This window comes from Zingiber officinale, chromosome 4A (assembly GCF_018446385.1).
Source record: "Zingiber officinale cultivar Zhangliang chromosome 4A, Zo_v1.1, whole genome shotgun sequence".
NCBI lineage: Eukaryota > Viridiplantae > Streptophyta > Magnoliopsida > Zingiberales > Zingiberaceae > Zingiber > Zingiber officinale.
This window is the reverse complement of record NC_055992.1, coordinates 55,777,319-55,849,407: the sequence shown is the minus strand read 5'-3', so window position 1 is coordinate 55,849,407 and position 72,089 is coordinate 55,777,319. Positions and strand designations below refer to the sequence as shown.

Here is a 72,089-nt window from a genome sequence, read left to right as displayed (position 1 = left end):
AAGAAACAAGCCTCCTTTCTCTCCTTTTTTCCAAGCTAGATCCGACCACTTCTAGGTCTCCAAGAGATGATGAAGTCTCGGCCACAAGAAGGAGAAGAGAGAAGGGGAAGGGGAAACTCTAGGGGCCGGCCACACCTAGGAAGAAAAGAGAGGAAGAAAAAGAATATAGTCGTTCCCCATGAAGGCACCTCTACCCCCTCTTTTATAATCCTTGGTCTTGGAAAATAATGAAATTTAAATAAAAATTTCCTTAATTCCTTTACCATGAAAAAATATTTATTTTAATTAAAACAATTTTCTTTTTTCAATTACAATGGCCGACCATATTAATGCTACAAACAAGGAGAGTTTTAATTAATTAAAAATTCCTAATTTGTCTCCAGAAATTTATAAAAAATTTCTCCAATAATTTTCATCCCTTCATGGTTAGTAAAAAGGAAATTTTATAAATTAAAATCTTTCTTTTAAACATGTGGATAAAAAGAAAGTTATCTCTAAAAATTAAAATCTCTTTTAATCTACATATAAGGAAAGATATCAAATCTTTTCTTAATCTCTTGTAGAAACTTATAAAAGAGAATATTTAATTTTTAAACTCTCTTTTAAATCATGAACATGGTTAAAAAGGAAAGTTTTCTTAAAATTTAAAATCTATCTTTTAATCAACAAATAAGGAAAGGTTTCAAATTTTAAACTCTCTTTTAAACATGTGGATGATTTACAAATAAGGAAAGTTTTTACCAAAAATTAAAACCATCCTTTTAATCTACAAATAAGGAAAGAGATTAATCTCTTCTCTTAATCTTTTGTAGGAAGTTATAAAAGGAAATTTTTAATTTTTTAAACTCTCTTTTAAAACCATGATATCCACATAAGAAATAATTTTAATAAAAATCCTTTTTAATATTCTAGTGGCCGACCACCTAAGCTTGGGACCCAAGCTTTGGCCGGCCACCAACTTGGCTCATCCACTTGGTCTTGGCCGGCCATAGCTTGGGTTCCAAGCTAGCTTGGCCGGCCCCATTGGATGGGTAAGAAGGTGGGTATGTGGTGGGTATAAATCTCTATATACAAGAGGCTACGATAGGGACCGAGAGGAGGAATTGGTTTTGGTCTCCCGATGAAATTAAGCTTCCCGTGTTCGCCCCGAACACACAACTTAATTTCATAAATAATAATTCATTCCACTAAAGAACTATTATTGAACTATCACACCAATCCCAAATTACATTTTGGGCTCCTTCTTATTATGAGTGTGTCAGTCTCCCTGTGTTTAAGATGTCAAATGTCCACTAATTAAATGAGTTACTGACAACTCACTTAATTAATATCTTAGTCCAAGAGTAGTACCACTCAACCTCATCGTCATGTCGGACTAAGTCCACCTGCAGGGTTTAACATGACAATCCTTATGAGCTCCTCTTGGGGACATTCTCAACCTAGATTACTATGACACAGTTTCCTTCTATAATCAACAACACACACTATAAGTGATATCATTTCCCAACTTATCGGACTTATTGATTTATCGAACTAAATCTCACCCATTGATAAATTAAAGAAATAAATATCAAATATATGTGCTTGTTATTATATTAGGATTAAGAGCACAGACTTCCATAATAACTGAGGTCTTTGTTCCTTTATAAAGTCAGTATAAAAGAAACGACCTCTAATGGTCCTACTCAATACACTCTAAGTGTACTAGTGTAATTATATAGTTAAGATAAACTAATACCTAATTACACTACGACCTTCCAATGGTTTGTTCCTTTCCATCTTGGTCGTGAGCTACTGTTTATAATTTATAAGGTACTGATAACATGATCCTCTGTGTGCGACACCACACACCATGTTATCTACAATATAAATTAATTGAACAACTACATTTATCATAAATGTAGACATTTGACCAATGTGATTCTTATTTCATGATAAATGTTTATACCAAAAGCTAGGCTTTTAGTATACATCCTAACAATGGCCTCATCCATAGCTGTCCTCCGTGTGCCGTCAACCCTAGCCGCCACTAATGGGTCATGTCGTCACATCTATCTTTCTTCCTTTTCTGCTGCGCCTCTGGTCCTCAAATAGCACCATCCATTGCAAGGATACGATCCGCGACATAATAAAATTTTACATTTATCGATCCTATATTCCACTAAGGAATGTACATATAATCTAAATCAAACAGAATGTAAAATCCTAATAACTAATACAACTTCTGTTGTATTTAATAATTACAATCATGCACACAAAAAAATGCTCTCGACATGTCCGAGGGTCCAATCACACACAATCACAATAGGCTATAATAGTTGGAGCCTGCAACCACAGAGTTAATCTATTTGCACATCCTACTATTATCCTGCCTAAACTTATGTATGAAAAGTGCATAATCAACTGAAAACCAAACACACAGAGGCAAAAACCTAGCTCTGATATCAATTGTTGGTTGCTACACCTGGATTCTGTTATGTTTCCCCTGTACACAAATTTGTACAAGCACAGAACTTAACCTAGCTACCCATGTGCTCTACTGAAGTTAAACTTGGATTGTAAACGATGCATAACATTATTAATCCAAGTTGCTCTTCAGAATTTAAATTTGGATTGGAAACGATACTTAACATTTTTACTCCAAGTTTAACCGATATGATCTTCCTAAGTTTAACCATATTACAGAAGTTGATTAAGTATCTATTTCAAAGATTGACTTCCATGTTAAACATGGTGAGGCACTAGGCCTTCTTGGTTATGGGATCATCCACCACTTCCTAGATAAAGCCTTTCAAAGAAATTGGATATTTAACTTCTTACAGACCAAACCTAAATAGGAAGGCGTAGGTGATCAGATCAGATCTTCGAGAAAAAGGAAACTAGAGGATCGATTGACTGATCAAGTTTATCAGTTGACTGATCATTAAATGATCATTAAATGCACAAATATTTGATCTCAGCAAAGAATGAAGGGAGCATGTTCTGTTGACCGATAATGTGATCAGTCTACCGAATGGCTTTTCGGTCGACCAAACCTAGTTTATAAAAGGACCTCGAGATCTGAATCAATGACATAACATTTTTCCTTCTACTATTCTACATCTTAAACTTTATGTGCAAACTGCTAAGCCTGTTGGGTTTTTCGGGCCGCGAAAACCGCTTTTTCGTGTCGCAGAAACCCCGAAACCCCGCCACCGGATCCGTGCGAAGAATAAAAGTTTGTAAAACTATGAGTACGAGTTTACCAACCTATAGATCTACACTAGAACTATATTTTAAAGAGTTTTACCCTCGTAGCGTGCCCTTCGCGAGTCCCGCTTGTCCAAGGAGATGCCAGATTTCAAGTTGTCAAAGTAGACAACTCTCTATGCGTATCCACATGAACTAATTAGGTGGAGAAGACCAAACAATAGGTGTGCTAGCACCTAGGTGGTTCGGCCAAGGAGAAGAGGGAGAGGAGAAGGAGAGCTTGAGGAAGAAGATGATGGAATTGCCTTGAATGAAAAAAATGAAATCCATTCATTACAAAAGTGGCCGACCACTCTTGGATTGTAACCTCCATTCACAATTAATGTAGCCATTAAAGGAGAGTTGTAACCTTCATGTGGTGGCACACACATGTGCTAGCCTTGATGATGTGGCACATCATCATTGGCCACTTAATGCCAAGTCACAAATGATATGGCATAAATGTAACGACCCGGCCCTCTTGGCCCATTTGGCCCGTCCCTTAGGGTTAGCAGGGAGGGCGGGCGTTACAGGTTGGTATCAGAGCCAAAGTTTTTGCCAGCTCACTACACACACATCAAGCCTCCGACCTGCCGCTCCAAGTAAGAATGCTTATGTTTAATTTCTTGTTATATGTTTATGCTTAATTTTCTTGTTATATGCTTATGCTTAGTTTCATGTTATATAACTTATGCTTTATTTATTTTTCTTTCTTGTTATATTGCCTATGCATTATTTTCTTTGCTACATTGCTTATGCTTTATTTCCTTATGTTATACTGTTTGTTACTCTATTCCTTATTTTTCCTTATGTTGTTTATGCTTTAGTTTCATGTTTTGCTTGTTTATGTTTGATGCTTTATTCCATGCTTTTAGATTACATATTGGTAGCTTAGGAATAATACCAGAACAAATAGATAGAAACAAACAGTACGTTAGACGGGCTAGAAACGATAACCACTTACACTAGTCTGTTTGTCCTTATTTAGATAAACATGGTTAGGACACGCAATGCCCGAACCGGAGGGACAGTGACTCCACCAGACCTGACGCAGGTAGTCGCAGACCTCCAGCATCAGATCGCGGAGCAACAACAACTGATCACTACCTTAATGGGTCAGCAAGGCAACCCAGTTACCCCACCGACAGCCGCGCCAGTGCCCCCGGCAGCCCCTACTCCGATGGTCCGACAAGAGGCCTATCTGATTCAGTGGCAAAGGCTTAAGCCGGAAGCATTCTCGGGAAACTGAGAACCATGGGATGCACAAGCCTGGCTCAAGACCGTGGAAAGCATAATGGAACTATTGGATTGGCCTGAACACGAGAAGGTCAAATGCGCGTCGTTCTGCCTTATCGGAGATGCCCGGATGTGGTGGGACAGAGTAAAGGAAAAAAGACAAATAAACCAAATGCAATGGACGGATTTTGAGACAGAGTTCTTATAGGAATTTTTCCATATGCAAGTGACTAACAAGCACTATGACGAGTTCACTGAGTTCCGGCAAGGTGATCTGTCAGTTAACGAAGCCGTCAAGAGGTTCAACCGCCTAGCACGACTGTGCCCAGAACTGATCCGTACAGAAAAAGAAAGGGTCCGATTAATGTTAAAGATGCTCCGACCCGAGATCGCTCTGAACGTAGCCGGCGGAGTTAATAGACCGCAGACTGCAGAGGAGCTAGTCAGCAGTGCCCTAATTACCGAGCACTACCAGAAAGCAATGAACAAGGGCAAGAACCAAGCACTGACCGGAGGAAAAAAATCGCATAATACCAGAACCGACTGGAAAGGAAACTCAGGTGGAAAGAGGAAACATTGGAACAACACAAAAGGTGGTCCGGCCAATAAGCAAACCAAGTACCCTCAGTGTGCCACATGTGGAAAGATGCATTCTGGAGTATGTCTCCTAAGCACCAGAAAGTGCTACAACTGCGGAAAGGAAGGTCATTTGGTAAGAAATTGCCCTACTCAGTCTCAGGCACTACCTCCGCAGTACAACCAGAATATGAGTACCCCTGCACAGCTGCACCAGATGCATACTGCTATAGAAGGGACTTCAATCAGCCAAGGAAGATTGGAGGCCCCTCCCACTATGACGAACGCCAGAGTCTACTCTCTTACCAAGGAAGACGTGGCAAATGCATCTACTGTTGTCACAGGTCAGCTACTTATTTACAATCAGTATGCTGTAGTATTATTTGATACCGGGGCAACACACTCGTTCGTCTCAACCCCTTTTATGAAGAAGCTAGATATACCACTCCGAACTCTAGAGGGCACATTCTTAACAACCTTACCATCCGGGGAGATTATGCCATCGGACCATATGTTGCAAGCAGTACTCATTCGGATCGCAAACAGAGAACTCTACTGCAATCTGATAGTACTTAATATGCAGGATTATGACATAATATTGGGCATGGACTTCCTTAGCAAATACGGCGCTTCAATCGAGTGCCGCAAAAGGAAAGTGATTTTCCGACCCGAAAATGAACCAGAGTTTGAGTTTTACGGGGAACCGAAAGGAACGGAGAAGTTATTGTCATCTATTAAAGCACAAAGGATGTTAGATAAAGGATGTATGGGATTTCTAGCGCACGTGGTTGATACCAGTCAAGTCAAAGACCCGAAGCTAGAAGATGTCAGGGTAGTATGCAACTATCCAAAAGTATTTCCTGATGAACTACCAGGGTTGGCCCCTGACAGAGAGATAGAATTTGAGATCGAATTGATTTCTGGTACCCAGCCGATCTCAAAAGCACCTTATCGTATGGCTCCGGCTGAATTAAAGGAGCTTCAGGAACAGTTATCCGAATTACTCGACAAGGGACTTATTCGTCCTAGTCACTCTCCATGGGGAGCTCCAGTGCTGTTCGTAAAGAAGAAAGATGGGTCTATGCGAATGTGTATAGACTACCGAGCGCTGAATAATGTGATGATCAAGAACCGGTACCCACTCCCACGGATCGATGACCTGTTCGATCAACTGAAGGGTGCGACCGTTTTCTCAAAGATAGACCTACGATCCGGTTATCATCAAGTGAAGGTGAAACCAGATGATATACCAAAAACAGCATTTCGAACCCGATATGGACACTATGAGTTCATAGTTATGCCTTTCGGAGTAACCAACGCTCCTGCAGTATTTATGGATCTGATGAATCGGATATTTACGGCATATCTTGATAAATTTGTAATCGTCTTTATTGACGATATACTTATCTACTCGAGAACCCCAGAAGAACATGCTGAACACCTGAATACTGTACTACAGATCCTTCAAGAGAAACAACTATATGCAAAATTCTCCAAATGCGAGTTTTGGCTTGACCGGGTAATATTCCTAGGTCATGTCATCTCCAAAGATGGAGTTATGGTGGATCCAAGCAAAATCGAAGCTGTAAATAACTGGAACAGACCAAGGAATGCCAGCGAAGTCAGGAGTTTTCTCGGGCTAGCAGGCTATTATAGGAAATTCGTAGAGAATTTCTCCAAAATCGCAGCCCCTATGACAACCCTCACCAAGAAAAATACAAAGTATAAATGGACAGAAGCTTGTGAGAAGAGTTTCGCGGAATTAAAAAGGAGACTGACCAGTGCTCCGATCCTTACTCTTCCGGAACCCAACAGAGGCTTCGATATGTACAGTGATGCTTCCATCACAGGACTTGGAGCTGTACTCATGCAAGAGGGCAAAGTCATTGCCTACGCTTCTAGACAACTTAAAGAGCATGAGAAGAATTATCCCATTCACGACTTAGAACTAGCAGCCGTAGTCTTCGCTCTCAAAATATGGAGACACTATTTATATGGAGCTCATTGTAAGATTTATACCGACCATCAGAGTCTGAAATATTTCTTCACGCAAAAAGACCTGAATATGAGGTAACGCCGATGGCTCGAGCTAGTTAAAGATTACGACTGCGAGATTCTTTATCACCTAGGAAAGGCGAACAAAGTGGCCGATGCACTCAGCCGAAAGTTCAGTGCCATCTGATGTAACTATTCTAAAGTTCGAGGATGAACTTTTTATAAGGTACGGGGTACTGTAACACCCACTAAGCTTTTAAGATAAGCATATGAATGTAGGATTTTGCCTTAGAAAAATAAAAGGAAGTGGGTTGAAGCAAAAAGAAATAAAATGAAATAAAAAGAAGAGGAGGTCAAGGATTGAACCTTGAACCTCTTATATTATAATTTATAGAATTAATTAGTGGAAACCAATTGGGATAGAGAGAAGATATTGATAGCAAAGAAGAGAAACTCATGATAAGGGTGAGAGTAAAAGCTAGCCAAAAGAAAACAAGAAAAGAGCAAGAGAAAGGCAACTTGCCTTCCTTCCTTCTCTCCCTCTTTCTCTCTTCTCTTGCCGAAAATAAAAGAGGGTAATTAAGGGGATTCATTCCCCCTTATTTCATCATGAATGATGAGAATAAATTAGAAAAATAAAATAAATAAAAGAAAATAGAAATGGGTTAAGGGAGAAGGAAAGCAAAAACCGATTTTGCTACCTCTTCCCCCTTAACATAAAAGGGAGCAAGAAAAGAGAAGAATTCTAATTTTTCTCTCATTTCTCTCATTCTTCCCTCTCCATCACCGAAACCTCAGTCCCCCTCTCCTCCATCTTCGGCCCCAAGCCAAGGTTTTCTCCTAAGAAAGCCTAAGATACAAGGAGGACTTAGCAAGGGAAACAAGGGAAGGGAACTAGAAGAAGAAGCTACTTCTTCCATCACCATACCTTAGATCCACAAGCGAAAAGGATGTAAGCTTCCCCTCACCTGTGGTACAAGGATTTTTATGTGATTTTTGGATTTTATGAGGATTAGAAAACCTAGAATAGAATTTAAGAAAATTCGGCCAAAGAAGAGTTTTCAAGTCTAGGAAGGTTTGAACAAGTCCTCATTTCGTGATATTTTTCTATGCTATGTAGGAAGGTTTTCCTCCATGTTTTTATACCTATATGATGCTTGGTCAGAGGAGTACCTAACCCTAGAATTTCGGCCAAAAATATTTTAAAGAGGTTAGGGAAATCATGGTTTAACCAAACTAGTACAAGATTCCCTCCATGAATTACTAAGGATCTTTTATTGGTTTTCTTGCTTGAAAGTTACTTGGAACCAAAGGAAATCCCCTCATATGTTTCGGCCAAGAAAAGAGCTTAGGGTTAGGAAGACCTTTAAATTTAAGTAACCATGTTTATATGATAGAATATAGAGTTCTCTTAAAGAATTGCATGTTGAATATTGCTAGAAATTCATGAACTCTTTATTAAGATTTTCGGCCATGTTAAGATGGATAGCTTAGGAAAGCTTAAACCAAATTTTAACATGCTCAAGACCTCTGTGATATTAAGATATGAAAGTGGTATAATGCTCTCATGCTTAATTAGGGTATAGAGAATTTAGTTACATGATATATGACTTGTAAGGTCACAAGGGTCCTAGCTTGTTTATGAACCAAATTTGCATATGATGTTCTTAGTAATTTTTGCCATGAAACTTACTTAGGTTTTCCATGCTTTAGGCCACTTAAAACCTAGTTTAGGGAATGGTAGGTTTCGGCCATGAGGAAAAATAAAAGAAAAAGGAAAGAAACCTAGGAAGCCTAAGACACAATGCACATGTATGTTTATTATGCTTGTCTTTATACATGCTATGAAACTTGTATGACTTCCTATGCTTTTAGGCTATTTGAAGCAAAGTTAACCACTGATGGGTCTCGGCCAAGTAGGGTTTAAATGACCTAGAGGCCTTAGAATTTAAACGAATTGTGTTAAAAATGCTTCTTATGGAAATATGATAATGTGTTGATTGTGTCACATGTTTGTATAATTTTTCCATGACCTAAATGGACCATTGTAGGTCTCGGCCATGAAGGGATAGATGCCCTAGAAACCCTAGAACAAAAATTAAATATGCTCATGTCACTCTACATGAAATATGATAAGTAGAAAGCCAAAGTTCTCATGCTATATGTTGTTTAATGACCTAGAATGAGGCTAGGGTAAGTTTCGGCCATACCCTTTGTATGATGCCTTATTATAAATTTATACATGATGTTAGTTCAAGTTCACATGCTTGTATGCTTGTTTTTAGCCCTAATGAATACTTGTTAAATTTTGGCCATGACATATGTTAAGGGCTTGAAGAACTTAGGAACTAGCTCAAATATGCTTACTATGTTACTTGGAAAAAATGCTATAAATATGGTTTAAGGTTTCCATGCTTTCATGACATTTGGGACCTTGTTTCACACCTGATAGGGTTCGGCCACATGAAGTTTAGGGACTTGGAGAACTTAGAAACCAAGTTAATCATGCTTATAATGCTTCCTATGAAATTGATGTGATGATAATTTAGGTTCCACATGCTTGGAGGTTGTTTTTACCTAAATTGAGATCTAAGGGGGTTCGGCCATGATAAGAACCCAAGGGATTAGGAAGCTTAGAACCCAAGTTAACTATGTTACCATGTTTCTTATGATAGTATAATCACATGATACACCCTTATGCTTAAACATGTATGCTTGTGATTTATGCTTTCCATGATATGATATGTGCTTAGAAATATGCATGCTTTTATGATATGCTATGTGGATAGAAATATGCATGCTTTGATGATATGCTATGTGCTTAAAATATGCATGCTTTTATGATATGCTATGTGGTGAAAATATGCATGCTTTTATGACATGATGTATGCCTAAGTGATGCATACCTTTATGATAGGATGTATGCCTAAGTGATGCATACCTTTATGATATGATGTATGCCTAAGTGATGCATACTTTTATGACATGATGTATGCCTAAGTGATGCATACTTTTATGATATGATGTGTGCCTAAGTGATGCATGCTTTTATGATGTATGATATGTATAAGTATGACATGTACTTTACTTTACGTGGCTTGTACCAAGGGTGGACTCCATAAGCGCCTCGGGGTCGATGGAATAAGACTCGGGCCTCGTTAGGGATGGGCTCCTAAGTGCCCCTAGGTCGATGGAGTAAGACTCGGGCCTAGTATGTTTGCCTTATAGGGTTCAGGACTTGCTACCTTGGACCTACATAGGTTGCGCGCAATATGTAAGTGGTACATAGCCGGGATCCCCTTTAAGTTGATAATATGTTCAAGTATATATGTAAGAAGAAATGGTTTTAAAGATCATGAGACATACACATGTTTTTCGGATACATGTTTTCAAAATCATATTGCATATACTTTATGATCATGTTGTGATGATGCTATGATTTATGATATGCCATGATTAGATATGATTATGTTATGTTTCATGCTATGCTTTAAGAGCTTGATATGCCATGCTACCTTATGATGATGCTATGATATGCCATGATTAGATAGGATTATGTTATGTATCATGCTATGCTTTAAGAGATGATATGCCATGACTAGTTATGATTTTGTTATGTTGCATGATATGCTTAAAGAGTAGGATATGTATGCCATGACTAGTTGAGATCATGTTATGTTGAGATATTCTTTGACCATGTGATGATTTTCGGTTTTAGTGAGTAGGAAAGGAACTTACTGAGTCCTGAGTGCTCACAGCTTACTTTCCTTGTACCACAGATAAAGGTAAAAGCTGGATGAGCTAAAGGAGCAGCAGGAGAGGCAAGGAGATGTGTGTGGCGGTGGCTAGGCAACCAAATAAGAACCTGCTTTAAGAACTTTTTAAGAATTATGCTTTGGTTTTGTAAAAATTGTAGTACTATATGGGTGACTCAATGTTATGTTTCTATTTATCTTGTTATCATGTTATGGAAACCATATTAGTGTAGTTCGGATTTGAAAACAAAAAGAAAAGTTTTTATTAAACTAAGAAAGTTATTTTAAGTCTTCCGCTGTAATATGTATGTAGAGTATCGTAGCCCCGTCCCTTAGGGTTAGCAGGGAGGGCGGGCGTTACAATAAAGTCAAGTCAAACTTGACTCTTCCTCTTCCTCTCAAGTCAAGTCAAACTTGACTTAATCTCTCTCATGGTTGATCTAATCCAACCATTTAATTCAAGCCAATTTAATATAATGAATCTAATTCATTGAATTAAATTGATTCAATGAGTCATAATCTAAATTAGACTCATTGAACACATGAATCAACTTGAGTCCAACTCAATTAGCCCAATTAGGATTACTCTTAATCCAATTTGATTCATCACATGAATCTAATCCTCTTGGTTCATCATATGAACCTAATCTCCATCTAATTGTCCTTTGTGTGTGACCCTATAGGTTCTTGTAACGTTGGCAATACCCCTAAACCCATTTAGGAGCATAAGTAATGAGCAATATCTAGCAACACATCATTACTACCCAAGTTACAAGAATGTTGAGATCCAACATCACCTTGTGACTACTAATTGTGACTCCTCACAATATATGACAAGTGTCCTTCTATCCTAGACATCTAGATTGATCAATGTGAGGCATAGACTGTGTCATCCTCTGACCAATCTAAATCTTGATCTCCAAGTAGACTCACTAAATCAAATGAGCTCAATATCTCATATTAACTTATTTGGGCATGGCCATGCACTTCGTGGTCTCACTCTATCAAGAATATCGATGTCGCTCCCGTCATATAGGAGGGATAAATCCCATCTACATCACTCATATCCCTCTGCATAATTCGTTACATACCCAGTAATCGCCTTTATAGTCCACCCAGTTACGGGTGACGTTTGACGAAACCAAAGTACATAACTCCTTATGTAGGGATCCATGGTGACTTCAGGTCCAAGGACTAGTAGTCATACTAATTACCACATGAGAAAGTATATGACACTCATATAACGATCCACGATACTTTCTCATGGCGGGTCATTCAGTATACATTCTCCAATGCATACCCATGTGTCAACTTGATATCTCTATATCCATGACTTATGAGATCAAGTCATCGAGTTGACTTACATGCTAGTCTTATTGCATTAACATTGTCCCTGAATGTTAATACTCAACTAGGAATGATTAAGAGTAGTGTTGCCTATATCATCTCACTATCGATTCAACCAATCGATTGATATAGGTAAGAACCTTCTACTCAAGGACACTATTATACTTAGTTTATTTGACACCAATACAAGTAAGTATAATAACCAAAAACAAATACCTTTATTTATATAAGAATATGATACAACAAGTCCATAATACAATCATCAAATGATTGGCTCTAGGGCTCTAACTAATAAAGCCAAGAAGTGCCAACGAGCTTCATCATTTATTCTTTGTCGATGTACTTTATATTCTAGTTTGCATTATTTACAAAAAGATAGTAGTATGTTACTATCATTCTTTTCATTGAATGAATTGCTTCTTTCTATAGATTTTGGAAAGAAGAATTATAGTGAATTACCCAATGGTGCGATCAAGGATCGTGAGTCTTGGAGTAGGAGTCAGGATAGGCTCCGAACCAAAAAATCAAACAAGTCACTTACATTGTTTTTATTTTTCCATTCCGCTACATACTTTGATAAAAGATAAAAGATAAACATTTTTTAAATGAACGATATTCACCCCCTCTATCATTTTTTTTTTGATCTTTCATTGTAACCCCCACCCCTTTTAGGTTGAGAGCCTTACCTTACAGGGTGGACGTTACTCTTTTCTTCATCAAATTTTGTGCTTACATTCTTTCATATTATAAACTGCTTGGCCATCTTGACCTACTATAAACTTGTTTTGTGGCAGGATGTGATTTGGAACCAAGCAGAGCTAAAAGGGAGTCTAGAGCTTCTAGCGGGTCGGGGCTATGCAGCTCTGACCGGCCGTGTAGCCTTGCTGAGGCCACAATTTGGCACGGCTATGTGAAGGTCACACGACCATATCACCTTGGCCGAACCAAAGGGGTGCACGACCGTGTGAGTCCACACGGACGTGTCCCCTTGGTCAAGAGGAAGGGGTGCACGACTGTGTGAATCCACATGGTCGTGTCCCTTTGGCCGAGAGGAAGAGGTGCTCAGTCGTGTGAGTCCACACGATCGTGCCACCTTGGCCGAGGGGAAGAGGTGCACGACCGTGTGAATCCACACGACCGTGTCACCTTGGCCGAGTGGGAGAGGGCTGAGGCCGTGTGAAACCACATGGCCGTGTCACGAGCCGTGTGGGGTGTCACACCTTGCCCTATAAAAGGTTGGTTCTCCCCTTTGTACTCATCATTACCACTCCAATTACTACCAAACATAAATTCATTCTAAGCAACTAGTGATAGTATTTCATGTAAAGCGGAAAGGAGAAAATACTTTAGCATCAGTTCTAACATATTCCAAACATTTACAAGTTCCCCAATCTTCTTCCATTGTTCCGTCACACACACACACAAACCACCGCTCCTGTTGCCTCCTCCTACTCAAGCTTTCCTTTACCTTTATCTGCAGTATAAGGAAATGCAGATCTATAAGCGAATGCTTAGTAAGTACCATCTACTCACAAAACAAGCATAAAATAAGAATACGTGTTTTTCAAAAACTGCTTATGAAAACACAAACAATGGAAACATGCTTTTCAAACTGCTTGGGGAAAATACAAATATGCACTTGATAGTAATTCACACTAAAACACATACTTCGTAAATGTGTATGGTATGTATTTTCAAACAGGTTTATCATGCAAAGCATCAACTTAAAAACATACTGGTAATGTAATGAAAACATGAATCTTGGCATATTATAGAGTTCACCAATGCTGCACTTTATAACTCAGGTTCTTAACCATAGGAATGCTTCCACTAAAGCAAACAATGAATTTTGAAATCTTTATATTACATAACTAGTGAAAATAAAAAACAACTTGCTTTGGGCCCGGTATTGTACCACTTTGCGCGCACCCTTAATAAGATCCGAGGTAGCTAATCCCGAACCTATTAAGGTACTACTAGGCGATCTAGGGGCCTAGGGGCGATCTAGGAGCCCACCCATGGACCTTGTGTCCAGTACATGCCACTTTAAAGTAAAATACTTTCCTTTAAATATTGCTTTCTTATACTTTGCACTTACTTGTCATTTAAACAAGCACCTTATATGCGCTTAATCCCCCACACTTATAGGGAATCATTTTAGGGCACTTGAATATGCTTCTTAGTCACAAACTAAATGGGAAGCAATTCAAGATATACTAACCATGCTCTTAATCCCAAAACTTAGAGGGCATTTTACATATCATGGCTTATATCTTCTTTAACATGCATATTTCTTAATCATGAATACAACCATACCAACCTACCACAAAGAGGTTCATACATGCATAATCGAAGTAACTTATATTGCAGGTGAGTAGTACTTACATCCTTTCGCTATTTCTTACAATTATACCACTAGGGTTTTGGGAGAATAAGCCTCCCTTGTATGCCTTGGTCTCCGGATTTCTCTTCACCTGCGTACTAATCCCCGGAAGAAAACCCTCCTCTTAGATTCTCCACTTGAGAAGCTTCAAAGGACGGAACCCTAAGGTTCTTGGCCGAAAATTGAAGAGAGAAGGGAGAAATTTTGGCTAAAGGAGAAGAGGAAATGAAAAGATTTTTAGGTTTTGGTCTCTTCCAATCCCTGTTATACTAAGTGGAAGTTGAAGCATCTCTTCCCACATAATCTACATATAAGGAATTATTTCCTATTGCCAATGTGATGCTTTACTACCACCCTAATGGCAACTTTAACCAATCTTAAATAAAAGGTCTTGGGTTCAATCCTAGCCCAAGGCCATTTCTAAATCTATTTTTATTTTCTTTTATCTTTTCCTATTTCTTTTTGCTCTTTTGAAAGAGAGGAAATTTACGGGTGTTACAATCCCTCATACCTTATAAAAAGTTCATCCTTGAAATTAGAACAATTGCGGATACTTCTGTCTCATATCTTCCTCACGTTCCATGTTGCCTCTTCATACTGTTGACTTTGCCACAACACTTTCACTAACGGTACCTCTTTGTTCCTCAACTTCTTAACTTCTCGATCAATTATCTGAATAGGTCAACTTTTATAACTTAGATCCTCTTGAACCTGTACTGTCTGTGGCTCAATCAATTGGTTTGCATTAGGAACATGCTTCTTCAGTATTGAGACACGTAATACATTATGAATGGCTGACATTTCATGCAGTAGTTCCAGCTCATAAGCTACCTTGCCAACCCTTCTAGTAATCGGGTATGACCCAACATAACGTGGACTTAACTTTCCTTTCTTTCCAAATCTCATCACTCCTTTCATAGGAGATACTTTGAGGAACACTGAGTCCCCAACCTCAAATTCCAGCGGTCTACGACGCACATCCGCATAGCTCTTCTGCCAGCTCTTAGCAGTTTCAATTCTCTGGCGAATGTTCTGGATGGCTTTGGTGGTGTCCTCGATAAGGTCTGTCTGGAGTCCCATTTCTTTCTTTTCGCCACCTTCATACCAACAAATAGGAGATCTGCATCCCCTCCCATATAGCGCCTCATAGGGTGCCATTCTAATAGTAGCTTGATAGCTATTATTGTATGCGAATTCCGCTAAACATAGGTATCGGCACCAGCTCCCTTTGAAATCTAAGGCACAAGTCCGTAGAATATCCTCCAGAACTTGATTCACTCGTTCTGTTTGCCCGTCAGTTTGAGGATGGAATGCTCTGCTAAATCACAGCTTAGTGCCCAGAGCTCTTTGAACACACTCCCAGAAGTGTGAAGTAAAGTGACAATCTCTATCCAAATTCTGATAACCTCTTTCACATACAATTATGCTAACTGCTCAATAGAGTAGGATATTCTGATAGCTAGGAAATGAGCAGACTTGATCAATCTGTCCACTATTACCCAGATAACATCGTAACCATTCATGGTTCTGGGTAGTCCTAATATAAAGTCCATAGATATATCCTCCCACTTCCACTCTGGAATCTGGATAGGTTGCAAAACTTCGTCCGGTCTCTGATGTTCTACTTTAACCCGTTGGCATGTCAGGCAAGTATTGACATATCTTGCAATATCTCGTTTCATTCCAGACCACCAGAAGAGTTCCTTTAAGTCTTGGTACATCTTGGTGGAATCAGGATGCATAGCGTAGGGTGTTCCATGGGCTTCACCTAGAATTTTTCGTCATAGTTCTTCTTGGATAGGGACACAGAGGCTATCACCATAATATAGTATCCCACAATCTGATACTCAGAACTCCTCATTTTCTCCTTCCTGTATTCCCTGCTTGATCTTCTAAATATTCGGATCTTCATCTTGCCCTTTCTGTATATCGTCAAGCAGGGTTGACACTAGTGTCAAAGTGGTGAGCTGCCCAATAATAATTTTAAGCCCAAAATTTACTATTTCTTTCTGTAGGGGAGGGGACATATTAGATATAGATAATAACGTTACACAAGATATCCTACTTAGTGCATCTGCCACTTTGTTCGCTTCCCCTGGATGGTAGAGGATTTCATAGTCATAATCTTTGACCAGTTCCAGCCATCTCCACTATCTCATGTTCAGGTCTTTCTGAGTGAAGAAATAACTAAGACTCTGGTGATTTGTGTAAATCTTGCACTGAGCTCCGTATAAGTAATGCCTCCAAATCTTGAGAGCGAAGACTATCGCTGCTAACTCAAGGTCATGAGTAAGATAGTTCTTCTCATAATTCTTGAGTTGTCTCGAGGCATAGGCAATGACTTTGCCATTCTGCATCAATATAGCCCCGATCCCCAATTTAGAAGCATCGCTGTAAATATCGAAGCTTTCGTTATTCTCTGGAAGAGTCAGGATTGGAGCACTGGTCAGTCTCCTTTTTAGTTCAGTGAAACTCTTCTCACAATCCTCTGTCAACTCAAATTTTCTATTCTTTTTTGGTAAGTACTGTCAATGGGGAAGCGATCCTTGAGAAGTTCTTAACAAATTTCCTGTAGTAGCCTGCTAACCCAAGGAAACTCCGGATTTCACTGACATTCTTAGGTCTATTCTAATTACTCACAGCTTCTATTTTTGTCGGGTCCACCATAACCCCATCTTTGGAAATAATGTGACCTAAGAAGGACACTTGATCGAGCCAGAACTCGCACTTGGAGAACTTTGCGTACAACTGGCTCTGCTGAAGAATTTGTAATACAGTTCTCAAATGTTCAGCATGCTCTTCCTGAGTTCTGGAGTATATAAGGATATCATCTATGAAGATGATTACAAACTTGTCCATATATGCTTTGAATACTCTGTTCATCAAATCCATAAACGTAGCAGGAGCTTTCGTTACTCCAAAAGGCATAACTACAAACTCGTAGTGCCCATACCTCGTTCGGAATGCCGTCTTCGGTACATCATCCGCTTTCACTTTCAATTGATGATATCCGGACCGTAAGTCTATCTTGGAAAAGACTGTGGCTCCCTTTAACTGATCAAATAGATCATCAATTCTAGGCAGGGGATACCTATTCTTAATTGTTACTTTGTTCAGCGCTCAGTAGTCCACACACATTCGCATGGACCTGTCCTTCTTTTTTACGAACAACACCGGAGCTCCCCATGGTGAGTGACTAGGGTGAATAAAACCCTTATCAAGTAGCTCCTGTAGCTGTCCCTAAAGTTCTTTCAATTCTTCCAGAGCCATGCGGTAGGGTGCCTTTGAGATTGGATGGGTACCATGGATGAGTACAATCTCAAATTCAATTTCCCTATCCAGAGCTAAGCCTGACAACTCATCCGGAAACACTTCTGGGTAGTCACATATGACTCTAACTGTTGGTTTCTACTCAGAATACCGTTCTAGTTCCCCTGTACAAAAATTTGTACAAGCATAGAACTATCCTAGCTACCCATGTGCTCTACTGAAGTTAAATTTGGATTGCAAACGATGCTTAACATTATTAATCCAAATTATCCTTCAGAAGTTAAACATAGATTAGAAACGATACTTAATATTTTTACTCCAAGTTTAACCGATGTGTTCTTCAACGGAAGATCAAGAGGTCTATTAGCTACAAAAAGGTATAACTAGTTATTTGTTTCCGCATCATTCTAGTTCATCCTTTTGTATGGATCTTGAAAAACCAAACACAAGAGGCTATCAGTTTTAGGTTATCCTTTTGTTATCGATTTTATTTTTTGATTTCATGTTTCGATATTGTGCTTCTATTGAGGTCTCTGTAGTTAAACCTAGTTTACTGTAAGAAGTTAAATATCAGATTTCTTTGAAGGGCTTTATCTAGGAAGTGGTGGATGATCCTATACCCAAGAAGGCCTAGTGCCTCACCATGTTTAACCTAGAAGTCGATCTTTGAAATAGATATTTAATTAACTTCTGTAATATTGTTTAACTTATGAAGACCACATCGATTAAACTTGGAGTAAAAATATTAAGTATCGTTTCCAATCTAAGTTTAACTTCTGAAGGACAATTTGGATTAATAATGTTAAGCATCGTTTTCAATCTAAATTTAACTTCAGTAGAGTACATGGGTAGCTAGGATAGTTCTATGCTTGTATAAATTTTTTGTAGGTGCAGCGGAGGTCGGCAATAGGGGGTGAATTGCCTGAAAATTAAAACTATACCCTCCTCAAGGCTTTCAACTCAAAATAAATAGCAACAATAAAATCTAAAATAGAAGAATAAAAGAAGACCAAAAGTTTAATTTGGTTGTAACCCAGGGGGTTGTTAATCCAAGGCAGTCGAACAACTCTACTAGAAAAATTTCCTTCACTGTAGGCAGAGAAGCCTTTTTTACACACTAAGAACGCTTATAAGTGGCTAGGAATTGATCATTGAGTTGAATGATTATTTTCTAGCTCCAGGAGCCTTTATATAGCTCCTAGAAACTCTATCCCGAGTGTTGAAGGCGCCTCCATAAGGTTTGACCGGATAAAACTCTATCAGGTTGCAAACGACACTTTGGCTGGGTCTGAGGTGCCTCAAACAACCTTGGAGGTGCCTCGGACTGGGTCTGAGGCGCCTCCAAGCTGTCTGAGGCGCCTCAGATAGTGGAGGCAGCTGAGGCGCCTTCAGCATTGGTCTGAGGTGCCTCTAGCTAGCTTCTTCAGCTCCTTTTGGCTTTCTTTCTCCTTCCGAAGCTCCGATTGATTGGGTGATTGCGGCCAACCGAAATAGGGCTCACCCGAACCCAATTTCTGGCCTTTTCCTCGAGCAGCCTTCCTCCCCGGCTTAACGTCCCTCGAACGCCGCGCACGTTCTTCTCGCCCACCGGTGTAGTCTTCCACAGCTCTCTCGTCCTTCGGACGCACTGAGCCCGTCGGCTCCCTTCCCGTGCCGTCCTTCTCGCTAGCTGCATCTTCCGCTCGACTTCCTATGCTCCTAAGCTCCTGCACACTCAAACACAGGGATCAAACACAAAGAAGGACCTAACCAACTTGGTTGATCACATCAAAACACCCACGGGGTCCAACAATCTCCCCCTTTTTGATGTGCATCAACCCAAGTTCAAGTTAGGGTATAAAAACAAATAGTAATTTTAAAGAAATTACTAACTAACAGTTTAAGCATAAAAATTGCAATAAAAATTTGCAATACTAAAAGAATTTCATACTAAAAGAATTTTGAAATTCTTAAATATTCCTAACTCCCTCTAAACTTGTACCTATTTCTCCCCCTTTGATCACAGCAAAAACAGGGTAAACTGAATTTTTTGAAAATTTCAAGTAAACTAAATTTTTTAAAAAAATTTATAAGTTTAAAACAGAAAGAATTTCTAAGTAAAAATGATTTTTTTTGAATTTTCCAGAAAAAATTTCTAAGTTAAAAATGAATTTTTAGAATTTTCAAAAAGAATTTCTAAGTAAAAATTCTAAGTAAAAATGAATTTTTAGAAATAAAAAAAAAATTCTAAGTAACCTGAATTTTTAAAATTTTTCCATAATAATAAAAAAATGAATTTTTCAGAGTTTTCAAGAAAAAGTTTGAAAAACTTTCAAAGCATTATTTAATTTTAAACTTTTAATGCTTTTACCAGAAAGTTGATTAAACATTTTATTTCGATATTTCAGCTTCTAGGTCGTGGCGAGGCACTAGGCTTTCTTGGTTATTGGAGCAACAACCACTTTCTTAGACAAAGCTTCATAAAGAAATTCATTGTTTAATTTACTCACTGTAAGCTCTAACTTCAATAGTTCTAATTTATCAAAGACTTTGGAATCTAGTATAGATTCTTTCCTACTGGGTTACTCAAAAATTTAGGGGGTACATAACTTCTGGGGACTTTCCTAAGTTGTCCCTGATGTTTTATAATATACCAATTCAATTTTTCATAAATTCTTAATTTTGATTTTGGAAATTTATTTAAGCATGCATCATTATTCTTCAATTTCTCAATTTCAACTTTTAATTGTTCATTTTCTAATTTTAGATTATCATACATTTCTAGTGGACATGCTTTTGCTAATTTCATTTTCAATTTAGTATTTTCTTTTTCTAATTTAAACAAATCTTTAGAAAGAGATTTGATAAATTTAAACGACTGAGTAGGGGTTAGAGCACGTACCTTACTTACCTGACTTGGTGATGCTCCCCCTTCACTTTAGCTTTCCTCTTCTGATGTTCCTCCCCCTTCATCTATGCTCATTTCGGAGGTTAACTCTTCTTCCAGCTGATGGCTTGCCATTAGCGCTAATCCCGAGAATTCTTCAAGGTCTGACTCGGAGGATGACGAATCTTTCCAAGTGGCCTTCAGGTTCTTGTGCTTGGAGGATTCTTGTTTCTTGTACTTTGTCTTTACCTTCTCTTTCTCCTTTTTCTTTAACTTTGGCCAGTCATCCTTGATGTGTCCTTCTTTGTTGCAATTGTAGCAACAGACTATCCTTGTCTTTTGATGACCTTTACTTGACTGCGATCTAAATTTGTTAGATTTAAAAAACTTATTAAAACATCTTACCATTAACACAGCTTCATTTTCGTCAATCGATGCGTCAGAGTCAGAAGCATTTGTTTTTGCCTTTAAGGCGATGTTCTGACTAGTCTTCTCTACTCCATTGGGCTCTGTAACTCGAGATTCGTGAAGTTCAAAAGTAGAATACAAATTTTCTAAAGTACTTACCTCGAAGTCCTTAGAGATGTAGTACACATCTACTAAGGAGGCCCACTCTAGAGTTCTGGGGAAGGCGTTGAGCGCGTACCGGATTGAGTCTCGGTTCGTTACTTCTTCTCCAAGGTTGGTTAGTTGAGTTATTAACTCCTTGATTCTTGCTTGGAGTTATGCTACCTTCTCGCCGTTATTCATCCGAAGGTTCGTTAACTGGGTCCGGAGGATGTCGCGCCTCACTAGCTTAGCTTCCAAGGTACCTTCGTGAAGCTCCAGGAATTTTTCCCAGAGGTCTTTCACGGAGGAGTAGCTTCCGATTCGACTTATCTCTTGTGGTGGCAGCACGCTCAGCAAGGTGGAATTCTGCCTTTCCGTTGGCAACAAACTCGGCCTGCTCCTTCTTGCTCCACTGATGCTCTTCTTTGTCTTTCAGAACTTCAAAACCATATTTCATAGTTAGTAAAATATCGAAGTCGGTTTTAAAGAATACCTCCATCCGGCGTTTCCACGTCGCGAAGTCTCCGTCGAACTTCGGGGGATGAATATTCGCTCTGGCCATCGTCTTGATCGTTGTGCTTCAGTCGGTGGTTAGTCCTTCTGAGGCAGTCTTGCTCTGATACCAATTGTAGGTGCAGCGGAGGCTGGCAATAGGGGGTGAATTGCATGAAAATTAAAACTATACCCTCCTCAAGGCTTTCAACTCAAAATAAATAGCAACAATAAAATCTAAAATAGCAGAATAAAAGAAGACCAGAAGTTTAACTTGGTTACAACCCAGGGGGTTGTTAATCCAAGGCAGTCGAACAGCTCTACTAGAAAAATCTCCTTCACTGTAGGCGTAGAAGCCTTTTTTACACACTAAGAATGCTTATAAGTGGCTAGGAATTGATCACTGAGTTGAATGATTATTTCCTAGCTCCAGGAGCCTTTAAATAGCTCCTGGAAACTCTATCCCGAGTATTGAAGGCACCTCCAAGAGGGTTCAAGGCACCTCCATAAGGTTTGACCGGATAAAACTCTATGCGGTTGCAAACGACACTTTGGCTGGGTCCGAGGCGCCTCAAACAACCTTGGAGGTGCCTCGGACTGGGTCTGAGGCGCCTCCAAGATGTTTGAGGCACCTCAGATAATGGAGGCAGCTGAGGCGCCTTCAGCATTGGTCTGAGGTGCCTCTGGCTAGCTTCTTTAGCTCCTTTTGGCTTCCTTCCTCCTTCCGAAGCTCCGATTGATTGGGTGATTGCGGCCAACCGAAATAGGGCTCACCCGAACCCAATTTTCGGTCTTTTCCTCGAGCAACCTTCCTCCTCGGCTTAACGTCCCTCGAACGCCGCACACGTTCTTCTCGCCCACCGGTGTACTCTTCCGCAGCTCTCTCATCCTTCGGACACACCGAGCCCATCGGCTCTCTTCCCGTGCCGTCCTTCTCGCTAGCTGCGTCTTCCGCTCGGCTTCTTGTGCTCCTAAGCTCCTGCACACTCAAACACATGGATCAAACACAAAGCAAGACCTAACCAACTTGGTTGATCACATCAAAACACCCACGGGGTCCAACATTTTTGTACAGGGGAACTAGAATGGTATTCTGAGTAGCATCCAACAATTGATATCAGAGCTAAGTTTTACCTCTGTATGTTTGGTTTTTAGTTTAATTATGCACATGTCATACATATTTTAGGCATGAAAATAGTAGGATGTGCAAATAGATTAACTCTGTGGTTACAGGCTCCAACTATTATGGCCTATTGTGATTATGTGTGATTAGACCCTCGGACATGTTGAGGGCATTTTATGTGTGTGCATGATTATATTTATTAAATACAACAGGAGTTGTATTAGTTTTAGGATTTTACATTTTGTTCAATCTAGGCTTTATGTACATTTCTTTGTGAAATATAGGATCGATATATGTAAAATTTTATTTTTGTCGCGGATTGTATCCTTGCGAGGATTGGTGCTATTTGATGACCAGAGGCGCAACGGAAAAGGAAGTTCGATGGACGTGATGACATGAACCCTAAGGCTGGCGGCTAAGTTTGACGACTGCTAGGGCTGGCAGCACATGGAGGACAGTGATGGAAGAGGCCATAATAGTTGGAAAATTATTTTTTCATATTTATTTCTTTTATTTGCTGTGATGTGTTTGTGTGCATTTTAAAATCCTCATCTTAAATAACTAAGTGGAAGAAGAATTTTTAAATAAATTTCACGGTCTCCATTACTGGTTTGTAAGTGATGCAAACAAACTTGCGCGTTGGCTTTGAGTGCCTTCCTCCACATCGGATGAGTTTGTTTGCGGATCATTAGATCAAACTGTAACACCCGTAAATTTCCTTTCCTCCAAAAAGAGCAAAAAGGAATAGAAGAAGAGAAAAGAAATATATATATATATATTCATAAATGACCCGGGCTAGGATTTGAACTCGAGACCTCTTATTTGAGATTGGTTAAAGTTTCCATTAGGGTGGTGGTAAAGCATCCTATTAGAAATAGAAAACTTTTTATTATATGTAGATTGTATGTGGAGAGATGCTTCAACTTCCACTTAGTATAAAAGGGGAAGGAAAGAGAAGAAAACCTAACGATTCATTCTCTCTTCTCCTCCCTAGCCGAAACCTCCTTCTCTCTCTTTTCTTCAATTTTTGGCCAAGAACCCTAGGGTTCCAAGGTGCTAAGTCCTTCAAGGGGAGAATCTAGGAGAAGAGATTTCACAAGGATTAGGACGTGTAGGAAGGGCGTCTTGGAGATTAAGGCGTACAAGCGAGAGTTGTGTTTTCTTCACCCAATAATAGTAATATATATTGAAAGAAGGTAAGTATCGCTCACCTGCAATATGAGTAGCTTCGATAATACATGTTACGATGTGTTTTAAGCATGTTAAGGAAGATGCATGTTATGATAGGCTTATTGCATGTTAAAGGAGATAGATGCTATGATATGTAGGAAGCCCTCTAAAGTTTTGGGATTAAGAGCATGTTTAGATCATCTTGATTTGCTCCCCATTAAGTTTTGGGACTAAGAAGTATAATCAAGTGCCTAAAGTGCTTCCCTATAAGTGTGGGGGAATTAAGCGCACATAAGGTGTTTGGTTAAATGCCAAGCAAGTGCAAGTATAAGAAATCAATAGTTAAAAGAAAGTATTTTACTTTAGAAAGACATGTACTGGACACAAGGTCCATGAGTGGGCTCCTAGATTGTCCCTACACTACAAGAAAAAGGCTAATAGACAACGCTTTTAAAGCGTTGTCTTTATGCCAGAAAAAGCGTTGTTAAAGGCACTGTTGTTAAAAGTCTGCTCAACGACAACGCTTTTAAAGCGTTGTTGTTTGTAGTGAAGACAACGCTTTTACAACGCTTTAAAAGCGTAGTCATGTTTTGCAAAGACAACACTATTACAACGTTTTAAAAGTGTTGTTATTTTTTTACAAAGACAACACTTTTTGCAACGCTTTAAAAGCGTTGTCGTTTTAAAGAAAAAAAATATAAAAAAATTTATTTAAAAATCATTATTTTTATATTTACGAAACTATTAAATTTCTTTTACCATGTCTAGATTCGAATTTTACATATAATCAACTCAGCTAATGATTTCAAACTCATACCAAAATAATAGAATTCTGACCGCGTAACAAGTCAACAGCTGTAACAAAAAACAGAAACTACATAAGTCATCCAAGGAAATATCTAGGAATTGCTATCAGAAAGGAATCAGCATACTGTCATCCATCTTAAACTTTATTGCATCCTCTGTAAACTTTTTCATTTTCACGTCAAGTTCAGCAGTCGCTTCTTCTCCTTTAGCTATGATACGATCGATATCCTCATCAGTTATTGTACTGTCCTTGGAGCTAAAAACCATTTCAGCACCAAATCTAACCATTTGTAGAAGTTCATCTTTATTAACAGCTACATCGAGGAAGTTATTGATTAGAAACAAAAAAACTGATAGATAATGGATAAATTGCTTGAACCACATTAGTAAGCGCTTTGAAAAAATCATTACTTTTATGTTCTGCTAATCGTCCTTGTTGAATAACCAAGGCATCAAGTGCAAGCTTCTTGTATGCTCTCTCTATCACTTTCTCCTCAATTGCAAACTGCATTTTAGATATGTCAAATGATTCAAAAACATCGTTAAACTGTTAAACTAAACTAAAATATTATGATACCTCAGTACAGAAACGGAACACTTGAACTTCTTTCTTTTGCCCAATTCTATGAGCACGATCCTGTGCTTGCAAATCAACTTGTGGATTCCTAGTAGAGGTATCCATAACAATTTAGTGATGAGCATAAATGTAGCAACAGGATTCACATAATGGAAGAGGAATACCAGTCACTATCATAGAGAATGACAACATCTGCTGTAGCAAGATTAATTCCCAATCCACCAGCTCTTGTAGAAAGTAAGAAAATGAACTTTTGGCTTCCAGGTTGATTAATTGTTTCAATGGAAGCATCCCGTTCTTCTCCCCCAGTATTCCCATCAATTCGGCAATATTGGTAACCACGATATAGCAAGTAATCTTCCAGTATGTCCAGAAGTCTAGTCATCTAAATTACAACACAAACAGTTGTGTTAAATCAATAAAACACTAATATGTTACCTTCTATTGCAAGTAAGACTGGGCAGATATGTATGAAACAATTTAGAGGGAAAAATCTGATTATGAGAAACAAGATATGTAAATAACAAGCATTAGAAGCAAATACTGGGCAGCTATATGTGAAACAAGTTGGAACAAAAACAGTTTGATTATGACAAACAAGATATGTAAACAACAAAGATTAAATATCACAAGTTTCAAATAGATTAAAAGTGAAAATAGCAGGCTTTGCATGTAATTCCAAATGATAAACTGAAGACCCAATTGATATAGACCTGTGAAAATATTAGAACTCTGGAATCTCGTTCCTTCAGTTAAGGCAACAGCTTATCTAACAGGACCATTTTTCCTGCAAAAACAACTATATGTTCAGAAAACAAGGAATTATCACTATAGTAAAATTATCATACTTCAATTGAGGTAAAAATACCTCAAAAGAATTTGGAGTTACCTGCATTTGTAATAAGATTTTCTCCAGTTGTATAAGGTGGCCCAGGTTCTGCACCTTGGAATAGATATGGATGATTGCAATACTCAGTAAAAGTTATCATAGCAAACAATAAAAAGTTGCATAAAGAACCAAACACCAAATTTTACCATCAAACATAAGTAAAAGTTTTAGACATTTCAAATCAAAATAAACGAGTTCAAAATGTGAAACTTTGTGTTAGCTAGAGCCCTAGAGCCAATCATTTGATGATTGTATTTTGGACTTGTTGTATCATATTCTATATAAATAAAGGCATTTGGTTTTGGTTATTATACTTGCTTGTATTGGTGCCAAATAAACAAAGTATAATAACGTCCTTGAGTAGAAGGTTCTTACCTATATCAATCGATTGGTTGAATCGATAGTGGGATGATATAGGGAACACTACTCTTAATCATTCCTAGTCGAGTATTAACATTCAGGGACAATGTTAATACAATAAGACTAGCATGTAAGTCAACTCGATGACTTGATCTCACAAGTCATGGATATAGAGATATCAAGTTGACACATGGGTATGCATTGGAGAATGTATACTGAATGACCTGCCATGAGAAAGTATCATGGATCGTTATATGAGTGTCATATACTTTCTCATGTGGCTATTAGTATGACTACTAGTCCTTAGACCTGAAGTCACCATGGATCCCTACATAAGGAGTTATGTACTTTGGTTTAGTCAAACGTCACCCGTAACTGGGTGGACTATAAAGGCGATTACTGGGTATGTAACGAATTATGCAGAGGGATGTGAGTGATGTAGATGGAATCTATCCCTCCTATATGACGGGAGTGACATCGATATTCTTGATAGAGTGAGACCACGAAGTGCATGACCATGCCCAAATGAGTCAATATGAGATATTGAGCTCATTTGATTGAGTGAGTCTACTTGGAGTTCAAAATTTAGATTGGTCAGAGGATGACATGGTCTATACCTCACATTGATCAATCTAGATGTCTAGGATAGACGAACACTTGTCATATATTGTGAGGAGTCACAATTAGTAGTCACAAGGTGATGTTGGATCTCAACATTCTTGTAACTTGGGTAGTAATGATGTGTTGCTAGATACCGCTCATTACTTATGTTCCTAAATGGGTTTAGGGGCATTGCCAACGTTACAAGAACCTATAGGGTCACACACTAAGGATAATTAGATGGAGATTAGGTTCATATGATGAACCAAGAGGATTAGATTCATGTGATGAATCAAATTGGATTAAGAGTAATCCTAATTAGGCTAATTGAGTTGGACTCAAGTTGATTCATGTGTTCAATGAGTCTAATTTAGATTATGACTCATTGAATCAATTTAATTAAATGAATTAGATTCATTAAATTAAATTGTCTTGAATTAAATGGTTGGATTAGATCAACCATGAGAGAGATTAAGTCAAGTTTGACTTGACTTGAGAGAAAGATGAAGAGTCAAGTTTGACTTGACTTTATGCCACCTCATTGGTGAGATGGCAAGATGTGGACCAATGATGATGCTCCACATCATCAAAGTGTGCCACCTCATGGGAGTTACAATGCCATTCTCTTTATTGGCTACATTTAATGAGAATGGGGGTTACATCTTGGAAATGTGGCCGACCACTTATGGGATTGAATGGGATTCATTTTCATTCAAGCCATTTGGTAACTCCATCTTCTTCCTCTCAAGCTCTCCCTCTCCCTCTTCTCCTCTCTTGCCGTGACCTATCAAGGTGCTAGCACACCTTCGTTTAGGTTTTTCTCCACCTAATTAGTTCGTGTGGATACTTCTAGAGGAGTATCTATTTTCATACTCTTGAGATCCGGCACCGTTTGGACGAGCGGGAACGCGAAGGGCTTCGCTTCAAAGGTATAACCCTTTTTCATGTAGATCTAGGAGTAGATCTCGGTAGAAACTCGTATTCGTAGTTTTCGAAATATTTCTTTGCACGGATCCGTTGTCTTTGGGGCTTTCGGTGTTTCCGCGACGCGAAAACGCGGTTTTCGCTGCCCGAAAAATCCAACAGTGGTATCAGAGCCAAGTGCGAAGATGAATACGAGTTTATTTTGTGTTTTATGAAAACTTTTCACTTCTGTAATATTCTGTAAATTTATGATTTTTATAGTTTTTATGGGTAATTTTCTCGTAGAAGCGAACCACAAGTGTTTCGATACTTGTAGGCTTCGACTACCGAGAAGAATTTTCCAAAACGGCCAAGTTTTGCCCCAAAACTTTTTGGGACAGCGGGCTAAGGCGCTGTTAGATTGCAATGGAACCCTCGCGATGGTTAGATCGCGGGTAGGGGTGCTGCCCCTGGCCCCGCAAGGGGATTCGTTCCGCGATTGCGCCCGAAAACCGCTAAACGGAACCGCCGGGAAATTGTACTCGTAAAAATTGTAAAAATTATAGAAAAATTACAGAAAAATTATAGAAATATATAATTTAAAATTTTATATTATTTTTGTGATAGTCATGGCCCAAAGACCCAATTCGATTGGATAATTCGTGTTGTAATTCATAATACGGCCTGCGTGCCGTGATGTGATGTGCATGTTGTATTTTATTTTATTTTTCGCGACCTGCGCATCGTGCCTTTCTCTTTTATTCTTGTTGTAAATTAGATTTAGACTCGAATGTAACTCGAGTTTCAAAATGTAATGTAAATTTTGAGGCGGTGGAAGGTCCACTCGAGACGGAGTTACGAGGAGGACGCAAGCAACACGAGGTGGTTAAAGGAAGGAGCTTGAGAAGCTGTTGACCTTAGGTTGACCATCCGATCTTCTCATTGGCTTGAGAAGATCGTAGTAGAGCCATGACATAATCACAAAATTATTTAATTAATTGCTTTTGTGTGTATGTGATGCATGCTGGTTAATTAAGTAATTAATTAGTGCCTAACGATTAGATTAGATCTAAGTCGTGCACATGATGCACCCTTCGATTAGATTAGATCTATCGAGTATATGATACGCATCATCGTTTAGATTAGATCTAAATCGCGTCAACTCATAATGCCTACCATGCCGTGATACCTACCACTACCTTGATCGCATGTTGTTGTTGAATCTGCCAAAGCAGAGCAACACATACTATCTTGGTAGGGTGCGGAGGGACAATTTTGGTCTCGCCTATCAACGCATGGGTGAGTACAACTCAATTAGATTGAGTAACTAGTGAACTCAATTGGATCGAGTTTAACTATAGGCATTATCCAATGGTTGGTAGATAGGTCAAAATCACGTTTATATTAACTCTTGGGCGTATTAGCCAAAGCTAACTCGAGTTTTAATATAAATGCGGATTTTGATCCTATAAACAAGAGTTGCATAGAGATGTAATTGGTAATCGTTACCTATCGATCATACTAAGTCTTGGGCTTATTAGCCAAAGTAACTCAAGGGTTAGTATGATGTGGATCTTGTCCCACATGAATTATAGAATTCAGTGGGAGCATCATTTAGTTAAAGGCCTAATTAAATGATTAAGAATATGATACTTATTTCTGTTGTAGATTACCATGACGTCGAATACGAACACCTTCTCCCTGCGATCTGTCCTCGAGAAGGACAAGCTCAACGGAGCAAACTTCCTGGACTGGTATAGGAACCTGAGAATAGTTCTCACCCAAGAACGTAAACTGTACGTTCTGGAGCAGCCCATTCCGGAGGTTCCTCCTGCCACTGCCCCGCGAGCTAACCGAGATGCTTTCAAGAAGTATCAAGATGACGCATTAGATGTGTCTTGTCTAATGCTCGCGACCATGAACTCTGAGCTTCAGAAGCAACACGAGTTAATGGGCACTTATGATATGGTTGAACATCTTCGTCAACTGTATCAAGGACAAGCGAGGCATGAGAGATTTGAGATCTCAAGGGCACTGTTTCAGTGCAAGATGTCAGACGGGGCTCCTGTAGGGCCATATGTACTCAAAATGATTGGGTACATAGAGAACCTACAAAGGTTGGGGTTCCCACTTGGCCAAGAGCTGGCCACTGACCTGATCTTGCAATCCTTGCCGGATAGCTATAGTCAGTTCGTTCTAAACTACAACATGAATGAGATTGACAAGCCACTGCCTGAGCTGCATAGCATGTTGAGAACTGCTGAGCTGAACCTTAAGAAGGCTAAGCCCAACACTATTCTGATGGTTTAGAAACATAAGGGCAAGGGCAAGCCCAAAGGGAAGGAAAAGTTCCAAGCCAAGGGTAAAGGCAAGGCACTGAAGCCTAAATGAGGGGTCGCCAAGGATGCTACCGGCTTCCACTGCGGTCAGACCGGGCACTGGAAGAGGAACTGCAAGGTATACTTGGAGGATCTTAAGAAGAAGCGAAGTGAGACTTCCACTTCAGGTATATATGTTATAGAAGTCAATCTATCTATTTCTACATCATGGGTATTAGATACTGGATGTGCTACTCACATTTGTACTGATGTGCAGGCGCTAAGAAATAGCAGGGCATTGACAATGGGCGAGGTGGACCTACGAGTAGGCAATGGAGCACGGGTTGCTGCTGTTGCTGTAGGGACTTACTTTCTATCTCTGCCCTCTGGGCTTGTACTAGAGTTAGTCGATTGTTGTTATGTGTATGCGTTAACTAAGAACATTATATCAGTTTCTTGTTTGGACAAGAAAGGTTTCTCGTTTACAATAAAGAATAAATGTTGTTCCGTCTATTTAAACGAAATGTTCTATTGTAGTGCACCTCTGATAAACAGACTCTATATTCTAGACCTTGAGAGCCCTATCTATAACATAAATACCAAGAGGTTCAAGTCAAATGACATGAACCAAACCTACCTCTGGCACTGTCGCTTAGGTCATATAAATGACAAGTGCTTTGTTGGTGCGGAAAGCATCCGACGATCGAACCTTAGTTTTGATAATGACAAAGGATTCAAAGTTAAATTAGTGTGTGATCTAACGTATTTGAATGAGTGTTTCAGGAAAGTCCTAGCTGCGGTTAGACAGGTAAAAAACCCTAAGGGGTGGTAACCTTAGGTCCTAGGGGGCGGTAACCCTAGGTGGAGGAAAACCCTAAGGGGCGGTAACCTTAGGTCCTAGGGGGCGGTAACCCTAGGTGGAGAAAAACCCTAGGGGGCGGTAATCCTAGGTCCTGGGGGGGGGGGGGGTAACCCTAGGCAAAAAGTCCAGTCAGTCTGGAGGACCGGACTGGCATCAGGTAAATCTCCTGAGTGGAGTAGGTGAGGACGCGTTCCCCGTAGAGGGAACAGTAGGCGTCGGGTCGACCTAGGGTTTCCGGTTGGAAATCCAAAGTCAGACTCGGACAGTCCGAAGACTGTCAACTCTTTTTCACTTATGAATTATCAGATTCTAACATTGTCTTGCAGGGTATGCAATTGCTCGGACTAACCTTGTTTTGCAGGAGAAGCGGCTCCTGGAAAAAGGAGGTCCGGGCGCCCGGGACCAACTTTTATCCCCTGCGCGACTTCACGACGTGGAGCAACCTGGTTGGCTGGCCACGTCATACTCCAGGCGCCCAAAAAGGTCCCAGGCGCCTGAAACCTCATATAAAAGGAGGGTTGAGGTGCAGCTTTAAAGAACACAATCTTCTAAGCATTCTCCGTGCGACAAGCTGCTAACGTCTCGACTCAGAAGTGCTGCAACGACAACCCGGAGCTTTAGTTTTAGTCTTTTTATTGTCGGTACAATATTCTTTTCTGCTTAAATTGTACTTAGCTTTTAATAGCTTTTACGAATTATAGTTGTTGCCCACCGGAAGCGATCAAGGATCGCGGGCCTTCGAGTAGGAGTCATCACAGGCTCCGAACGAAGTAAATCCTTCGTGTCCACTTTATTTACTTTCCGCTGCGTTATTTCTGAACAAGCTTTTACGATTTCGAAAAATGAAATAGCCACGAGCGCTATTCACCCCCCCTCTAGCGCTTTCGATCCATCAATTGGTATCAGAGCGGGGTCATTTTGAATCGGTGCAACCACCATTCAAAATATTTTTTCGTGGTATTTTTTATATTTTCAGAGTCGATTAGAATTTAGCCTCATAGCTATATTCTAATTCTTTTTCCCTCGAATGGGTGTTTCTCGGAATTGGTGCAACACCACCCGAGTTCGTGATCCATTTTTTTTCCTTCCGCACTACTAAGCCAGGACCAAGTCCTGGGACATTTTGTTGGTTGTTTGTCGTTTTAGGTTAATCTTAAATGGTCCTTCAAGAAGGCTACAGTACAGCCCGCCCTCCGCTATTCACCGGAGACGACTTCGGGTACTGGAAGGGTCGTATGGAGGCATATCTCCAGACTCACTTTGAAGTCTGGATGATTGTCAAAACTGGATTCCAACTACCATCTGATAGCGCCGGCAAACCACTACCGTACGAGGACTAGGATGCATCTTTGATCGAGAAGGTGGAAGCTAATGCCAAGGCAACCTACACCCTCCAGTGTGACCTATCAAAAGAAGAACTCAACCGCGTCGGCCCCTTCAATAGTGCCAAAGAGTTGTGGGAGAAGCTAATTGAACTTCACGAAGGGACATCCGACACCAAAGTAAGTAAAAGAGACATAATTTTTAATAAATTATTTAACATCAAATTGCAGGAAGGTGAAACAGCTGCCCAACTCCATGCCTGGATTCAGGATCTGCTCAATGGTCTTCATGCAATTGGACAGAAGGTAGACAACCGGGACATCATAAGGTATTCTCTAAACGCCTTTCCAAGGAACACCTTGTGGGCATCCATGGTAGATGCCTACAAGGTCTCCAAGGACTTATCTACCATTAAACTAGATGAACTTTTTGCAGAACTCAAACTTCACGAACAGACTAATACACGCCTGACCGAGAAAGGGTTGGCTTTGGTTGCAGGAACAGGGAGATCGCGTGAGTCAAAAATCAAGCGGAGAACCGAACCTGAGTCAGAAGAAGAACCAGATTCGGAAGACGACGATGAACTTACAACCGAGATAGTCAACTTAGTAAAGAAGCTCTGCAAAAAGAAGGGCTTCAACAAAAAGGATCTCAGAAAGGCCATCCAGTCTAAAGAAGCCCAACCAAGCTCGAAGGTTAAATTCGAAGTGACCTGCTACGGGTGCAATCAGAAGGGTCACATCAAGGCAAATTGCCCGAACCAGAAGGATCCAAAGAAACCCAAAATAAAGAAGGCATTGAAGGCAACATGGGACGAGTCTTTTTCCGAGGAATCCGATGACGAAGAACTAGAGCAGACGAACTTTCTCGCCTTGACAGCCCGGGACTACACCAACGGATCCGGAAGTGAGGACGAATCGGAAGCCGAGTCCGAGAGAAGCCACAGATCCGCATCCGTTTCCGAAGGACTGAACCCCTCTGTAAGTAAAAATCGTTTATATAGCTTAATTAATTATTTAATGCATAAAGTAGCTAAGTCCAAGATTCGAATCAAATCGCTTCTAAAGGAGGTAACACTCCTTAAAGAAACGCCTAACAACGAATCCTTAACTGATCAAGTTCAGACTGGAACCTCAACTCAAGTTCAAAAACTTGAGGAAGAGAATTCCAATCTGAAAAATCAGGTAAAGGATTTGAAAACAACCCTAGAACGATTTTCCTTGGGATCCAAGAATCTTGACTTGATTCTTGGAACACAAAGAGCAATCTACAATTGAACTGGACTAGGATATAAAAAGAAATATAAATCTCACCTATCCTTAATAAACAAACCAAATAGTAAATCGGTCCAAGCTTGGGTTGCCAAGTCCAACCTGATCAATCAAGTAGGACTTGGACATTATTGGGTCCCTAAGGATCAAATACATTACCTCAATAGACTTTATCGAGGCTATGATCCAGGGGGAGCTAAAACAATAAAAATTCAAAATTAATCTAAAACTCAAAATTCAAAATTTGAAATTAATTTAAAACTCAAAATTCAAAATTCGAAATTAATTACTAAAACTCAAAATTCGAAATTCGAAATTAATTTAAAATTCAAAATTCGAAATTAATTACTAAAATTTAAAATTCAAAAATTTGAAATTATTAAAATTCAAAATTATTAAAACTCAAAATTCAAAATTCAAAATCAATTATTCAAAATTAATACAAAATAGAAGGAGGGTCCAGAATAGCTGCCAACTTCGAAACCTATCTACCCGAAATGGGTAAACAAGAGTAAATTACCCGACAGGGTAAGTAAGGATAGATTAAAAGTGTGAGGTTTAATTTGACCCACAGTACTGGTGAAGTTTTTGGATGATAGTACGTTAGGGAAGCTTGGGTATCGCATGTCTAGGAAGATATGGCTTCGACCTGGTGCATTTGGCCAAGTGGAACTAACCGAAGCTACCCTTAAATGGATCCAAACTAATTAGACCAAGGTTTAGTATTAAGTTCAATGGGTAGGACTATTTGGAAAACCTCAAAGGCTTCGTTACTTTAATGAGCTCCTTGTGACTCACCATAGCCTAGAAGTTTATCCAAAGAATGCTTACTTGTTTAACCCAAAGCTAAACCCGAATCTAACATAAAGTTAAACCAAGCCCTAAAAATTGAACTAATTCATCTCACAGAATAATAGGATCCCCTGATTGAAAACATAGATCGGGTGAGATGACTAAGCAAACTAAATTTTAAATGTTACTTAAGTTAAGTTAAATATTTTCAAAATTAAATTAACTTAAACATTTTTTTTAATCAAATCAACTTAAACATTTTTTAATAAATTAACTTAAACATTTTTAAAATAAAATTAAATTAAACATCTTCAAATTAAATTAACTTAAACATTTTCAAAATTGAATTAATTTAAATATTTCTCAATTAAACATCAAATCACCAAACAAACCCCCATAGAATTAACTCAGATTAGGTAAGATGCTAAATTAGGGACTTACTTCAATCAAACTGTCTTTTGATCCATCAACTACTTTATGTGTAGGAATTGGATCAATGGATGTTGGACAGTGGATGCTCCAGACATATGACTGGAGATAGGTTGAAGTTCACTAAGCTAAAAATAAAGAACCTAGGATCAGTTGCATTCGACAACGATGGAAAACTGAAAGTAATCGGAAAAGGTAATATTGAACTTAATTCTGATTTTATTATTTGAAAAGTACTGTTAGTTGAAAATTTTAATTTTAATTTATTAAGTATAAGTCAACTATGCGATACTGGTTATTCAGTCAATTTTACCAAGTCTGAATGTATAGTCAAACATGTCGATAATCCAAAAATCATACTTAAGGGCACTAGGAAAGATAATGTCTACACCATTTATCTACCATCATCCTCAATAAAGTGTTTTCTAACACAACAAGAGGAAACTGAGTTATGGCACAGAAGACTCGGTCACACTCACACAAGACTCATTTCAAAAATGAGTCAAAATGGACTAGTTAGAGGGTTGCCCAAATTAAAAGTTATTGAAAACTCAATCTGTAATGCATGTCAACAAGGAAAACAAACCAAGTCCACCCACAAGTCAACCAATACGGTTAGAACTACCTATCTACTTGAGCTCCTTCACCTAGATCTATTTGATTCACATGGAGCCAAGTCACTAAGCAAGAACCAGTATTGCTTAGTTATAATTGATGACTACTCCAGGTTCACCTGGGTAAAATTTCTAAAAACAAAAGATGAAACCTTTGAAAAATTTAGTAATTTTTACAAATTAACAGAAAATGAAAAAGATACTAAAATTAAAAGGATAAGGAGTGATCATGGAGGAGAATTTGAGAATCACAACTTCACTGAATTTTGTGAGATAAATGGGTACAAACATGAATACTCCTGCCCTAGGACCCCCCAACAAAATGGTTTAGTAGAACGTAAAAACAGAACCTTACAAGAAGCTGTTAGAACCATGTTAAACGAATATAATCTATCTAATCAATTCTGGGCTGAAGCAGTTAGTACAGCATGCTACATTCAAAATAGGATCTTAATTAACAAATTTCAAAATAAAACCCGCTATGAAATTTATTATAATAAAATTCCTAACTTAAACTATTTAAAAGTATTTGGGTGTAAAGTTTTTATTTTAAACACTAAAGACTACCTAGGAAAATTTACATCAAAAACAACCCCAGGAATATTTTTAGGATACTCAACCACTAGTAGAGCATATAGAGTATATAACAAGGATACCCTAAAAGTAGAAGAAACAACAAATATAAAATTTGATGAAGACACTATAGATGAAAATGAAGATATAGAAAATGCTAATCCAATAAACAGAGAAGATGACGAAATTCAATCTGAACCTATTGAATCTGAAGAACAAATCACTAATTCAAATGACATATGACCAACCAGAACAAGCACAAATCACCCATCTGACCAAATCTTGGGTGATCCAACTGTAGGAGTAAGAACTAGGTCATCCTATAGAAACCAGAGTCAAATAGCCCTAATTTCAAAAATTGAACCCAAAACCATAGAAGAAGCCCTACCAAACCCAGATTGGACTATAGCAATGCAAGAAGAATTGGCCCAATTTGAAAGAAATCAGGTATGGGAATTAGTGCCTAAACCCATTAACAAAACCATAATTGACACTAAATGGGTTTTTAGAAACAAATTAAATGATCAAGGTGAAATAGTAAGAAATAAAGCCAGATTAGTAGCCAAAGGGTTCAATCAAATAGAAGGGCTAGACTATGACGAGACCCATGCTCCTGTAGCAAGACTTGAATCCATCAGGATGTTGTTGGCCTATGCAGCACACAAAAGATTCAAGCTATTTCAAATGGATGTAAAATCCGCATTCTTAAACGGATTTATAAAAGAAGAAGTATACATAGGCCAACCCCCAGGATTTGAGGACATAGAACATCCAAATTATGTCTTCAGATTAAAAAAAGCCCTGTACGGACTAAAACAAGCACCTAGGGCTTGGTATGAATGACTATCCAACTATCTAATATCAAAAGGGTTCAACCAAGGTCAAATAGACCCAACCCTCTTTGTAAAAACCTTTGAAAACGACATCTTTATAGCCCAAATTTACGTCGACGATATTATTTTTGGATCAACCAACTCAAAGTTTCTAAAAGAATTTACCAAACTAATGGAGAATGAATTTGAAATGAGTCTAGTAGGTGAACTCAATTTCTTTTTAGGTTTACTAATTAAGCAAACCAAAGATGGAATTTATATTTATCAAACCAAATATACTAAGGAATTAATTAGTAAATTTGAAATGGAAAATTCAAAAATCATTAATACACCAATGACTACTAATGTTAAAATTGACTCAGACTTAGAAGGAAAACCAGTAGACTTGAAATACTATCGAAGTATGATAGGAAGTCTACTGTACCTAGCTGCAAGTCGACCAGACATCATCTTCGCAGTAGGTATGTGTGCAAGATATCAATCTTGTGCAAAAGAGTCTCACTTAACACTAGTAAAAAGAATCCTTAGGTATGTTAAGGGAACCCTAAACGTAGGACTTTGGTACCCTAGATCCTGCACCCTTGATCTAACCGGCTACTCTGACTCTGACTATGCCGGGTGCAAGCTAGATAGAAAAAGCACAAGTCACAGTTGTCAATTTTTAGGGCACTGCCTAGTAAGTTGGTCAAGTAGAAAGCAACACTGTGTTGCCTTATCTACCACTAAAGCTGAATATATAGCACTAGGTGAATGCACATCTCAATTACTATGGATGATGCATACCCTTAAAGACTATCAACTTGAATATCAAAAAACAAAAATCTCAATTGATAATATAAGTACAATAAATCTAACAAAAAACCCAATTCATCACTCAAGGACTAAACATATAGAAGTGAAACACCACTTTGTAAGGGATCATGTAGCTAAGGGTGATATTGTACTCAACTATGTTGAGTCCAAATCAAACCTAGCTGACATCTTTACAAAACCCTTACCTGAACTTGAGTTCAGTACACTTAGAAGACAAATAGGAATGTGCTGGGTAGAATAGATACTTTCAATTCAGTCCTTTTAATGTTTTTTTACATTTTTATAACTTCTAGGCAAACTTTTGATTTTTCAAAATCCCTACTTTACTAGACTTTCTAAATTTGGACTTAGCCTAGGCTTTTACCCTAGAAATCATGTTCCCCCAGGACTCAGCCAGAGCATCTCACAAACACCTAGGTCTACCTTAATTGTGTTTGTAAAACATAGAATGGTGTGAGATGTATAGGGTACAGCCTGGACTCAAGAATTCTTATTTCTGTGCATCAATATGAGTCTGGGCGTTAAATACGTGATTAACAGTAATCAAATCAAGTCTTCCAGCCTTAGTCAAATCTAACTGGATCAATTGACTTGACTTGACTAACCAAGTGAACACTGTTGCCCTCTAGGCAATCAGCAAGTAGCTAAACGGTTAGACAGTTGGTGAAGGAAATAATAAGTTTAAGCATGTCTGTACTTAAGGGATCTGATACCTGATCAAAATAAATCTTGACTCATGCTTGGTCTTTAGGGCTCTGATACCTTACTAAAACAAAATGGCAAGCTATTAAATATTAAGGTTATCGCTTCTCCTTTGCCTTAAGTATTCTTGAAATTTATTTCAAAAACATGCCTTAAACAACTTTTCAAAAACTTCTCCAAATTTAAAACTTTCAAGTGTCCTCTATTTTGAAATTTTTTTTGGAATCTTGTTAGAAAATTATTTAAGCTGAAACTTTTTCGAAAATTTGTTAAGTTAAAAATTTCTTCTTAAGTTAGAAAATTCTTTAAAATTTGAAAAATTTTGTTAAGCTGCAATTAACTTCTTTAAGTTGAAAATTTTCCTTGGAAATTTTCTTTAAAAAAAAAAACCTGAATATTTTTTCGGAAAATTTCTGAAGTTGAAAATTATGTTTTGAAAATTTTTCTGTGAAAATTTTTGGAAACTCCTCAAAATACAAAGAGCTCCTTTTTGCTATATCTCTTCAAGCAAAATCAATTCTAAGGTGTTGCCTTTCACTTGCTCCTTGCCTAAGTTAAAATGTTTTCTGCTAAATTCTGTCTTGAAAAGTTAAGTTTTTCAAAACTAGCTCATTTTTGATATATGGCAAAGGGGGAGAGTAGAGAAATTCAAAGAAAATATTTTAAAGGGAGCTTGTATTAAGGGGGAGCTATGGCTATTAGTAAAAAATTTAAAGAGAATAACTTATATTAAGGGGGAGCTATGTTTATGCTTACCTTGCTATCACACTTATCTTGTTTCTTGTGCTTATACATAACTGTATATTTTTTACTTAACATTGAATTTCGGTTGCCATTATCAAAAAGGGGGAGATTGTTGGTGCGGGAAGCATCCGACGATCGAACCTTAGTTTTGATAATGGCAAAGGATTCAAAGTTAAATTAGTTTGTGATCTAACGTGTTTGAATGAGTGTTTCAGGAAAGTCCTAGCTGCGGTTAGGCAGGTGAAAAACCCTAAGGGGTGGTAACCTTAGGTCCTAGGGGGCGGTAACCCTAGGTGGAGGAAAACCCTAAGGGGCGGTAACCTTAGGTCCTAGGGGGCGGTAACCCTAGGTGGAGAAAAACCCTAGGGGGTGGTAACCCTAGGTCCTAGGGGGGTAACCCTAGGCGAAAAGTCCAGTCGGTCTGGAGGATCGGACTGACATCTGGTAAATCTCCTGAGTGGAGTAGGTGAGGACGCGTTCCCCGTAGAGGGAACAGTAGGTGTCGGGTCGACCTAGGGTTTCCGGTTGGAAATCCGAAGTCAGACTCGGACAGTCCGAAGACTATCAGATCTTTTTCACTTATGAATTATCAGATTCTAACATTGTCTTGCAGGGTATACAATTGCTCGGACTAACCTTGTTTTGCAGGAGAAGCGGCTCATGGAAAAAGGAGGTCCGGGCGCCCGGGATGGATCCGGGCGCCCGGAACAAGTCCGGGCGCCCGGGACCAACTTTTATCCCCTGCGCGACTTCGCGACGTGGAGCAACCTAGTTGGCTAGCCACGTCACACTCCAGGCGCCCAGAAAGGTCCCAGGCGCCCGGAACCTCATATAAAAGGAGGGTTGAGGTGCAGCTTTAAAGAACATAATCTTCTAAGCATTCTCCGTGCGACAAGCTGCTAACGTCTCGACTCAGAAGTGCTGCAACGACAACCCGGAGCTTCAGTTTTAGTCTTTTTATTATCGGTACAATATTCTTTTCTGCTTAAATTGTACTTAGCTTGTAATAACTTTTACGAATTATAGTTGTTGCCCACCGGAAGCGATCAAGGATCGCGGGCCTTCGAGTAGGAGTCATCACAGGCTCCGAACGAAGTAAATCCTTCGTGTCCACTTTATTTACTTTCCGCTATGTTATTTCTGAACAAGCTTTTACGATTTCGAAAAATGAAATAGCCACGAGCGCTATTCACCCCCCCTCTAGCGCTTTCGATCCATCATGCTTATCCCAGCTCTATAAGGATGGTTTGCTGTACTCATTTGATTTTGAATCATATGAGATATGCGAGTATGACCAAGACTCCCTTTAGTGGGCACAGCGAGAGAGCGACTGATTTGTTAGGACTTATACATAGTGATGTATGTGGCCCTTTCAATGTCGCTGCTAGAGGTGGTTATAGGTACTTCATCACATTTACTGATGACTTCAGTAGATATGGTTATGTGTACTTGATGACACATAAGTCTGAATCCTTTGAAAAGTTCAAAGAATTCAAGAATGAAGTACAGAACCAGCTTGGCAAGAGTATTAAGATACTTCGATCAGATCGAGGTGGAGAATACCTTAGCCATGAGTTTCGTGACTACCTAGCTGAGTGTGGGATTCTATCCTAACTCACTCCTCCTGGAACACCACAGTGGAATGGTGTATCCGAAAGGAGGAATCATACCTTATTAGATATGGTACAATCTATGATGAGTCACACAGATCTTCCGACATACCTTAGGGGTTATGCTCTAGACACGACAGCTTTTATACTCAATCGAGTTCCATCCAAGGTCGTGATAAAGACACCATATAGGATATGGACTGGGAGAGATGCCCAGGTGTCTTTCATGAGGATTTGGGGTTGTAAGGCTTACGTTCGATGTCAAGTCTCAAACAAATTAGTACCCAAATCCGACAAGTGTTATTTCATTGGATATCCCAAGGAAACTAAGGGATATTACTTCTACATTCCCAGTCAGCACAAGGTAGTTGTGGCAAAGACTGAGGTCTTTCTAGAAAGGGACTTTGTTTCTAGAAAGACTAGTGGGAGCACGTTCGATCTTGAAGAAGCCTCGATGGAAGTTGAACTGGAACCACAAAATGTTGTGGATGATGTTGTTCCACAAAGAGTTGAGGAACAACAACCAGTTCAAGTAGACATACCTCTTCGCAAGTCTGATAGGGTACGTCGTCAGCCTGAGAGATACTCATTTCTCTTGTCTGACCATGATGACGTTGTGCTCATAGAGGATGAGCCTACCACCTATCAAGAAGCTGTGATGAGACCAAATTCTGAGAAATGGCTAGAAGCCATGAGATCCGAGATGGAATCCATGTACACCAACCAAGTATGAACTTTGGTTGATCCACCTGAAGGGGTAAAACCCATTGGGTGTAAGTGGGTTTTTAAGATAAAGACTGACATGGATGGACTTATCTATAAGGGTCGCTTGGTAGCTAAAGGTTTCAAGCAGATTCATGGTATTGACTATGATGAAACCTTTTCTCCAGTAGCGATGTTTAAGTCTATTCGGATCTTGATTGCTATTGCAGCCTACCATGACTATGAGATATGGCAGATGGATGTCAAAACCGCGTTTCTGAATGGAAACCTACTCAAGGATGTGTACATGACACAACCTGAGGGTTTTGTAGATCCACAGCATACTAGCAGAGTATGCAAGCTGCATAGGTCCATTTATGGACTAAAGCAAGCTTCTCGGAGCTGGAATCTTCGATTCGATGATGTAATCAAATAGTTTGGTTTCATCAAGAACGAAGATGAGCCTTGTGTCTACAAGAAGGTTGTAGGGGATATAGTTGTCTTCCTCATATTGTATGTGGATGACATACTACTCATTGGGAAGGACATCCCTATGCTTCAGTCTGTCAAGACCTGGCTAGGGAGTTACTTCTCAATGAAGGACTTAGGTGAGGCATCCCACATTCTAGGGATTCAGATCTATAGAGATAGATCTAAGAGATTACTTGGCCTAAGTCAGAGTACATACATTGACAAGGTACTCCTACGGTTTGCCATGCAGAACTCCAAGAAGGGATTTCTGTCGATGTCACATGGCGTGAGTCTTTCGAAGACTCAAGATCCCTCTTCTAGAGAGGAGAGAGACCGCATGGATCAGATCCCTTATGCCTCAGCCATAGGATCAATCATGTACGCCATGCTATGTACTAGACCTGATGTCTCGTATGCTTTGAGCATGACGAGCAGATACTAGTCAGATCCAGGTGAAAGTCACTGGATAGCGGTCAAGAATATTCTTAAGTACTTAAGAAGGACTAAAGAATATTTCTTGATATATGGAGGTGATGATGAGCTAGCTGTAAAGGGTTATAGTGATGCTAGCTTCCAGATCGACCAGGATGACTATAGATCGCAGTCGGGGTTCGTATTTTGCATTAATGGTGGTGCTGTCAGTTGGAAGAGTTCGAAGCAGGACACAGTAGCTGATTCTACAACAGAAGCCGAGTACATTGCTGCATCAGAGGCAGTTTGGATTTACAAGTTCATCACTGAACTTGGGGTGGTTCCTAGCATTGCTGACCCCATTGAGCTCTATTGTGACAACAATGGAGCTATAGCACAGGCAAAGGAACCTCGCTCACACCAGCGGACCAAACACATACTACGGCGCTTCCATCTCATTCGAGAGATCATCGAGAGAGGAGATGTGAAGATTTGCAGAGTACCTACAGAGGCTAACATCGCAGATCCCTTGACCAAGGCTTTGGCACAGAGGAAGCATGATGGTCACACTAGGTCATTGGGGCTTAGAGCCTACACTGATTGACACTAGTGCTAGTGGGAGATTGTTAGCTAGAGCCCTAGAGTCAATCATTTGATGATTGTATTTTAGACTTGTTGTATCATATTCTATATAAATAAAGGCATTTGGTTTTGGTTATTATACTTGCTTGTAATGGTGCCAAATAAACTAAGTATAATAACGTCCTTGAGTAGAAGGTTCTTACCTATATCAATCGATTGGTTGAATCGATAGTGGTATGATATAGGGAACACTACTCTTAATCATTCCTAGTCGAGTATTAACATTCAGGGACAATGTTAATACAATAAGACTAGCATGTAGGTCAACTCGATGACTTGATCTCACAAGTCATGGATATAGAGATATCAAGTTGACACATAGGTATGCATTGGAGAATGTATACTGAATGATCCGCCATGAGAAAGTATCATGGATCGTTATATGAGTGTTATATACTTTCTCATGTGGCTATTAGTATGACTACTAGTCCTTAGACCTGAAGTCACCATGGATCCCTACATAAGGAGTTATGTACTTTGGTTTCATCAAATGTCACACGTAACTGGGTGGATTATAAAGGCGATTACTGGGTATGTAACGAATTATGCAGAGGGATGTGAGTGATGTAGATGGGATCTATCCCTCCTATATGACGGGAGTGACATCGATATTCTTGATAGAGTGAGACCACGAAGTGCATGGCCATGCCCAAATGAGTCAATATGAGATATTGAGCTCATTTGATTGAGTTAGTCTTCTTGGAGTTCAAGATTTAGATTGGTCAGAGGATGACACGGTCTATGCCTCACATTGATCAATCTAGATGTCTAGGATAGAAGAACACTTGTCATATATTGTGAGGAGTCACAATTAGTAGTCACAAGGTGATGTTATATCTCAACATTCTTGTAACTTGGGTAGTAATGATGTGTTGCTAGATACAGCTCATTACTTATGCTCCTAAATGGGTTTAGGGGGATTGCCAACGTTACAAGAACCTATAGGGTCACACACTAAGGACAATTAGATCGAGATTAGGTTCATATGATGAACCAAGAGGATTAGATTCATTTGATGAATCAAATTGGATTAAGAGTAATCCAAATTGGGCTAATTGAGTTGGACTCAAGTTGATTCATGTATTCAATGAGTCTAATTTAGATTATGACTCATTAAATCAACTTAATTTAATGAATTAGATTCATTATATTAAGTTGGCTTGAATCAAATGGTTAGATTAGATCAACCATGGAAGAGATTTGGTCAAGTTTGACTTGACTTGAGAGGAAGAGGAAGAGTCAAGTTTGACTTGACTAATTGCCACATCATTAGTGAGATGGCAAGATGTGGACCAATGATGATGCTCCACATCATCAAAGTGTGCCACCTCATGGGAGTTACAATGTCATTCTCTTTATTGGCTACATTTAATGAGAATGGGGGTTACATCTTGGAAATGTGGCCGACCACTTATGGGATCGAATGGGATTCATTTTCATTCAAGCCATTTGGTAACTCCATCTTCTTCCTCTCAAGCTCTCCCTCTCCCTCTTCTCCTCTCTTGCCGTGACCTATCAAGGTGCTAGCACACCTTCGTTTAGGTTTTTCTCCACCTAATTAGTTCGTGTGGATACTTCTAAAGGAGTATCTATTTTGATACTCTTGAGATTCGGCACCGTTTGGATGAGCGGGAACGCGAAGGGCTTCGCTTTAAAGGTATAACCCTTTTTCATGTAGATTTAGGAGTAGATCTCGGTAGAAACTCGTATTCGTAGTTTTCGAAATATTTCTTTGCACGGATACGTTGGCTTTGGGGCTTTCGGGGTTTTCGCGGCCCGAAAAACCCAACACTTTGCTAGAGAATCAACTATAATATGATAAATTATGGTTTGTAGTACTCAGTAAACAGAAGAAACATTTTGTAATCTAAAGAAACCATAGAAATCAAAAAGTCGAGTTGATGTGGGCTTCAGTAGAGCATACCTTTGATCACTGCTACCTTTGTTTTTTGGGACAAAGTTTTCCCCCTTTTCTATGTTTCATATTCTTCCTAGAGTAGGAAGTGATTGCCATCCTCAGTGCATACTTGACAAGCAGATCACATGTGGTTGGGAGAATCAAGGTGTTTACTCTGTGGTTAACATTTACACATTCTCTTTATGACGCTCACCTTGACCTTTCTCAGATAAGGCATCACAATTCAATCGCAGTCTGTAAACAGAAGTAACATTTTGCAATATAAAGAAACCCTAGAAATCAAATTTCAGGAGATTCTCTGACCAAAAGAAGAGGGTTACTGACCTTAAATCCACCATCATTCTCATCTAAAATCATATAGCATATGAAATAATTTCACCCATCTATCCGAACAATTATATTGATCACTTACATTCTTCTCTTGAAAGACACGGCTCATTTTTAGAATCTATCCTGAACCAACAATAGACAGAATTAAAAGGAAAACTTGCTCTATAATTCGAAGTTTAACTGACACCTGAAAGAATTAAAGAAACAATGTATATCCATCAAAACTGCCGATCACAAGGGAGAAAATAGATCACCAAGAATCCCTAACACCAAGAACCATCACCTCAGAAACAAAGCCCTAAAACACTACAACAAGAAGACAAAAAAAGAGCAACTTTCCCACCCACAGGCAACCATTAACTAAGATCCCCAAGAGCTCAAGTTCAACATTACCGAGTAAACAAAGAACGACAAGAGAAGATAATCGGTGGAGAAGAACCTAAGAAAGGACCTTCTGATAGCGAGAAGAGATCAACGCGCGAGGATTACTTGCAGGTGAACCCAATAGCAAGGGAATTGGCTGAGCAAAGGGTAGCTTGGCGATGCAGATGAAGAAGAGAGTTGATGCGCTTGCTCTACCCTAAGCGCAGTGAACGTTCGCCGGAGGGAAGAGAGGCTGCCGAAGGTTCCGAATTCCCCTAACGAGACTTCGATTTTAGGCACCAAGAAAAACAGCGGTAGCAACATACCTTCGTCGGGGGCAAAGGAGGCGGAGAGAGGGGTCAATCTGTCATGGTTGATCGCCTCAGCAACGGGATCTGCCGCTTGACGAAGGTGTGGTCTTGATGGAGAGGAGTTCAGAGGAGTGGTTCGCCGGAGAGGAGTTGGATGGAGAAGGCCGCGTGAGATGAGGAGTTGGGAGAAGGGTTCGGGATAAAAAACGATCAGAAAAATAGGAGTTGGGAGAAGGGTTTGGGTTTTCTACTCCTTACTTAGATCCAACGGTTTGTATTAATCAAGATTTAAATGAGAACTTAACAATAGACAACACTTTTTAAAAAACGTTGTCGTAGAGACTAAAACAAAGTCAAATAGATAACTCTTTTAACGAAGCGTTGTCTTTGATCCGTAAAAATCACTAATAGACAACGGTTTTTAGAAAAGCGTTGTCTATTAATAAGAAAATAATGAAATAGACAACGCTTTTCACTAAAAGCGTTGTTAAAAAAAAATAGACAACGCTTTTTATAAAAAGCGTTGTCGTTTAAGTGTTGTAGAATCTCAATTTTCTTGTAGTGCTAGGCCCCTAGATAGCCTAGTAATACCTTGATAGGTTCGGGATTAGCTATCTCAGATCTTATTAAGGATACGCGCAAAGTGGTACAATGTCGGGCCCATGCAAGTTGATTAATATTTTCACTAGTTATGTAATATAAAAATTTCAAAATTCATTGGTTGTCTTAGTGGAAGCTTCCTAAGTTCGAGAACTTGAGTTATAAAGGGCAGTATTGATGAACTCTATAATAGGCCAAGATTCCTGTTTTCATTATATTACTAACATGGTTTGAGTTGATGTTTTGCATGATCAACCTATTTAAAAATGCATGCCGTGTATCTAATTCTGATTTATGTGTTTTAGCAGGAATTATGGTCAAGTGTAAGCTTTGCGCTTTCCGCAATCAGTTTTTAAAAAGAAAACATGTTCTCTTTAAATATATCATTTTGTGAGTAGATGGTACTTACTAAGCATTCGCTTATAGATTTGCATTTCCTTATACTGCAGATAATGGTAAAGGAAAGCTCAAGTAGGAGGAGGCAGCAGGAGCTGTGTTTTGTGTGTGCGCGCGATGGAACAGTGGAAGAAGATCTTGGAATTAGCTATGTTAAACCTTGGTGCTAATGTATTTCTTTATTTCTGCTCCACCTGAAACACTAGTAACGGTCGTTATGATAAATTTACAGTTTGATAGTAATTGGTGTGTCAAAGACTCCTACTCAAGTAATGGGATAGAATGGTAAGCCAAGGATGAGTACAAAGGGGAGAATAACCTCTCTTATGGAGCAAAGGGTGACCTCCGCACGACCCGTGTCACGGTTGTGCAGACTCACACGACCCCCTACTCCCTGCTCTCGACCAAGGTGACACGACCATGTGGATTCACACGGTCGTGCACCTCTTCTTCTCGACCCAAGGTGACATGGTCGTGTGGATTCACACGGCCGTGCACCCCTTCCTCTCTAGCAAGGTGACACGGCCGTGCACTTCTTCTCCTCGGCCATGGTGACACGACCATGTGGATTCACACGGTCATGCACTTCTTCCTGTCGGCCAAGGGGACATGGCCGTGTGGATTCACACGGTCGTGTACCTCTCTCTCTCGGCCAAGGGGACACGACCGTATGGATTCACACGACCGTGCAACTTTGCTTGGCTCCAGGTCATGTCCTATTAGTTGAACAAATGATAGTAGACCTACAGGCTGAATAGTACATAATGTGTAAGAATGCCAAAAAAATTAAGAGGTACAGGTAAGGGTAACATCTGTCCTGTAAGGTAAGTTTAGTAGAAGGGCGGGTGTTACAGTTTGTTATCAGAGCAAGTTCCATCCTTCCTCTACACACACATCAAGCATTGATCCTGCAACTTCCAAGTAAGAAAGTATCTTCTCACGAGTTTTATGCATTTTATTTCTGTTATGATTAGTAAGAAATGCTTGTTAAGGTTTAGCATGCTTATACATGAAAGTAGTAATGATAGCAAGTAGGAATGAGGATGGGCTGACGTATGCCTCACTGGTTTGTTCTATAATAGGTAGAATGGCTAGAGGACGACTGGCTAGACAGCTGAGAGTTAATGAACCCTAACCAATGGAAAATGATTCTACACCACAACCCAACCTTTTAGAAGTTGTAGCTCAATTGCATAGACAATTGGCGAAGCAATAGCAGGTTATAGCCACCCTGACTGCTAACCAACGAGCTTCTCCTGTAGTCCCACCAGAAGCTAACGTGGTGGCACCAATTGCGGTCGAGGTTCCACCAGTTACACCTGCAACCCCCTACAAAGGTAGTGAGGCAGGAAGCATACCTTATCTAGTGGCAGAAATTGAAACCAGAGAACTTCTCTGGCACCAACGAACCATGGGATGCCCAGGCATGGTTTAAAACCCTGGAGAGCATAATGGAGCTACTGGACTGGCCGGAGGTAGAAAAGATAAAGTGTGCCTCTTTCTGCCTCATTGGAGATGCAAGAATGTGGTGGGAACGGGTCAAGGCAAAAAGAATAGTAAATCAAATGACCTGGTCTGACTTCGAGATTGAGTTCTTCGAAGAGTTCTTCCATATGCGAGTCACGAACAAACATTATGACAAATTCATGGAATTCCGACAAGGAAGTTTATCAGTTGATGAAGCTGTGAAGAAATTTAATAGGCTGGCTCGCTTATGCCCCGAACTGGTCAGCACAGAACGAGAAGGGTAATGGTAATGCTCAAGATGTTGAGGCTAGAGATAGCTCTGAATGTAGCTGGCGGAATAATAGACCGCATTCTGCAGAAGAGCTAATTAGTAGTGCCCTGATCATGGAGCATTACCTGAATAGCATCAAGTAGTAGAAACTAGTACAGATTAAGAATAAAAGTCAAGGGAGTTCTGGCACTCAGAAAACTCAGGGCCAAGGTTCAACCTGGAAGGGGAGCTCCAAGAGAAAACAGTGGAGCAATAAAAAGGGAGGATCCGTAAGCAAGCAACCCAAGTATGCTACGTGTTCCACGTGCGGAAAGATGCATCCTGGAATCTGTCACAAGGGCACTAGTGGCTGTTACACGTGCGATCAAGAGGGGCATATTGCCAAGAATTGCTCGACCAAGATCAACCTACCTCTCGTACATACAACCTGTTCAGTATGGAGGCAAGCAGAGGCAGGCTGCGTTGGAGGGTCCTCATATTAGCTAAGGCAGATTGGAGGCCCCACCGAGTTCTACAAACGCTCGAGTTTTCTCCCTTACCAGAGAGGAGGTAGCAAACGCCTTTACTGTTGTTTTAGGTCAGATACACATTTTTAGTCAATATGCAACGGTGCTATTTGATACTGGGGCAACCCATTCGTATGTCTCTATAGTATTTGCTAAAAGAATAGGTATACCCCGAGGTCTTAAGCGAACAATTCTTGACGACACTACCCTCGGGAGAGATAATGACGTCTATGCACTGACTACGAGCTGTGCCAGTCAAAATTTCAGATAGAGAACTATACAGTGATCTGATAATACTGAACATGTCTGATTATGATGTTATTTTTGGGATGGATTTTCTGAGCAAGTATGGTACTTCTATCGAGTGCCGTAAGCGAAGAGTCCTATTTCAACCCGAGGTAGAGCTAAGTTTGAGTTCATCGGAGAATCAAGGAAGAGGACCCAGAAATTCTTATCGGCCATGAAAGCACAGAAAATGTTAGCCGATGGATGTGTTGGGTTTCTAGCTCATGTGGTTAATGCCCAGCAAGAAAGAGACCAAAAGCTAGAAGAAGTTAGAGTCGTATGTGACTACCCAGAAGTGTTTCCAGATGAGTTGCCAGGCTTAGCTCCGGTTAGGGAAATTGAATTTGAGATTGAACTCATCCCCGGTACCCATCCAATCTTAAAGGCACCCTACCGTATGGCTCCGACAGAATTGAAAGAACTTCAGGGACAACTACAGGAGCTTCTTGACAAGGGTTTTATTCGCCCTAGTCACTCACCATGGGGAGCTCCGGTGTTGTTCGTAAAGAAGAAGGATGGGTCCATGCAAATGTGTGTGGACTACCGAGCGCTGAACAAAGTAACAATCAAGAATAGGTATCCCTTGTCAAGAATTGATGATCTATTTGATCAGTTAAAGGGAGCCACAGTCTTTTCCAAGATAGACTTGCTGTCCGGATATCATCAAGTGAAAGTGAAAGAGGATGATGTACCGAAGACGACATTCCGAACGAGGTATGGGCACTACGAGTTCGTAGTTATGCCTTTTAGAGTAACGAACGCTCCTGCTACGTTTATGGATTTGATGAATAGAATATTCAAAGCATATTTGGACAAGTTTGTAATCGTCTTCATAGACAATATCCTTATATACTCCAGAACTCAGGAAGAGCATGCTGAACATCTGAGGACAGTATTACAGATTCTTCAGCAGAGCCAGTTGTACGTAAAGTTCTCCAAGTGCAAGTTCTGGCTCGATCAAGTGTCCTTCTTAGGTCACATTATTTCCAAAGATGGGGTTATGGTGGACCCGATAAAAATAGAAGCTGTGAGTAACTGGAATAGACCTAAGAATGCCAGTGAAATCAAGAATTTCCTTGGGTTAGCAGGCTACTACAGGAAATTTGTTAAGAACTTCTCAAGGATCGCTTCCCCATTGACAGTACTTACCAGAAAGAATAGAAAATTTGAGTTTACAGAGGATTGTGAGAAGAGTTTCGCTGAACTGAAAAGGAGACTGACCAGTGCTCCAATCCTGACTCTTCCAGAGAATAACGAAAGCTTCGATATTTACAGTGATGCTTCTAAATTGGGGCTCAGGGCTATATTGATGCAGAATGGAAAAGTCATTGCCTATGCCTCGAGACAACTCAAGGATTAAGAGAAGAACTATCCTACTCATGACTTTGAGTTAGCAGTAGTAGTCTTCGCTCTCAAGATTTGGAGGCATTACTTATACGGAGCTCAGTGCAAAATCTACACAGATCACCAGAGTCTTAGATATTTCTTCACTCAGAAAGACCTGAACATGAGACAGCGGAGATGGCTGGAACTGGTCAAAGACAATGACTGTGAAATCCTCTACCATCCAGGGAAAGCGAACAAAGTGGCAGATACACTAAGTAGGAAATCTTGTGCAACGTTATTGTCTATATCTGCTATGTCGCATCCCCTATAGAAAGAAATAGTAAATTTTGGACTTGAAATTATTACTGGGCAGCTCTCCACTTTGACACTAGTGTCAACCCTGCTTGACGATATATAGAAAGGGCAAGATGAAGATCCGAATATTCAGAAGATCAAGCAGGGAATACAGGAAGAAGAAAATGGGGAGTTTCCGAGTATCAGACTTTGTGACACTATATTATGGTGATAGCCTCTGTGTCCCTAATCAAGAAGAACTACGAAAGAAAATTCTAGATGAAGCCCATGGAGCACCCTATGCAATGCATCCTGGTTCCACCAAGATGTACCAAGATTTAAAGGAACGCTTCTGGTGGTCTGGAATGAAAAGAGATATTGCAAAATATGTCAGTACCTGCCTGACTTGCCAACGGGTTAAAGCAGAACATCAGAGACTGGGTGGAGTTCTGCAGCCTATCCAAATTTCAGAGTGGAAGTGGGAGGATATATCTATGGACTTCATAGTAGGACTACCCAGAACCACAAATGGTTACGATGCTATTTGGGTAAAAGTGGACAGATTGACCAAGTTTGGTCATTTTCTAGCTATCAGAACATCTTACTCCATTGAACAGCTAACGCAAACATATGTTAAAGAGGTTATCAGATTGCATGGAGTTCCCAAAACCATAATTTTTGATAGAGATGGTCGCTTTACTTCACACTTCTAGGAGTGCGTTCAGAGAACTCTTGGCACGAAACTGCGGTTTAGCACAACATTTCATCCTCAAGAAGATGGGCTAACAGAATGAGTAAATCAAGTTCTGGAGGATATGCTACGGGTTTGTGCCTTAGATTTCAAAGGGAGCTGGTGCCGATACCTATGCTTAGTAGAATTCACATATAATAATAGCTATCAAGATACTATCGGAATGGTACCCTACGAGGCTCTATATGGGAGGAGATGTAGATTCCCTATCTGTTGGTATGAAGGTGGTGAAAAGAAAGAAATGAGACTCCAGACAGATCTTATCGAGGACACCGCCAAAGCCATTCAGAACATTCGCTAGAGGATAGAAACTGCTCAAAGCCGACAGAAGAGCTATGCGGATGTGTGCCGTAGACCACTAGAATTCGATGTTGAGGACTCAGTGTTTCTCAAAGTAGCTCCTATGAAAGGAGTGATGAGGTTTGGAAAGAAAGGAAAGTTGAGTCCACGTTATGTGGGGCCATACCGGATCACTAGAAGGGTTGGCAAGGTAGCTTATAAGCTAGAACTACCGCAAGAAATGTCAGCCATTCATAATATATTTCATATCTCAATGCTGAAGAAGCATATTCCTAATGCAAAGCAAGTGATTGAGCCACAAATGGTATAGGTTCAAGAGGATCTCAGTTATGAAAATCGACCTATTCAGATAATAGATCGAGAAGTTAAGAAGTTGAGAAACAAAGAGATACCGTTAGTGAAAGTACTATGGCAAAGTCAACAGTATGAAGAGGCAACATGAGAACGCAAGGATGATATGAGACAGAAATATCCACACTTGTTCTAAGTTCGAGGACTAACTTTTTATAAGGTATGGGGATTATAACACCCGTAAATTTCCTTTCCTCCAAAAAGAGCAAAAAGGAATAGAAGAAGAGAAACGAAATTATATATATATATATATATATATATATAAACAACCCGGGCTAGGATTTGAACCTGATACCTCTTAGTTGAGATTGGTTAAAGTTGCCATTAGGGTGGTGGTAAAGCATCACATTAGAAATATAAATCTATTCATTATATGTAGATTGTATGTGGAGAGATGCTTCAAACTCCACTTAGTATAAAAGGGGAAGGGAAGAGAAGAAAACCTAACGATTCATTCTCTCTTCTCCTCCCTAGCCGAAACCTCCTTCTCTCTCTTTTCTTCAATTTTCGGCCAAGAACCCTAGGGTTCCAAGGTGCTAAGTCCTTCAAGGGGAGAATCTTGGAGAAGAGATTTCATAAGGATTAGGACGCGTAGGAAGGGTGTCTTGGAGATTAAGGCGTACAAGCGAGGGTTATGTTTTCTTCACCCAATAATAGTAATATATATTGAAAGAAGGTAAGTATCTCTCACCTGCAGTATGAGTAGCTTCGATAATACATGTTACGATGTGTTTTAAGCATGTTAAGGAAGATGCATGTTATGATAGGCTTATTGCATGTTAAAGGAGATAGATGCTATGATATGTAGGAAGCCCTCTAAAGTTTTAGGATTAAGAGCATGTTTAGATCATCTTGATTTGCTCCCCATTAAGTTTTGGGACTAAGAAGTATAATCAAGTGCCTAAAGTACTTCCCTATAAGTGTGGGGGAATTAAGCGCACATAAGGTGTTTGGTTAAGCAAGTGCAAGTATAAGAAATCAATAGTTAAAAGAAAGTATTTTACTTTAGAAAGGCATGTACTGGACACAAGGTCCACGGGTGGGCTCCTAGATCACCCCTACGCCCCTAGATCACTTATTAGTACCTTGATAGGTCCCGGATTAGCTACCTCAGATCTTATTAAGGATGCGCGTAAAGTGGTACAATGTCGGGCCCAAGCAAGTTGATTATTATTTTCACTAGTTATGTAATATAAAGATTTCAAAATTCATTGGTTGTCTTAGTGGAAGCTTCCTAAGTTCGAGAACTTGAGTTATAAAGGGCAACATTGATGAACTCTATAATATGCCAAGATTTCTATTTTCATTATATTACTAGCATGGTTTGAGTTGATGTTTTGCATGATCAACCTATTTAAAAATGCACGCTGTGTATCTAATTCTGATTTATGTGTTTTAGTGGGAATTACGGTCAAGTGTAAGTTTTGTGCTTTCCGCAATCAGTTTTTAAAAATAAAACATGTTCTCTTTAAATGCATCATTTTGTGAGTAGATGGTACTTACTACGCATTCGCTTATAGATTTACATTTCCTTATATTGTAGATAAAGGTAAAGGAAAGCTCGAGTAGGAGGAGGCAGCAGGAGCAGTGTTTTGTGTGTGTGTGTGCGACGGAATAGTGGAAGAAGATCTTGCAATTAGCTATGTTAAACCTTGGTGCTAATGTATTTCTTTATTTCCGCTTCACTTGAAACACTAGTAAGGGTCGTTATGATGAATTTACAGTTTGGTAGTAATTGGTGTGTCAAAGACTCCTCCTCAAGTAATGAGATAGAATGGTAAGCCAAGGATGAGTACATAGGGGAGGACAACCTCTCTTATGGAGCAAAGGGTGACCTCCGCACGACCCGTGTGACGACCGTGCAGACTCACACGATCCCCTACTCCCTGCTTTCGGCCAAGGTGACACGGTCGTGTAGATTCACACGGCCGTACACAAACTTCCTTTATGGATGATTATAGGAAATTATTTAGGAGCTGAAGGGACACAATCCTATTTAATGGACTAAGTATCAAGTAATGGTATACACTTAGGCACATTTAATAGTATCCTCCCCATTGGAGTCACTGCTATTATTTGTGTGACCGAAGGAATACCAACTATTAATTTTATTTGTCATAAAGTTTGGTTGACAAGAATAAAATTAATGGGTAAAACCTCCTCTTACAAATATTTGAATTTGTATATGTCCACACTATCGTGGCATACAAAATTCACGGTGTTTTGAGGTGTTGGTGAATTTAAATGATATTGTTTAAGGAATCAATATTATTCTAAATTCTTAAGTTTTGATCAAAACTTATTTTGTGATTCTTAGGATTTCAAATGACCTTCAACCCACTTGCTGTTATTCTGAAAGAGAACAAACTTACTGGTCCCAATTACATAGATTGGAAAAGAAACCTGGACATTGTCCTAACGGCTGAAGGCTATAAGTTTGTACTATTAGAGGTCTACCCTAATGTGCCAAATAGCGATTCTAGTGAAGAGAAGATTGAGTATAATAGGAAATGGGTCAAGGCAGATGAGATGACATAGTGTTATATTTTGGCTTCAATGTCAAATGTGCTGCAACATCAGCATCAGGCCATGCCCACTGCCTATGACATGATGCAAAATCTCAAGGAACTCTTCAAACACCAGAATCGGGCTGCTAGGCAAGAGGCTATGAGAAACTTAATGACAGCCACCATGTAAGAGGGGACACCCATAAGGGATCATATCCTTAAAATGATGGCTTACTCGAACGAGATACAAATCCTTGGAGCTGAAATCGATGGGGAAACCTAGGTTAATATTATTCTCAAACGCTACCCAAAAGTTTTGAGCAGTTCTCTTGAACTGCAATATGAATAAAAGGATTTATTTATTGGCGGAACTACTGATAGAACTTTATGCAGCAGAAGGGTTATTTCGTTATAGTTCTCAAATCCACTTTGCTGAAAATATTTCTACTTCTAAGTTGAAAGGCAAGAAGAAGAAGAAGAAACAAGCTGGCTCGACAAAGATAGTGAATCGATCTCTAGGTACTAGACTAAAAGCAGGAGTGAAGAAGCCAAAGGGTAAGTGCTTCATTTACAAGTAGTTTGGACATTGGAAGGTGGACTATCCTCGTAGGAAGGAGAATAATAAAGGTATATCTTATTCTCTAGTAGTTGAAACATGTTTAGCGGTGTTATCTACTAGTACCTGGTGTGTAGATACAGGAGCCACTGATCATGTCTGCAATTCATTGCAGGGGTTCCAGGAAACCCGACGACTATATGAAGGAGAGATAACCGTCTACATAGGCAATGCTATGAAAGTGGCGGCTGTTGCAGTGGGAGATGTTTACTTATTATTTGATAGGAATAGAACTTTGATTTTGAGAAATTGTCTTTATGTACCAAGTTTTAGAAATAATTTAATTTAAGTTTCTAAACTATTTTTGGATGGATATTCTCTTTCTTTTGATGATAAAGTGGTAATCAAGAAAAATAGGGTAATTATCTGTTCAGGTACATTAGTTGGCAATTTGTATACTCTAAATCCAATAACTCCCATAAAGCAACAAATAGAAATTAATAACACATCCTCTAATTCTAATAAGAGAAAGAAACCTTTGGAAATGAACCAAACATATCCTTGGCATCTATGGCTTGGTCATATTTGTTGGGGATCGGATGACCGGCTTGAAGGGGGGTTGGATAGACGGCACCCCCAAATCTTTGCTTCCTACACTTGTTAGCTTGCGCAGCGGAAATACAAAACAAACAAGCTAAACTAAAGACAAGAATAAGAAAGAATGCAAACCGCTAACAAGCTCGTTTACGTGGTTCGGAGATAACTTGCTCCTACTCCACGGCTGTCCGTAAGGTGGACGATCCCTCAATCCGTCGGTGGATTAATCCCCGGAAACTCCGGCTAGCACAATCCTCCTTGTTGGTGGAGAAACCTCGCCACAACTCGATCAAGATCACTTGGATTGCTAGGGCACTAGTTGACTACTAATTAGAGGTTACCCACCACTAATTTCGTCAACTCAAACCAAGCTCCCAAGCTTTGGTTATATAGGCCGCGGGTTGGAAAACCCCGCCTACCAGTCGACTGGCCTCTGTGAAAATTCGACCGTTACATCCCAACGACTCGATTCCACACATTCTGTTCGCTGCCAGTCGACTGCCCCAGTCGACTGCTAAAACATGTAGTCGACTGCTACAGTAGCGCTACAGTACTGCTACAGTAACGCTACAGTACTGCTACAATAAAACCCTAAAAACTAGGATTTTGCTCCGAGTACAATCTCTCGTGCACTCGTACCCTCACCCTTATGACTCACTTGATGCTTCCTTTGCACCTTCAAGACTACTTCCTTTGGCTCTCGTCCCTCGGATGCATTCAAGCCCGCGACTCGTCCCCAATGTCATCCTTCGCGTATGCCTCGAAGTCGCTTCCCTCGGCCCTTGTCCTCGCTGCCTTGTCTACGGTCCCTCGGATGCTCCATCCTTCACCGGACCCGAAGCCATCAACCTGGGTCACATGTGTATCCTGCAAACCTGCACAACTCAAATACACATATCAAATACAAGGGTGAACTTAACTTAAACCCTTTGCCCAAACACCAAAACACATGGTCCCGCGGACCATTGGGATTGCTCCAACAATCTCCTCCTTTTTGGTGTTTGGCAATACGTTTAAGTTAGGGAAAACATATAGTAAATAAACATGCTAAAAAAAATGGATTTACATTGCCAAGGCTACACACTTGGACTTACACTGCCGAATTGGGCTTACGTTGCCAAGGTTACACACTTGGCAACCGCCGAAACAATGCACAGGGCTTTTTAAGAACCTATCCCAAGGCTCCCCCTACACCTAAGCTCCCATTGAGCTAGGATTTTCCACATAAGGCTTTTTAAGGACCTATCCCAAGGCTCCCCCTACACAAAGGTACTTTCAGGTTTTCCTAACTAAACCTTACTTTTCCCCCTTTGCCTAACATCCAAAAAGTTCTCCAACAATATCCCAATTATTGAAAACTTGTTATCCAAATGACCCTAAACTCATGTATGTATCACCCATGGATCCCATACATCTATATGAGCTGACCAGGTCAAAATCCAGTGCTGAAAACACTTTCAGACTGGTATCAGTCGACTGCAAGAAGTACCAGTCGACTGCCCCCATGAAAACGAGCTTACAGAGACATTCTGTGCTCGTGAACAGTGTTACCAGTCGACTGGTAACTGTACCAATCGACTGGTACACTATTCATGAAAAAATCAATCTTTTCTGGCCAACTTCAGAAATGCGCCAGAAATTCCACAGACCTCCAAAAATCCCCAAATTTTGTGGAGAGGTCTATTATATCAATATCTACTTGGGAAAAATATATATAAAAATATATCTATCACCAATCCCAAGATTGACACAAAACACAAAACTAGCTAAAAAGTTCAATTGAACCTTGACCTAAAGTCCTAGTTTTGGCTTCCTCTTGATGTATTTGCCCATACTAACCCACAATGCATCCCTAGCATTGGTTTATATGGCATCTATACATCCAAAACCAATTATCATGCTATGTGACCCCAATGTCATATTTTCAAGCATGAAATACAACCCATGTGTGCCAATTCCCTAGGTTTGAGACTCAAGTCCGTCTCCAAACCACTTGGCACATTCCATGACCTAACCTAGACTCCCAAGTAAAACCCACTTGAGATCCATTTGCCATGCTTCCCAAATTGACTCTTTGAGCTCCCCCTAGAGCTCTTAGCCTTAGCCACCTCCCTAGGTGACTCATCCACAATGGCTAGGCCATTCCGGTGCACCTCCGGTGACACTTGGCCTACAAATCTAACTTTCTTAACCTTGGACACTTTGTCCTTGGTTAATTTCTCCTTACCATTAAATGACTTTCCCTTGCCATTTATTGGCTTCTCCTTGCTATAGTCATATGCCACCCTAGCATAAGACTTTCCCTTAGCTTTGGAGGACTCTCTCTTGCCATGATCATTTGCCACCCTAGCACATGATCTCTCATTAGCCTTGGAGGAACTAGATCGGTATCCCAAGCCCGATCTATCATGGTTGGGTCTTTGGCTACCCAACACCATATTTAATTCCTTAGATCCAACATTGAATCTCTTAAGGAATTGTTCTAACTTATCAAGCTTTCCCCTTAAGGCTTGATTCTCCTTCTCTAGGTTCCTAACCCTAGAGTTAATTTATCCAAATTGGACATTCCTAGGCCTACCCTTTCTAGGCATATGTCTCCCCTTCTTGGGATTAATGCCTTGGGTCTCCTTAGGTCTACCATTTCTAGATTTTTCATGAATGGGTCTCCTAGGGTTTTGATCTACAATTACCCTACTCTTATCATGATATTTGAAACCACAATTTTGCATGGGCATATAATGATTAACATTATTTTTCCTAACATGCATGGGAACATAAGAATTTGAATTTGAATTACACTTCAAATTAGGATATACCTCCCTTACCCTTGAAGGTCCCCCTTGACTTGAGCTCCTCTTCTTCTTCTCCCACTTCTTTAGATGCTCGAACTTCTTTAACTCTCCCTTCCTTGAGCATCTTGTGTGGTAGTGTCCAAGTTCTCCACACATGAAGCATCTAATGTGTTTCTTCTCCTTCTTCTTCCTACAACTCAAATTAGATTCTAAAGAGATTGAATTGAGTTTAGGAGATACCTTCTTCTTACCCAATGGACATCTACTCTTGTAGTGTCCCTTCTTATTGCAACCGAAGCAAATTATGTTGTCCTTTGACTTCACTTCGGTGGAGGTGCTTGCTTTGTTGGCCACTTCCAAGACCTCTTCTTCATCCTCTTCACTTGTCTTGGATTTGACAGAATTCACTTCCTCTTCCTCTTTTGATGTTGAATTGGTCTCCACATCCAAATGGTCATTCTTCTCCTCTTGGACCACTTCATCTATCTTCTCCTCCTCGGATGTTGAACATTTCTCAACTTCTTGTTGATCTTCTTCTACTTGAGCTTCTACTTCCATTTCTTCGGATTTTTCTTTTTCTTCTTCTTCTTGTGTAGGCATGAGTTCTTCCCATTGAACCTTCTTTATTTTGCTCCACAACTCGTGAGCGTTCTTATACTCACCTACACCATTTATCACATTAGACGACAATATATCTATTAAGATTGATATTACCTTTGAGTTTGCCTCCGATCGTGAGGTTTGCTCTTCCGTCCAATGTTGTGGTCGGAGTCTTTTTCCCTTCTTGTCTCTTGGGACTTCGAATGGGTCCTTGATAATCATCATGATGTCCCAATCTGTATTGAAGAAGATCTCCATCTTCATCATCCAATACGTGATGTCCCCAAGGCTTCCTCCTTCAAATTTTGGCGGTTCAATTAAGCCGGTCATCTTTGCTTCCTTGGCGATTAGTCCAATGGAGAGCGGCCTCGCTCTGATACCACTTGTTGGGGATCGAACGACCGGCTTGAAGGGGGGTTGGATAGACGGCACCCCCAAATCTTTGCTTCCTACACTTGTTAGCTTGCGCAGCGGAAATACAAAACAAACAAGCTAAACTAAAGACAAGAATAAGAAAGAATGCAAACCGCTAACAAGCTCGTTTACGTGGTTCGGAGATAACTTGCTCCTACTCCACGGCTGTCCGTAAGGTGGACGATCCCTCAATCCGTCGGTGGATTAATCCCCGGAAACTCCGGCTAGCACAATCCTCCTTGTCGGTGGAGAAACCTCGCCACAACTCGATCAAGAGCACTTGGATTGCTAGGGCACTAGTTGACTACTAATTAGAGGTTACCCACCACTAATTTCGTCAACTCAAACCAAGCTCCCAGACTTTGGTTATATAGGCCACGGGTTGGAAAACCCCGCCTACCAGTCGACAGGCCTCTGTGGAAATTCGACCGTTACATCCCAACGGCTCGATTCCACACATTCTGTTCGCTGCCAGTCGACTGCACCAGTCGACTGCTAAAACATGCAGTTGACTGCTACAGTACTGCTACAGTAGCGCTACAGTACTGCTACAGTAACGCTACGGTACTGCTACAATAAAACCCTAAAAACTAGGATTTTGCTCCGAGTACAATCTCTCGTGCACTCGTACCCTCACCCTTATGACTCACTTGATGCTTCCTTTGCAGCTTTGACCTTTTACCTTCAAGACTACTTCCTTTGGCTCTCGTCCCTCGGATGCATTCAAGCCCGCGACTCGTCCCCAATGTCATCCTTCGCGTATGCCTCTAAGTCGCTTCCCTCGGCCCTTGTCCTCGCTGCCTTGTCCACGGTCCCTCGGATGCTCCATCCTTCACCGGACCCGAAGCCATCAACCTGGGTCACATGTGTATCCTGCAAACCTGCACAACTCAAATACACATATCAAATACAAGGGTGAACCTAACTTAAACCCTTTGCCCAAACACCAAAACACATGGTCCCGCGGACCATTGGGATTGCTCCAACAATATTAACTTGAGTAGGATTCAAAGGCTAATAGCCGATGGACTCTTGGGTTCATTAGTGGTGGAAAACTTTCCAACCTGCGAATCTTGCTTGGAAGGAAAAATGACCAAGAGACCTTTTAAGGCCAAGGGGTATAAAGCAAAAGATGTGTTGGAATTGGTTCATTCTGATTTGTGTGGACCTATGACTATCTAGGCGAGAGGTGGTTTCGAATATTTTGTCTCTTTTATAGACAACTATTCGAGATATGAGTACATTTACTTGATGTGTTGTAAGTCTGAGTGCTTTGATAAGTTCAAAGAGTACAAGGCTAATGTGGAGAAATGTCATGGTAAAAGTATCAAGACACTATGGTCTGATTGTGGTGACGAGTACCTCTCAAGAGAGTTTAAGAATGTTGGGTTCTTCGGGCCACGAAAATCGCTTTTCGCGTCGCGGAAACCCCGAATCACCTAAGGCCAACGGATCCGTGCAAGGAAAACCGAACGATAAATACGAGTATGAGTTTGAAAAACCTTTTAGATCTACTCCTAGATCTACATATTAAGAGAACTTTACCCTTGTTGCGTTCCCTTTCGCGTTCCCGCTCTTCCAAGGAGTTGCCGGATCTCAAGACCGTCAAGCGCCGGTCCTCTAGAAGTATCCACACGGACACGTAGGTGGGGAAACCTCACACAAAAGGTGTGCTAGCACCTTGGTGAGATTCGGCCAAGCAAAGAGGAGAGGGAGAGAGAGAGCTTGAGAGGAAGAAGAAGAAGATACACCACTTGAATGAAAAAATGAATTCACATTCAAACCCAAAGTGGCCGGCCACTCTCAATGGTGAAAACTCCCAAATTAATTGCATTAATTGCAATTAATATGAAGCCATTAAAGAGAATGGCTTTGTAACTTCCATGAGGTGGCACACATGATGATGTGGAGTATCATCATTGGTCCACCTAATGCCAACTCACCAATGAGGTGACAAAAGGTCAAGTCAAAATTAACCTTTGGTCTTCCTTTTTAAGTCAAGTCAAACTTGACCCAATCTCTTCCATGGTTGATCTAATCTAACCATTTGATTCAAGCCAACTTAATATAATGAATCTAATTCATTTAATTAAATTGATTCAATGAGTCAAAATCTAAATTAGACTCATCGAACACATGAATCAACTTGAGTCGAACTCAAGTTAGCCCAATTAGGATTACTCTTAATCCAATTTGATTCATCAAATGAATCTCATCCTCTTGGTTCATCATATGAACCTAATCTCCATCTAATTGTCCTAAGTGTGTGACCCTATAGGTTCTTGTAATGTTGGCAATGCCCTAAACCCATTTAGGAGCATAAGTAATGAGCGGTATCTAGCAACACATCATTACTACCCAAGTTACAAGAATGTCGAGATCCGACATCACCTTGTGACTACTAATTGTGACTCCTCACAATATGTAACATTGTCCTTCTATCCTAGACATCTAGATTGATCAATGTGAGGCATAGACCGTGTCATCCTCTAATCAATCTAAATCTTGAACTCCAAGTAGACTCACTCAATCAAATGAGCTCAACATCTCATGTTGACTCACTTGGGCATGGCCATGCACTTCGTGGTCTAACTCTATCAAGAATATTGATGTCGCTCCCGTCATATGGGAGGGATAGATCCCATCTACATCACTCACATCCCTCTGCATAATTTGTTACATACCAAGTAATCGCCTTTATAGTCCACCCTGTTACGGGTGTCGTTTGACGAAACCAAAGTACATAACTCCTTATGTAGGGATCCATGGTGACTTCAGGTCAAAGGACTAATAGTCATACTAATAGCCACATGAGAAAGTATATGACACTCATATAATGATCCATGATACTTTCTCATGGCGGGTCATTCAGTATACATTCTCTAATGCATACCCATGTGTTAGCTTGATATCTCTATATCCATGACTTGTGAGATCAAGTCATCGAGCTGACCTACATGCTAGTCTTATTGCATTAACATTGTCCCTGAATCTTAATACTCGACTAGGAATGATTTAGAGTAGTGTTCCCTATATCATCTCACTATCGATTCAACTAATCGATTGATATAGGTATGAACCTTCTACTCAAGGACACTATTATACTTAGTCTATTTGGCACTAATACAAATAAGTATAATAGCCAAACAAATGCTTTTATTAATATACAAGAATATGATATAATGAGTCCATACAATCATCAAATGATTAGCTCTAGGGCTCTAACTAACAATCTCCCACTAGCACTAGTGCTAATCAGTATAGGCTCTAAGACCTAATGACCTAGTATGACCATCATGCTTTCTCTGTGCCAAAGCCTTGGTCAAGGGATCTGCGATGTTAGCCTCTGTAGGTACTCTGCAAATCTTCACATCTCCTCTATCGATAATCTCTCGAATGAGATGGAAGCGCCGTAGTATGTGCTTGGTCTGCTGGTGTGAGTGAGGTTCCTTTGCCTGTGCTATAGCTCCATTGTTTTCACAATAGAGCTCAATGGGGTCAGCAATGTTAGGAACCACCCAAGTTCAGTGATGAACTTGCGGATCCAAACTGCCTCCTTTGCTGCCTCTGATGCAGCAATGTACTCGGCTTCTGTTGTAGAATCAGCTACTGTATCCTGCTTCGAACTCTTCCAGCTGACAGCACCACCATTAATGCAAAATACGAACCCCGACTGCGATCTATAGTCATCCTGGTCGGTCTGGAAGCTAGCATCACTGTAACCCTTTACAGCTAGCTCATTATTGCCTCCATATATCAAGAAATATTCTTTAGTCCTTCTTAAGTACTTAAGAATATTCTTGACCGCTATCCAGTGACTTTCACCTGGATCTGACTGGTATCTACTCGTCATGCTCAAAGCATACGAGACATCAGGTCGAGTACATAGCATAGCGTACATGATCGATCCTATGGCTGAGGCATAAGGGATCTGATCCATGCGGTCTCTCTCCTCTCTAGAAGAAGGACCTTGAGTCTTCGAAAGACTCACGCCATGTGACATCGGCAGAAATCCCTTCTTGGAATTCTGCATGGCAAACCGAAGGAGTACCTTGTCAATGTATGTACTCTGACTTAGGCCAAGCAATCTCTTAGATCTATCTCTATAGATCTGTATCCCTAGAATGCGGGATGCCTCACCTAAGTCCTTCATTGAGAAGCAACTCCCTAGCCAGGTCTTGACAGACTGAAGCATAGGGATGTCCTTCCCAATGAGTAGTATGTCATCCACATACAATATGAGGAAGACAACTATGTCTCCTACAACCTTCTTGTAGACACAAGGTTCATCTTCGTTCTTGATGAAACCAAACTGTTTGATTACATCATCGAATCGAAGATTCCAGCTCCGAGAAGCTTGCTTTAGTCCATAAATGGACCTATGCAGCTTGCATACTATGCTAGTATGCTGTGGATCGACAAAACCCTCAGGTTGTGTCATGTACACATACTCGAGTAGGTTTCCATTCAGAAACGCAGTTTTGACATCCATCTGCCATATCTCATAGTCATGGTAGGCTGCAATAGCAAGCATGATCCGAATGGACTTAAACATCGCTACTAGAGAAAAGTTTTCATCATAGTCAATACCATGAATCTGCTTAAAACCTTTAGCTACCAAGCGACCCTTATAGATAAGTCCATCCATGTCAGTCTTTTTCTTAAAGACCCACTTGCACCCAATGGGTTTTACCCCTTCAGGTGGATCAACCAAAGTCCATACTTGGTTGGTGTACATGGATTCCATCTCGGATCTCATGGCCTCTAGCCATTTCTCAGAATCTGGTCTCATCACAGCTTCCTGATAGGTGGTAGGCTCATCCTCTATGAGCACAATGTCATCATGGTCAGACAAGAGAAATGAGTATCTCTCAAGCTGACGACGTACCCTATCAGACCTGCGAAGAGGTATGTCTACTTGAAATGGTTGTTGTTCCTCAACTCCTTGTGGAACATCATCCACAATACTTTGTGGTTCCAGTTCAACTTCCATCGAGGCTTCAGTGCTAGTATTCACATCTTGAACTTCTTCAAGATCGAACGTGCTCCCACTAGTCTTTCTAGAAACAAAGTCCCTTTCTAGAAAGAACCTAGTATTTGCCACAACTACCTTGTGCTGACTGGGAATGGAGAATTAATATCCCTTAGTTTCCTTGGGATATCCGATGAAATAGCACTTGTCGGATTTGGGTCCTAATTTGTCTGAGACTTGACGTCGTACGTATGCCTCACAGCCTCAAATCCTCATGAAAGACACCTGGGCATCTCTCCCAGTCCATATCTTATATGGTGTCTTTATCACGGCCTTAGATGGAACTCGGTTGAGAATGAAAGCTGCCGTGTCTAGAGATAATCCCCATAGATATGTCCGAAGATCTGTGTGACTCATCATAGATCGTACCATATCTAATAAGGTACGATTCCTCCTTTCGGATACACCATTCCACTGTGGTGTTCCAGGAGGAGTGAGTTGAGATAAAATCCCACACTCAGCTAAGTAGTCACGAAACTCATGGCTTAAGTATTCACCACCTCGATCTAATCGAAGTACCTTAATACTCTTGCCAAGCTGGTTCTGTACTTCATTCTTGAATTCTTTGAACTTTTCAAAGGATTCAGATTTATGTTTCATCAAATACACATAACCATATCTACTGAAGTCATCAGTAAATGTGATGAAGTACCTATAACCGCCTCTAGCAGCGACATTGAAAGGGTCACATACATCACTATGTATGAGTCCTAACAAATCAATCGCTCTCTCGCTGTGCCCACTAAAGGGAGTCTTGGTCATCTTGCCTCGTAGGCATGACTCGCATATCTTATATGATTCAAAATCAAATGAGTCCAGCAAACCATCCTTATGGAGCTGGGATAAGCGCTTGTCATTTATATGACCTAAGCGACAGTGCCAGAGATAAGTTTGGTTCATGTCATTTGACTTGAACCTCTTGGTACTAATGTTATAGATAGGGCTCTCAAGGACTAGAATATAGAGTTCGTTTATTAGTGGTGCACTACAATAGAACATATCTTTTAAATAAACAGAACAACATTTGTCTTTTATTATAAAAGAGTATCCTTTCTTGTATAAACAAGAAACTGAAACTATGTTCTTAGTAAGAGCAGGCACATAACAACAATCATCTAAATCTAGTACAAGCCCAGAGGGCAGAGATAGCTGATAAGTTCCTACAGCAACAGCAACAACCCGTGCTCCATTGCCTACTCGTAGGTCCACCTCGTCCTTTGCCAATGCTCTGCTATTTCTCAGCGCCTGCACATCAGTACAAATGTGAGAAGCACATCCAGTATCTAATACCCATGATGTAGAAATAGATAGATTGACTTCTATAACATATATACCTGAAGTGGAAGTCTCACTTCGCTTCTTCTTAAGATCCTCCAAGTATACCTTGCAGTTCCTCTTCCAGTGCCCGGTCTGACCGTGGCAACCCCTCCTTTAGGCTTCAGTGCCTTGCCTTTGCCCTTGATTTGGGACTTTCCCTTACCTTTGGGCTTGCCCTTTCCCTTGTGCTTCTGGACCATCAGAATGGGCTTAACCTTCTTAAGGTTAATCTCAGCAGTTCGTAACATACTAAGTAGCTCGGGCAGTGGCTTGTCAATCTCGTTCATGTTATAGTTGAGAACGAATTGACTATAGCTATCCGGCAAGGACTGCAAGATCAAGTCAGTGGCCAGCTCTTGGCCAAGTGGGAACCCCAGTCTTTGTAGGTTCTCTATGTACCCAATCATCTTGAGTACATAAGGACCTACAGGAGCCCCGTCTGACATCTTGCACTGAAACAGTGCCTTAGAGATCTCAAATCTCTCATGCCTCGCTTGTCCCTGATATAGTTGGCGAAGATGCTCAACCATATCGTAAGCGCCCATCAACTCGTGTTGCTTCTGAAGCTCAGAGTTCATGGTCGCGAGCATTAGACAGGACACATCTAATGCGTCATCTTGATGCTTCTTGTAAGCATCTTTGTCAGCTCGCGGGGCATTGGCAGGAGGAGCCTCCGGAATGGGCTGCTCCAGAACGTACAGTTTACGTTCCTGGGTGAGAACTATTCTCAAGTTCCTGTACCAGTCCAGGAAATTCGCTCCGTTGAGCTTGTCCTTCTCAAGGACAGATCGCAGGGAGAAGGAATTCGTGTTCGACGTCATGGTTATCTACAACAGAAAATTTGCAGAAATAAATATCATATTCTTTTAAAATCATTTAATTAGGCTTTTAACTAAATGATGCTCCCACTGAATACTATAATTCATGTGGGACAAGATCTACATCATACTAACCCTTGAGTTAGCTTTGGCTAATATGCCCAAGGCTTAGTATGATCGGTAGGTAACGATTACCAATTACATCTCCATGCAACTCTTGTTTATATGATCAAGATCCATATTTATATTAAAACTCGAGTTAGCTTTGGCTAATACGCCCGGGAGTTAATATAAACGTGATTTTGTCCTACCTTTCCAACTATTGGAAGAATGCCTATAGTTGACTCGATCCAACCGAGTAACTAGGAATACTCAATCTAATTGAGTTTGTTTTCACCCATGCATTGATAGGCGGGACCAAGATTGTCCCTCCGTACCCTACCAAGATAATATGTATTGCTCTGCTTTGACAGATTCAACAATACATGTGATCGAGGTAGTGATAGGTATCACGGCACAGTTAGGCATTAGAGTTGAGTCGATTGAGATCTAATCTAATCGAAAAGGATGCATCTTGTGCATGACTTAGATCTAATCTAATCGCAAGAGTGCATCATGTGCACGACTTAGATCTAATCTAATCGTAAGGCACTAATTAATTAACTACTTATTAAATATGCATCACATACACAAGCAATTAATTAATCTATTTGTGATTTAGTCATGGCCCTACTACGATCTTCTCAAGCCAATGAGAAGATCGATTGGTCAACCTAGGGTCAACAGCTTCTCCAAGCTCCTCCCTTTGACCACCTTGTGTTGCTCGTGCCCGCCTCGGAACTCCGTCTCGTGTGGACTCTCCACCGCTCCAATTTGTATATTACAATTTGAAACTCGAGTTACATTCGAGTCTAAATCTAATTTACAACAAGAATATAAAAGAAGGCACGACGTGCAGGTCGCGAATATAATACAACACTTGCAAACACATAACGGCACGCATACCGTATTATGAATTACAAAACAATCCAATCATATTGGGTTTTTGGGCCATGACTATCACAAAATTAATATATAATTCAAAATTATATATTTTTCATAATTTTCTGTAATTTTAAAATTAATTTTTACAATTTTTACGAGTAAAATTTCCCAGCGGACCTGTTTAACGGTTTCGGGCGCAATCGCAGAACGGATCCCCTTGCGGGGCCAGGGGCAGCGCCCCTACCCGCGATATAACCATCGTGAGGGTTCCTTTGCGATCCAACAGTGCCTAAACCCGCTGTCCCAAAATGATTTGGGCCGAGACATTGCCGTTTCGGAAAAATCTTCCCGGCGGGTTCGTTTTTAGCGATTTCGGGTGCAACCGCGGAGCAAATCCCCTTGCGGGGTTAGGGGCAGTGCCCCTACCCGCGATCTAACCATCGCGAGTTGCTCCTAAGCGATCTAATGGCACCCAATCCCGCTTTCCCCAAAAATTTTGGGGCGAAACGAAGCCGTTTTGGAAAAATCTTTCCGGTAGCCGAAGCCTACAAGTGCCGAGACACTTGTGCTTCGCTTCTACGGAAAAATTACCCATAAAAACTCGAAAATCATAATTTTACAGAAAATTACAGATACTTTAATTTTCATAAAACCAAAAAAAAACAAACTCGTACAAGCCTTGCACGTGGCTCTGATACCACTGTTGGGTTCTTCGGGCCGCGAAAACCGCTTTTCGCGTCGCGGAAACCCCGAATCACCCAAGGCCAACGGATCCGTGCAAGGAAAACCGAACGATAAATACGAGTACGAGTTTGAAAAACCTTTTAGATCTACTCCTAGATCTACATATTAAGAGAACTTTACCCTTGTTGCGTGCCCTTTCGCATTCCCGCTCTTCTAAGGAGTTGCCGGATCTCAAGACCGTCAAGCGCCGGTCCTCTAGAAGTATCCACACGGACACGTAGGTGGAGAAACCTCACACAAAAGGTGTGCTAGCACCTTGGTGAGATTCGGCCAAGCAAAGAGGAGAGGGAGAGGGAGAGCTTGAGAGGAAGAAGAAGAAGATACACCACTTGAATGAAAAAATGAATTCACATTCAAACCCAAAGTGGCCGGCCACTCTCAATGGTGAAAACTCCCAAATTAATTGCATTAATTGCAATTAATATGAAGCCATTAAAGAGAATGGCTTTGTAACTTCCATGAGGTGGCACCCATGATGATGTGGAGTATCATCATTGGTCCACCTAATGCCAACTCACCAATGAGGTGGCAAAAGGTCAAGTCAAAATTAACCTTTGGTCTTCCTTCTTAAGTCAAGTCAAACTTGACCCAATCTCTTCCATGGTTGATCTAATCTAACCATTTGATTCAAGCCAACTTAATATAATGAATCTAATTCATTTAATTAAATTGATTCAATGAGTCAAAATCTAAATTAGACTCATCGAACACATAAATCAACTTGAGTCGAACTCAAGTTAGCCCAATTAGGATTACTTTTAATCCAATTTGATTCATCAAATGAATCTAATCCTCTTGGTTCATCATATGAACCTAATCTCCATCTAATTGTCCTAAGTGTGTGACCCTATAGGTTCTTGTAATGTTGGCAATGCCCTAAACCCATTTAGGAGCATAAGTAATGAGCAGTATCTAGCAACACATCATTACTACCCAAGTTACAAGAATGTCGAGATCCGACATCACCTTGTGACTACTAATTGTGACTCCTCACAATATGTAACATTGTCCTTCTATCCTAGACATCTAGATTGATCAATGTGAGGCATAGACCGTGTCATCCCCTAATCAATCTAAATCTTGAACTCCAAGTAGACTCACTCAATCAAATGAGCTCAACATCTCATGTTGACTCACTTGGGCATGGCCATGCACTTCGTGGTCTAACTCTATCAAGAATATTGATGTCGCTCCCGTCATATGGGAGGGATAGATCCCATCTACATCACTCACATCCCTCTGCATAATTTGTTACATACCAAGTAATCGCCTTTATAGTCCACCCTGTTACGGGTGACGTTTGACGAAACCAAAGTACATAACTCCTTATGTAGGGATCCATGGTGCCTTCAGGTCAAAGGACTAATAGTCATACTAATAGCCACATGAGAAAGTATATGACACTCATATAACGATCCATGATACTTTCTCATGGCGGGTCATTCAGTATACATTCTCTAATGCATACCCATGTGTCAGCTTGATATCTCTATATCCATGACTTGTGAGATCAAGTCATCGAGCTGACCTACATGCTAGTCTTATTGCATTAACATTGTCCCTGAATGTTAATACTCGACTAGGAATGATTTAGGGTAGTGTTCCCTATATCATCTCACTATCGATTCAACTAATCGATTGATATAGGTATGAACCTTCTACTCAAGGACACTATTATACTTAGTCTATTTGGCACTAATACAAATAAGTATAATAGCCAAACAAATGCCTTTATTAATATACAAGAATATGATACAATGAGTCCATACAATCATCAAATGATTGGCTCTAGGGCTCTAACTAACAAAGAATTACTTATCAGAGGTTGGGATTCAATCCTAATTGTCTGCACCTGGTACACCCCAACAGAATGGTGTGGCAGAATGAAGGAATAGGACTCTTATGGAAATGGTTAGATCGATGATGAGTTATTCAGAATTACTAAATTCGTTCTAGGGATATGCTTTAGAAACGACAGTGTATATTCTGAACTTGGTACCTTTTAAATCAGTACCCTCTACTCCTACAGAATTGTGGAATGAGCGTAAGCCTAGTCTAAGACATGTTCGGATTTGTGGTAGTCCAACACATGTGCTGAAGGGAGATTCTGATAAGTTGGAATCTCATACAGAAGTTCGCTTGTTTGTAGGTTATCCTAAAGGAATGAAAGGTGATTTGTTTTATAGTCCTAAAGATCAGAAGGTCATTGTTAGCATTAATGTCCTATTTTTAGAAGAGGACTATGTAATAAACCACAAGCCCATGAGTGAAATAGTTCTAGAAGAAATGAAAGAGGACATGTCTACTTTACTACCAACAGTGCAAGATGAAATATCACATGAAACTGCAACACGTGTCACAAATGATGCATAACTACAGGCAGTGCCTCGTCGTAATGTGAGGGTTGTTAGGTAACCTGAAAGATTCATGTTTTTGGGAGAGTGTTCGGACTTGATCCCAAGTAAACATGCCTCCTCCACTTCGGCAAGGCCCTCGACCTCGACACAGCCATCCACCTCCTTATCGATCGAGGACCGACTTACGCATCTCGAGGTTCAGACCGCACAATCACGACGGCTTGTCCTGGACGGATTTCGCATACTTCGCGCAGAGATAGCCTCCGACTTTACCTCTCCGAGACGATATTCGTTAGGGGCAGCCTGCACCAGAGCATCCCCCACCACTAGCTGACGATCCTACAGTTGACGATCCTTCTACTTGATTCTATCTTACCATGCATTGTATACTGGACCTGGACATCTCACTAGTACTTTGTTTGCTTAGATATTTTTGAACTTACTTCTTTTTGCTTATTAGTACCTCTATTTTAAAACATAGTCTTAGTTGTTGTTATAATTTTCAGAATCTTCTTTACTCCAAAATTTTGTTAAAATTCTAGGAAAAATAATATTTTCAAAATCCCAATTTCTTAGATTTTCAAAATTTGGCCTTAGCCTAGGCTTAACCCTAAAAATCATGTACCCCTAGATTTCAGTCAGAGCATCTCAAAAACACACTAGGCA

General features: G+C 40.2%; 1 protein-coding gene across 1 annotated transcript; it reads right to left on the bottom strand.

Annotated features, from left to right (window-relative positions):
- Positions 1-24,873: 24,873 nt before the first annotated feature.
- Positions 24,874-45,270, bottom strand: LOC121973306 (ISWI chromatin-remodeling complex ATPase CHR11-like). The gene is made up of 7 exons (XM_042524818.1): positions 45,161-45,270; positions 26,264-26,317; positions 26,088-26,161; positions 25,539-25,759; positions 25,375-25,462; positions 25,209-25,302; positions 24,874-25,111 (listed from the first exon to the last, which is right to left on the bottom strand). Exons 4-7 carry the CDS (start codon positions 25,757-25,759, stop codon positions 24,903-24,905), a joined length of 612 nt encoding a protein of 203 aa, XP_042380752.1. The 5' UTR covers positions 26,088-26,161; positions 26,264-26,317; positions 45,161-45,270; the 3' UTR covers positions 24,874-24,902.
- Positions 45,271-72,089: the final 26,819 nt, after the last annotated feature.

Bases quoted from the DNA above. Each gene is read 5' to 3' on its own strand.
- LOC121973306 (XM_042524818.1), bottom strand. From the start codon at position 25,759: ATGACTAGACTTCTGGACATACTGGAAGATTACTTGCTATATCGTGGT. The intron at 25,463-25,538 runs GTATTCCTCTTC...TACCTCTACTAG, and splicing joins ATTCTCTATGATAGTGACTG to GAATCCACAAGTTGATTTGC. The intron at 25,112-25,208 runs GTAATGATTTTT...TCCTCGATGTAG, and splicing joins ACGATTAGCAGAACATAAAA to CTGTTAATAAAGATGAACTT.